General features: G+C 39.8%; 5 protein-coding genes across 6 annotated transcripts in view; 2 read left to right on the top strand and 3 right to left on the bottom strand.

Annotated features, from left to right (window-relative positions):
* The window catches only part of gphna (gephyrin a), a 25196-nt gene extending 16328 nt beyond the window's left edge, over nt 1–8868 (bottom strand). For both annotated transcript variants that reach the window (XM_053336288.1, XM_053336289.1), the window contains exons 1-7: nt 8770–8868; nt 4961–5039; nt 4811–4868; nt 4411–4503; nt 3119–3213; nt 2882–2948; nt 1070–1378 (exon numbers count right to left, since the gene is read on the bottom strand). In XM_053336288.1, coding sequence (XP_053192263.1) covers nt 1070–1378; nt 2882–2948; nt 3119–3213; nt 4411–4503; nt 4811–4868; nt 4961–5039; nt 8770–8833 — 765 coding nt within the window. In that variant the 5' untranslated portion in view covers nt 8834–8868. The remainder of the gene's footprint in view (nt 1–1069; nt 1379–2881; nt 2949–3118; nt 3214–4410; nt 4504–4810; nt 4869–4960; nt 5040–8769) is intronic.
* Nucleotides 8869–19714: 10846 nt separating this feature from the next.
* dnal1 (dynein, axonemal, light chain 1) lies at nt 19715–22104 on the top strand. The gene is made up of 6 exons (XM_053336293.1): nt 19715–19772; nt 20760–20815; nt 20908–20963; nt 21448–21574; nt 21668–21808; nt 21904–22104. Exons 1-6 carry the CDS (start codon nt 19738–19740, stop codon nt 21948–21950), a joined length of 462 nt encoding a protein of 153 aa, XP_053192268.1. The 5' UTR covers nt 19715–19737; the 3' UTR covers nt 21951–22104.
* A 1693-nt stretch (nt 22105–23797) lies between these two features.
* Nucleotides 23798–28205, top strand: tedc1 (tubulin epsilon and delta complex 1). The gene is made up of 8 exons (XM_053335208.1): nt 23798–23941; nt 24528–24612; nt 25307–25527; nt 25634–25771; nt 26246–26314; nt 26625–26711; nt 26992–27135; nt 27783–28205. The coding sequence occupies exons 1-8, from the start codon at nt 23798–23800 to the stop codon at nt 28140–28142; spliced, it is 1248 nt and encodes a 415-aa protein (XP_053191183.1). The 3' UTR covers nt 28143–28205.
* A 443-nt stretch (nt 28206–28648) lies between these two features.
* On the bottom strand, nt 28649–30524 carry pth2 (parathyroid hormone 2). The gene is made up of 3 exons (XM_053335207.1): nt 30421–30524; nt 30086–30265; nt 28649–28826 (listed from the first exon to the last, which is right to left on the bottom strand). The coding sequence occupies exons 1-3, from the start codon at nt 30522–30524 to the stop codon at nt 28649–28651; spliced, it is 462 nt and encodes a 153-aa protein (XP_053191182.1).
* A 4894-nt stretch (nt 30525–35418) lies between these two features.
* rin3 (Ras and Rab interactor 3) lies at nt 35419–53058 on the bottom strand. Its single transcript, XM_053336286.1, has 14 exons — nt 52197–53058; nt 48387–48981; nt 46464–46575; nt 46232–46304; nt 45759–45850; nt 43027–44083; nt 40892–41066; nt 40600–40771; nt 39695–39816; nt 39352–39538; nt 38320–38451; nt 38019–38185; nt 37332–37446; nt 35419–36727 (listed from the first exon to the last, which is right to left on the bottom strand). The coding sequence occupies exons 1-14, from the start codon at nt 52229–52231 to the stop codon at nt 36270–36272; spliced, it is 3492 nt and encodes a 1163-aa protein (XP_053192261.1). The 5' UTR covers nt 52232–53058; the 3' UTR covers nt 35419–36269.
* Between the last annotated feature and the right edge of the window lie 18346 nt (nt 53059–71404).

The raw sequence follows: 71404 nt of genomic DNA, 5'->3' as shown, positions 1-71404 counted from the left end.
TGTTGAGAAATTAACTTAATGTCTCCTCAGGTACATTTTGGCAGCTAACGACGCGTAAAAGCTTAAGATGACACTATTGGCAGGTCTGTCACGATAACTGCTTTTATTGGACTATATATAGTCTCAGAAATGATCTCGACAAACGATATTATTGTCATTTGGAATTGGAGACTGGGTGATACACTTCTGTAAAAACACAGACTGCCATTATGGTTGGGGACAGAGTTATTTACCTTTAATTCTTCTGCAGTCTCCATTCAAAACGTGCACAGCTTAGCCAATGTGACATGAATAGCCTCTTAGCTGCTAATGTGAAGTGTGGCAATACTGAGTTAAAAAAATAATCAAGGTCATGTCCATGTATCATATGATAAATCCATATACAGACATGATGATGGTGATAATGACGCTATTGTACATCCGCAGGACTCTTTTCTTTTCCTTTCATGTTACTTATAAGAAACTAATCAAAGCTGTGCGTTGCTATGACGTCGTAGCGGTGCATCCAGAGTCTCCTGAGGCGTTTGCTGCTGTATGGGCTCTACTTTGCTGAGGAAGCATTTATCTGCAGGAAGCTTAAGACCTTCTTGGGCAGATTTAGATGAACATATTAACACTTCCTTCTGTCTGAGTCCTGATCGCAATGCAGGTCACACCACCTCAAGATGTGGTCCAGCTGATCTGATACACAGATCATATACAGATCACGTGCTAATGCCAGGTGTAAATGAGGTCTATGTTGAGGGACTGGGACTACTTTTTCATCCTTTTTCTAAGCTCAAGCTAGACTGGTGAGATTTTTATGTGCAATGTGAAAATAGACATTCTGAAATCTCCTGCTGAATGTGATTTTTTTTTATTGTTTATATGTGGAGGGGGGAGGTTTGGCTTGGAAACCTGCAGCAGCCTATAGTATGTGAGCATTGGTTGTCTATAGTACAGTATCCTGCTGCTGCAATGACCCAATTTCCCCACAGGGATCATTAAACTTTCATCAATCCAGTTTCCAGCAGGCAGCGCTGGTCCTGCTGTGTGTGTCCTGGTGTGCGTCCTGTCTGACCGGGTTTACCTTGGCAGCGATGGCGGCCGCCGTGATGTGGGAGGAGGCGTGCTGGTGGTGGTGGTGGTGGTGGTTGTGCACGTGTCGGCCTCCTCTCCTCCTGTCTTCCTCCTCCTCGTCCTCGTCCTCCTCCTCGCACTGGGTGCCGCGCTCCATGGTGTGCGTGTTGCTGAGCGTGTTGGTGTGCGTGTTGCCCAGCAGGGCGGAAGGGGAGGGCAGCTGCTCCAGGGCGGCGTGCGTGGATTTGACCCGAACCAAGGCCTCGCGCAGCAGGTCGATGGCGTGGGGCAGAGCGGGCAGGATGAACTGGAAACACTCCTGTATGATATAAACTTTGAATAAGTCAACTATATAATGTGAAAGCTCTGTAGATGCTGTGATGAGCTGTAGTGTCTTATGAAGCTTTTTCATCATTGCATCAAGTCAGTATATAACCAGAATCACATGTGACAATGAGAAAAAATAAGATGTGACTGTAATATCTCCATACTTCATGTCTAATTTAATTGTGTTTATTAACATATACTAACAGATACTTAAAGGAGCATTCATTCATTTTTTTTCACCACTTGGGGGCAGCATCAACAACATTTATGTCAGCAAACAGGTGCCTATTTACACATCCAGCACACTCAGAGTTAGTTTATTTAAAGCTGAATTCATTTGATTTATTAACATTAGACTGTGTGTAATGTGAAAGGGGTCACATGTGGAGCTTTACAGCCTCTTTTAGCTCATATTTTTGGTTTTCCAGCCTAATCAATCTTGTTTAAAACAACAGCAACTGTTTTTAGCAAGAAAACGCTAATAATGGATGGAGACCAAATCAGAGCTACAAAATTAGAGTGACTATTGCATTGTAGATAAAAACGTAACTCCAAATGAATGATAATGTTGCTCCGTGTTTGCTGATGTGTATATAGGCAACTGCTTGCGAACACTGTCGCCATAACAACTGTGCAACTGGAGCATTAATTACACCATCATTATGGTTAAACAATTTCAACTCCCAGGTCAAGTTTAAACTTTGACTTTCAAGCCATAAAAAAGACAGTGTGTGCTCTTCACCAAATTTAGTATAATTTAAAATCATCTTTAAACATAGTGATTGTAATTATGGCTGTCGCAGTGAAGAAATTTCCTCTGCTATGGTTCAAGGTGGGTCAGTGGCACAGTATGCGGTCTATGTGCCTTTTTTTGTTAGTCTGATAATGTGGCGGCAGAATGGAACACGAAAAAACTATTTAACTTGATTTGTGGCAGGAAACAACATTGGCCTACAGCTAAGTCCCTTTAAACCTGGGATTTATGAATGGAGTCTGGATGACTGGTGGAAAAACGACTTTATCTCGTAGGTTAAATGGCAGCTTGCTCAGTCGTGCGGGGGACCTGGGAGAGTTTAAACATTTAACCGAGACAAAATGTTTAACTACTGAGTATCAGCACCGACCCTTGGTCAGCTCAACCCGAGGCCGCCTCTGTTAAGAGGGCTGGGTGCTCAGAGCGGGATCCTCTGCAGATGCTGGACTAGAACGTAGGGGCCGTCGAACATTCAATTTACATGCATTTAAGGGTAAAACCAGAGAAAAGAAAAACCTGAACATAGCAGTTGTGGTTGCTTGCCATCTACTTGTCTATAGCGCAGAATTGAAATATCGAGGTTACTTGCAAGAGTGCTAATTTCAATAGCAATAAATGAAAAACAGTACGACTTACTGCTTTGTCAAGTGAAGTCACTATTTGTCCTGTGATTCTATCTGGATCAGCACATTCTAACAGCGTACAGAGGCAGTCGAGTAAACAAGAGTCACAGAATCTTACCTGAGAGCCCTTCTTGCTCCCTGGCAGGTTGATGATCAGAGTTTTACCACGGATGCCGCACACCGGCCTGAAAACAACACAGCACAAATCAGGTTAAAGCAGGAGAGGAGAGCGCACACGCTAATCTGGTTAGAATAAAACAGATTAGCAGATTAGTGGTGAACCTGCTCATTTTGACAGCACGGCTCACTGACTGACAGTAAACAAACAGAGCAGAATAAGAGAATGAGTCGTCACCTGGACAGCATGCCTAATGGTGTAACGTTGAGTGATCCCATCAGCATGGCCAGAGCCATACCCGGAGCCTCTCTCTCTATCACCTCTCTGGTGGCCTGCAACACAAACACCAACACTCATTCACTCAATAGATTTAAACATTTCTTACCCACAAACAGATCTAGGTGAGCACTGTTGCTATTTACAATACTAATAGTAACATAATGTCTATTGTTTAATCAAGAGTGGACATGTCCACCTCAAAATCTTGTTTTTGTCCCCTTGACTAACATGTCTCTACACACTGTTCTCTTACTGTCTAGCTGCCAAAAGCCAGGTTGCTTAACTGTTAATGAGGTTATTCTTGCCCTGAGTTTTGCCTCTCAGGGTAAAACACCCACAGAATTTGGTGGAAGTTGTTGGAAAAGCTGGAAAAAGTGGTACCAACTTCTTTCAATGATTTTTAGGTCAAAGAAAAAAAATCAATGGGTCTACATTTTGGTTTATTGTAAATATTCTGTGTATTAATTCTTATCTAAGGCAGTAAAGGATTGTATACCAGAAGTACACTGAAATTCTAATTTGTATTTTTAATGATCAATTTCATCAAAATGGGTTATTTTCTATATTAATACAAATGTGCATATATTCAGGAAACACTTTCAGGAAATTCCATTTAAATACTTTCAATGAACTCTTGGACTTCATTCTGTCCCCCAGTCAAACCTACAACCCATGTATTAACTATATGTATACTTACTCATCAGTTCATTTTTTGATACTATCAGTGCTGAGTTAAAGATATCTACAGACAAATGTACAACACTGACAAACATTTCATGAGGATCTTTTAAACTTGGTTATTAAAAAGTTTTGACCAAAATATGGAAATATATAATAACTGGGACATTTTTCAGTTAAAAAATGAACTTGTCAGCACTCACTGGAGTATAAACTAAACTATGGCAACACCATTCCTAAATGAATTCAGATAATGAATGTCTGGCATTTTATATTGTAATTACTTGTTACTTATCAGCATGCTGACATATATACCTGTGACAGGCTGAAATGAGCTTATACTGTAATATATGCCATGCAAATGAATTGGTTACCATTGGCTGTACAAATGGACCTGGATAGTGTTACATAATCTACTTTCATATTTGAATTAAATTTGACTTTCAAACTTTCAATACAGAGACCTTTTTTTCAGTGAATTTTCTATTCACTATTCTTTAGTGACTAACACTGTTATCAGCTTTTTTCCTCTTTTGATATTTAAATTCCAGTGCCTGTGTGTGTGTGTTTACCTCAGGTGTAACATCTCGTGGTGCAAATCCAGTTCCTCCAGTAGTGAGAATGAGATTCAGCTCCTGTTCGTCACACCAGTCCAAAAGAGTTTCCTGCAAACACGTAAACACACACACACACAAACATCACTACTATATCTACATCATGAATCCTCCTCACCTACTATACTATGGCCGGATGCATGCTCCCTGCTTAATGAACTAAATTGGGCGCTGCTGTCAGTGTTGTTGTGCTTGTATCTCAGTCATCAAGTGTGTCATCTTCTATGACGTGACTTTGAGACGCCTCTGAACGCCACCAGCAAAGTGTGAAAGGTCCGGACTGTCTCGCAGCATCTTGCTGAGCGTCTGACAGACTGGGTGATGTGGTTACTAGCCAGCTTAAAGCAGAGACGCGTACCTTAATTTCATCAATCTCATCTGGAACGATCTTGTAGGCTGCGATGACTCCTCCTAGCCTGCAGTAGGTGACAGAGACACAGTTAGTGTGTACACTGTATGTGTGTGTGTGGACTTATCAGGGTGTGTTAGTGTGGGTGTGTGGACTCACAGTGAGGGATCATGGACCAGGTCTTTCAGGTTGACTCCACTCCTGTCCTCAGCCAAGTTCTTGTAACAGCTGTCACTGACTGAAGAAGAGAGACAGAGAGAAGCAGGTTACACAGATGCTCAGGTGTGTGTGTTATGAAGTGTGTGTGTCTTTTATTGATGTGTCTTTTGTCCAGAAGTTGGGACAAAACTTCATGATGAAACACCTCTGATGTAATTTCACTGTTAATAGATCTGTCACGATAACTACTTTTATTGGACGATATATTGTCTCAGAAATAATCACGATAAACGATATTATTGTCATTTGAAGATCATTTTATACCACTGATATAATGATTATATAATAGTATAATAATGTAAGGGGGGTGGGATTACAGACTGGGTGCTACACTTATCTAAAAACACAGACTGTCATTATGGTTGGGTACAGAGTTATTTACCTTTAATTCTTCTACAGTCTCCACTCAGGACATACACAGTGAGGAATGGAGGACACTACTAGCTCAGCCAATGTGACATGAATAGCCTCTTAGCTGCTAATGTGAAGTGTGGCAATACTGAGGTCAAAAAATGATCAAGGTCATGTCCATGTATCATATGATAAATCCATATATAGACATGATGATGCTGATAATTACGTTATTGAATGATAAGACTATAATCATTGTGACAGGCCTAACAGTAACACTGTTCTATATCTCTTACAGAACATGTGTATCATGGCTTTAAAGGGCTGTCTGGCACATTTAAATGTACATTTAATGACATTTGAAGACTGCAGACGCTGCCGCCTGTCACTGCAGCACTCTGACAAATGGATGTATAAAATGTGGCTTATTTTGAAGCTTTGGCACACTGATATCATGGACAAAAATATCTAGAGGTCAATCAGTCTAGCGGTCTAACTTTTTTGTGTCAAGGTTGGTCAGGTGAAACCTCACATTGCATGATGATTTCTCTTATTTCTCCTGCTCTCTGTATCATCAGACACACTTCAACCCTTTAAAGTGTGTTTTCTGTTGTCTATCTTGCCAACAAGCAGCGCTGAATTAAACAGAAAGTGATGCTTGTATGTTAGCAAATTACTGCATTGATATGCAGTTGGGACAGATTTCACCTCTCCAAAAACTAAGATTACAAATGCCAACAGCTGATATATTACATGTATAATCTCTCCAGTGTGGATGAAGAGAGGAAGCTAAACAATGTGTGAGTGTTTTAACTCGATCTAACTGAAGAAAACCATCAATTGAGCTCTGTATACAAAAGCAGCTGCATCCTTAAATGTATTCATGAATTCATTTAGAAGAAAAAACTACTTCCACATAAAAGTATAGAACATTTCCTGTAATCTAATTATACATTTAAGAGCCAATTATCCACTGACAGTAAGTCGTTATGGACTTGCTGCACCTTGAGTGACACCTCTGGCCAGTCTAGTCTGTAAACAGGGTTTCTGCTCTGATCTGCAGCCTCTTTAAAACCACATAGAATCCAATTTAATACAAGTCCAAGAATAATTAACAATAAGACTACAAATATTTATTAAGTACATGAATTTACTGACATTTATATAACATTTATGTCAGCATTTTCCAACTATATAACTCACTAATAACTATATAATAATAACTCTTGGTAATATAACTAATCAATTAATGTGACCTGGACCAAATAAAACCATTGAAAAGACTGAAACCAACCATGTGCATCAGTTTCTCAACATTTTTGGCTTTTGACTCTTATTCCTCAGCGTTGCCCTTGTCTGTGCTTTTACTGTGTTTCCATTACATTTGAGAAAAGTAAAGTACAATGTTAAAACTTATCCCTGTTCTAAACATGTTTCCAGAGTCCTTAGAACTCTTTCATTTGGCTGAAAAAAAATCATTATCAGTAACCTAGACAGGAAGCAGAATTCCAAACTGGGAACCAGGTAAAACAAATTCATCCAGATGTTTAAAGGAGTCTTTGAGTATTCTGGAAATCACTCTAATAAACTGCCAATAAAGAGTTAATACACAATAATAAACAGAAACCTATGTTTAGCTCTGTGACCCAGATGTTGAAGGTGACACATGTCAAACCCAGGGTTACCCTAAATGTATCTGTCCCTCCTTGCGGTCGCACATCTTTACAAATGAATGAGCAGTGTAGTTTATTTAGTAGTTGACCATTTGAATTTGGATTTTCAACCACTGATTAGAACACATTTGGTGCTCCGGTGAGTATTTACTGCAGCAGGACGGGGTGTGTGTATGTGTGTGTGTGTGTGTGTGTGTGTGTGTGTGTGTGTGTGTGTGTGTGACTCAAAAAAAAAGACAGTGTGTGTGTGTGTGTGTGTGTGTGTGTGTGTGTGTGTGTGTGTGTGTCCATGATAATGAAGGAGCATGTCAGCCAGTGCAACAGTGTGACTCACTGATGTGTTTTTAATAGTTTTCGGACAACAATTCATCGTTGGCTCGACGTAGAATATCTCCAGCCTTATGTTTGCCTTTTCCACACACACACACACACACACACCTTTGTTTGATGTATTCCAGCTTAATATGCTACACCTGGGAGATGTAATAGCTCATATCAGACTCCTTCTGCCCAGTCATCACAATCTCCTATCATTGGCTTTCCTAACATTGTTCCAACAACATTTAGAATAACACACACTGGCCAGCTGTGTTCGTGCATTTTCCATATTTCACATTGTGTCAAATTTTCATCCTAAACCTATATTTGACCCTAAACTTGACCCATCAGCTCAGTCAAAATGTCTTCCACATACTTAGACATGTACAAGACAACACACACACACGGCGCATGGATGGGTAAGGAACGTGCGTTAACATGTGACAGGAGGTTGTGGTTGTCAGCTGGAAGGACAGCAGGGTGAGCTGCTGTTAGATGCCAGCTGCTGGCGTGCATCCTCTTTTTTAACATTACTCTCACGTCTCTCCACCGCCTTGGCGAGGAGGAGGCAACGGGGCTAACCGGTGTGACTGTATGCATACTGGTCCTGGTTCTCCTGTGCAGGCACGACTCAAGATCGGATCCAACATCAGCTGAGCTCATTAGAAACAACCTGCAGAAACAGGTTTCATCTGTGGCTGCACCGCGCCTTCTAACCAAACTGCACGATTTATATGATTCACATGTGTCTACGATTGTACGTTGCATTAAAATTACACACAGACACGTTACGATTAAATGCACTGACTGTCATTTCATAATGAAATGCATGTGAGCGAGAAGCTGCCTCAACAGCGGCCAACACGTCGGATCTGCAAAGGGACATGAATAATGCAGCTGAAGTAGGCTCGGTAACGCTGCACCGCTACAAAATATATATAACCTTCCTTTTCGTTAAGTTGGCAACATTCGGCAGACGCGAACAGGAAGAGCGTGTTTTTATTTCAGAATAAAAGCAGCCCCTCGTTATAGCTCGTGCTCAGCGCTCTAATTTTGAAAGTATTCACCGGTCGGTTTTTGCTCGTTCTATTTCTCTTGACGCTGATTAAAATATCTCACTACAGTAGTACAACACTGAATATGACAACCATTCACTCACATGTCAATAAACGTTACAGAGTCCGGTACAGACGACGCTTCCCGCCTCTGTCCGGTCGCTCCGAGAGCAGCCAGCTAACGTTAGCGCTACACCGATGACCGGTTAGCATGCAGGCTAACGTTAGCTAGCTCTGCAGCGGAGACAGCTCGTATCGTGACACCGACGAGCGCGGGCAACCGACGGCGAAACGACACACAGGTGAACCGTGAAGAAGCATTTTATCACATTTTATCAAACGCTCTCCTCACCTGTCAGTATCCCCACTCGAGTCTGATGGTCGTGGTTGGTGAGCACCATCCCGTCCGCCGCCATGTTTACAACCTCTGTCTGCACTGTGACGGCACATACATAGAAACAGTGTGTGTGTGTGTGTGTGTGTGTAGAGTGGGGGGGCAGGTATTCCTCATGTTGTGTGGACTCCCTTATTGGCACAAAAAGGAATTCCCCTTAACGTAAATCATTAATTTTGGGGTGAAGATTTTGTTTAAAGTTAATGTTAGTTTAAGGTTAGGTTAAGAGTTAGACAAGCAGCGGTTATAGTTAATGTTCTGGATAATCAATGTAAGCCAATGTAATGTCCTCCTATATGATGAAAACATAACTGTGTGTGCTGCACCTCTGGAGGACAATTTTATGTGTGTGTGTGTGTGTCTGCTTGTACTAGTGTCCTTTGGTTGTAAATGTCCTCTCCACAAACACACACACACACACACACACACACACACACATCCCAAAAAACAGAGCAGTGCATGCGACAGCCCCAGATAGGTGACCTACAGTAGGCCTATGTGTGAAATATATATGACATTGGCCCCAAATCTGTCCAGTGCTCCATTTTGTAGGGTTACAGTTAGCGGTTACCAAATTTAGTCTATTGCAGCAAATTTAGGAGGGAAACTTGGATAAGCTGGGCCAACAACAGCTGCAGAATGTCTTCACAGGCTAAAAAGATTCAGACACAGCAAAGCGGCAAGGCAACTGGCCCTAGACCCTCAGGGGTCCCATTTGTGGTCATTTTAAGTAATTGCAGATTTCTTCGGTTGGATATGAACTGAATACATATTATTGTCCTTTAAAGTTTATGGTGAACAGTTGTTATAAGCAGCTGCACTTTCATACAGTGACAGGCATTTGGATATTAAAGGGTGACAGTTAGTGACAAACTCAACATTGAACTGAAAGCCAAAACAAAGAGCTGAAAGATGCTAAAACAGTCAGACGAGCTGAGAACTGAGGAGTCTGTGGGTTCATCCCAATGAGTGGCCCGTCATGCTCATTTCACCCATTGTTGACATAAAAATATAAACTAGGCTATAGCTTTAATACACATCTGTTTAATCAAAATATCCTAAACTAACTGACATTCTGTACCTCCACCCAGCAGAAGGTGATATTCCAGTTGCACTCTTTATTAATGTAACAGGATACAATACAGTAGGAGTAGTAGGAAGGGGTGGTCAATAGGGGTCCACAGCTGATTTTTGTCCCCGGGGGCCAGCAGGGTAATCTAGCCATGACACACACACAAGTGAACATGTGACAGGAGGTTATGGTTTTAAGTTGGATGGTAAGTCATCACCTCCTTTTATTCTTTTCATTTTTTTTAAAGCCTTACTCTAAAAAATCTGCTATTTTATTGACCCCAACTGATATTATTTAGTATTTTATCCAAGTGAAATATTACAAACAAAAGGGGGCACAGGGGGTCATCTGCTCTCCAAACACCCCCCTGTGGGGTGAGATGGGGCTGGAAAAGTGGTGTCACGGTGGTGTCACATGCCTTGTGAAGAGGAACTACAGTTTGTCTCACATGACTGGTGTGTGACAGAAGATGTGAAATCAGTGTGCTGAGTTGAACGCTAAATACCTTCATCACCACTGCTGAAAATAATTGATAAGAAGGCATGTGAAGGAGCTTGACACTCTTCCTCTGACACTCATCCTCCTTTTGGCCTGCAAGGTCTGAATGACATCATTATAAGCCAAACTTTTCTTTTATTGAAGCTAACTTCAATATGTGATTTCTCTTAATTAAACAAAGATTATATCTTACATGTATGATTAGGTTATTACTTGAGTGAAAAACATGAAAATAGGACTGGGCAAATAATCGAAAAATAATCGAAACCGACGTTTAGAAACTCTAATCGAATTAATCTTGCTCATGTCAATTAATGGTGGTGTTCACTGTTGCCATGACAGCAAAGGTTGCATATCTTTAAGGAGTTTGAAAACTTGTATCCAGTGATCATTTTAACACAAACCATGATATTTTCATAGTTCTAATTAAGTAAACTTGACATTAACCACAGCGTCACACCTTAAAACATCTTTATTTTCACTCCCTAAAGATACTCATGTGCCAAAATATCACAAAATATCATGCAAGGGCAGTTTAAAATACAAAACAAAAGAAACTGTGAAAATAAATAATTGTTCATCAAGGATAGATAATAAGGAGATAATCGCTCATTAATCGTAATCGAGGTTAAAAGTTCACTTCATCGTGATTTTGATTTTTGCCATAATCGCCCAGCCCTACATGAAAACACAAATTACAATCATGAAAATGAAGAATAGATGCTTTTATTGGGTGAAACAAATGGAATTTAAAGTTTGATTATGTTTGACTGGATTTGGAAACTTCATGAAGAGAATAATATGTGAACTGTAGTGCTAATGAATCACAATGAAAGTGGATACATTGTTTTTAGTTTGTGGATATGTGTGTCTTTATTGAAGCTGGTTGTATATTAATAAATATGAAATTCCTGGTATGCAATAACATGATAATGAATATTTGAGTATATTTTAATTCATATTTTCTTTTGTGCTATTATGAGAAAATCTGTGATTATTACATTTTAACGCCCATTGATGGAATCTTTTCAACAGCTGATATGAACTCTGAAAAATCATTTAAAATATGCAGAATTAGAGTTGAGCTGTTACATTGAAGAGTTGGTTGTCATAATGAGAGGAGAGCATATAGTTAAGATAGTTAAAGTTAATAGCCAAGTAGTTAAGTTAAGTAGATCTGCTCAACCATGTCCCCTCTGGTCTGGTTGGCCTATGTGCCCCTGTGATCTGCATCAAGTGTTCCTCTTGTTAAGTTAAGAGCCCCTCTCATCATTACAAGTGCCCCTCTGCTCTAGCCAAAGTGTCCCTTTTTGGTTCAAGTGCTCCTCACCTCGGCCCATTACTCTTTGGTCTGCCTGAGTGTCCTTCTGGGTTGTCCATGTTCCCCTCTGGTCAAACCAAAAGTCTCTGTGGTCAGTGCATGTACTCCTGTGGTGAGCCTAAGTGGCCCTCAAGATCTTCTGTTCTTTGCCAATGTTCCCTTTTTGTTGTCTGAAGTGCCCCTCTCTTCTTAATATGTATATTATTTAAACAATCTATGTTGATTAAAACGCTTAATGTATCCATATATCTTATATCTGGCAGTGTTTTATGATGTCTGTGTTAGTGTAGTGATATAATAAGATTTTAAATTAATGGTACATGTGTATGAGCATGATTTGTGACATCACAGCTCATTTGTCAATCGTGGTAAAATATGCAAATTTACAAATGTGTGACTTTTGTAAATGATGAGAGAGAAGGAATAGGTAAATAGGCAATTTAACTTTTTGGTTGAAAAACTATATTAGACAAATTATGTATGTAAAATTCAGTAAGTCAAAATAAAAAAGGATTGCATCCCATAAGATAAATGTCTGTTCTCAGTATCAATGGGTATTTTTAGGCTTACCTAATACAATGACCAGGTTACATCCCAGTAGGTGCTTTGTGTCATATACTTGATGCCTGTCCTTGAGGGGGCAGGAGTGTGCAACATGTAGGTTAATGAACTGACAGTCATCACCCCAACCGGGCTGCCCAGAGTTAACACAGGACAGAAAAACCAGGACAGGTATTGGCCATAGTCCCATGGGTGTTGCGCTCAGCCCTGCAGCCTATCTACACTGTCAAAATATGTCTTATCAAATACAATAATGCTACAGTTAATGTAGGTATTCATTTTACAGACTTAGAATCTGGCCTAATAGGGAGACACTACATGATTTTTAATGTCAGTAAGTTCTTCATCTCAACTCACTGGTTGTCAACCGTTAGTTTAATAAAGGTGATATAATGAGACTATAGTTGAGCCTGACTGATTGCTTTACATCCCAAAACTGTCTGTTACTTCAGCACAAACAGAAGCTGGAACTTGAGTTTTTTGTTGATTAGCAGATGGTGGAAGTGATGTACAGCCAATTAAATATCCCCTCCACTGTGTTTATCCTCTGCAGTAAATAAAAGAGAAAAAAAAACACATTTTCATGCATTGAAGAGAGGAACATGAACATCTATAACACGCAATGATTGGGCTTTGCACGTGTTGAAAACTGAGACAGTCATAACACTCAGAGCTTGGAATTAACTAAGAAAAAGTTTATCCTGATAAGAGAAAACCTGGAATATAGCCAATGATGACCTTAATGAACACAAGTACAATGGCCAAGTTACACTCATCTTTGTATTGACTTTATGGGTGATTTTCTGGATGTGCTGAAAACACATCAAGGAATGACATGAAATTAATATTTACATAGAACATTGCAGAGACCACATTGAAAGTCTTTCACTTGTGGTGGGTTTGTGTTTTCCATTAAACTCATATCAAGCATTTTGCGTACTGAAAGTTATAACTCAGTTACAGTTATTTAAAAACTTTAACATACTCTATGCATGCATCAATAATTATACCTAAGTGTAAAAGTTCATTCTTGATCATGGAAAAAGTTGACCCAACAAAGACCCAACAAAAGCTATAAGTGGAAATAACAACTCTAGTATGTCGGTTTAATCTCCAGTGTAGATGATCTTTATGGTTGCCACATCTTGCTCCTCTGTAGGTTTTGAGCTTTTCATCTCATCGTTTCCTGTTGAGAAGAGGCTGGAGTTGACTTTAAGGACCCATTCTGCGATCCTCTTATCTGTGTAGTACTCATCATCACTGTCTTCCATCAACCTCTCTGGATGACCTTTGTCCTCAGAAACCCCAGATTCTGTTTCAATAGCTGAGTCATCAGAGCAGAAATCTCTTTGTTGCCTTGCTTTGCAGAGACTGGCATCATGTTTAACCCTGACTGGCATCATCATGCTGCTGTCATTGGCACCGGGATCACTAGCGTCATTTTTCTTTTGTCGCACTGGAGGGTCCAACGGTGCTTGAGTCAATGATGCGCCTGGCTGAGCATCAAAAGTCTGTTTAATCAGTCTGCTGGTAGTCTCTGAATCCTGGATGGCTGCTTTGTCTCCCCCTGCAAGAGCAACACTGATTTGATTATATTTTTTAGACTCCTGATTTGCCTTTCTGGATGGTGTAACTATCATGTGAAACACAGTGTTTCTCATCATGTTACCAGTTGGTAAGCGGGTGCTATATCCTTTTGGTTTGGCCGACTCCTTTCTGTGTATTGGTGGAGCAGCTGTGTGTTCCACTTTGCCAGAGGTGCTTCTTGATCCCGTGATAGGTGGCAGAGGGATGTCACTGTGAGTTGCAGCAGGCACAGTTTGTCTTGGTTTTGACCTGGTCAAGATGTGTCCATGGTAGGCAGATTTTGCGGTTTCATGGAGATTGTAGGATGATCGTGTTGCCCTGTTGATCCGATGGACACTGATCTCCAAGCTTCGACTTTTCCTTTCAGTAACATTCAACCTCCATCCTCCAGACCTTCTGCTCCTATTTAAATCTGGCTGATCCTGTTTGTTGTGATCAGCTGTGTGGGAACTCCTCATATCTTCAGTAGCTTGTGGCATCTTCTGTCAGGAAACTGCCCCATCTTTGACACCCATGGACCAGCTTGGCTCTTGGCTGTCCACTTTCTTTTATACTGCCTGCTTGTGCTTTCAAGACGCCGCCCACTCCACACACACACACACATACACACACACACTCAAAACCCTGAGCAGTCACTCGATCTGTAACACTACCCTTTATAGGTTAACTGTGAGGACAGAAACAATTTTAAGTCTTTCAAACCACTTCTAAATGCTGATATGTTTGGAGAGGTCAATCGTTAATGGTTAGATGACTTTGAGTTCCTACCTTTGACGACTGTTCGGACCTACCTGCTGGCATGTAATGATAATGATGGCCATGGGTCCTGTCCTGGGCCAAAATTGCAAAGGGTAGACAATAGCACAGTGTTAAGTAATCAACCTACAAGAAGTGTTATTTTTGTATTATTATGTTATATGTTACTTCTGTTTTTCCATATGCATGTTATGCACGTCATACGCTATGTATCATCAGGGGTGAAAACAAAAACCATATGTGAAAAGTGTAATCCCCACTGTAAAAGATCAAGAGTCAAGTGTGCAGAACACATAAGACATCACAGCATTACACGATTGGATTTAAAACTATGAGACACATATACAGGCATATAATTATATTACATATTATTTACATGTAGGCCTATTTCCATGAAAATTAAGTCCTTAAATACATATTTCTAACCGTACATTGATCTTTAAATCCAACTTTCATTTTACTTGGCTGCATGACCCTGGGCCTGTGCCCACCTTATCATGTGATAATCCATCTATGCCTACTGGACAATCAGTCTACTAAAAGTCCCCCTTTCCCCTATTCTTGTGATTTTCAAATAAATCCAACACTTCAAAACACTAGCAGTTTTCTTTATGAGAGTGAGAGGAGAAGACTGGTTGGCACCTTGCATGGCAGTCTCTGCTATCAGTGTATGAATGTGTGTGATTGGGGGGATGTTGGCATGAGATGGTCAGTAAGAGTAGAGAACCACTTGAAGACTATGTCATGAAGAAACAGGGGATAAAAGCAATCCTGGCCCTGTCCAAAGTTTACCTACCAACACAGTTGATGCTTACTGATTAACATTTGGTGTTTGTTTAATCTGTAGGTGAACAGAAGTATAAAAAGAGTGTTACATACTGGTACTACTTCTTGACAAACAAGTCTGTGTTTTTCTGTCCAGCACTTCTGTGACTGTAGCACAGCAAGTTTTGGTTTCCAAACCTGGCAACTTCTGACTTCTGGAATATGCACAGTTATTGAGCCAGGCTTTTGTTTATCAAGAAATAGATCCAGCCAGGGTGCAAATATCATAAATGTTCAAATTTTACCAGGAACTCAATAGATTACCATTGTTCTTTTGGCAGGTGAGTAAAGCAAATCTACCAGCCTCTTGTATATTTTACTAGCATTTGGCTGATGCTAATTTTGTGCCCTGGTTCAAGCATCTAATTCCTCAGAAATAATCAGACCAGGTTAGCTGATAACCCTGCTTTCAGTCCCACACATGTCTCCCACATGAACCGTCCTGTGAAATATTCACCACTAAGGGTATCCGATCTGCCACAGTGGATATATGGGACGAGATCTTTAGAGCAGGAAATGACTAGTGTGTACAGCAAACCTAAACCTGAGGTTTCAGTTTCAAGTCACGTTCCTGGTTGAAGAGGCCCTCTGCTGCTCCATCTAAATCCACTTCCTGGTCATTTAATTAAAGCTCCATTCAAATGGGGAAAGGGAAGAAGCTGTTATTTAGCAGCTGTGTCAGACACTGCACAGATATTGCTGTGTACACTGGTTAGGGTGAATGAAAAAAAATGGTCAAATGTAAATTTGAAGTGTCCCAATTTTGAAAAAATGTACCAAATATAATCAGCCTCAAACTGACAAGTAGGCCTACTGTGCACCTCTAAATGAATGGCCACCATTTAATGAAGATAATATCTTTCCCCCTTCAGTTTGTTTCGACGTGCACGTCACCAAACATGTTAACGCTCTACACAACAATGCGCCCGAGATCGACATCAGCTATAGAGTTGCAGTGGATGTATTGTGAGCTGTGTGTTTGGGTTGGTGACACTGTACACCGCATGCACGGGCCGGATGGTCAAGGTGAGCTCACTTCTTCCACTGACGGGTGTGTTACAAATATTCACGGTTTTCTTCCAAAATATATTTATCAGACATATGTTTAAATCACTATTACAAATATATAAGCACTAACACTCTTTAATTTGAACCAATAATCTTATTCAACTATTAGACTAAAAATAATATAGCATGGCACATACTGTACGTGTATGGGATCAGGTGACAATAAAATAACCTGTTTAGGTTCAGGTCTTACTATTATTGAAACATTTTGTTTACCAATTTTATCTAATTGTGATTCTGAATTAAAGGTCAATGGTTAATATCAAACTGTATATCATAAAGTGTCTGTCCATTCACCTTCTTTTTACCCCATATCATTTATAATGTATAAATAATGTGTAATATAATGACTCATTACGTGAGTCACTGTCACGCCAAACTGTTCCTTTCCTTCTCTTCTTTGGTCTTTGAAGGTCAGTGACTCCAATCATTTAGCATGATTCATGAACCTGTTGGGGCTCACAGTGGCATTTAGGCAATTCTCATTCAAACATATAGGATTATCATTAATGGAGTAACTTTAACAAGACATAAAACAAAGATGCTCCCTTTCTGAATACAATCGCATGATCTAATAGGTCAGATGTTATTGCTTTAATGGAGGCCATCATGCAGATAGATTATGTGCTGGATAAGGTTCATTATTAGAGTATGGATGTTCTTGTTGAATATATAATAGTTTAAAAGGTCAGAGTTATTTTTAGAACTATCTTCTGGATGTAGTGAGTCTTCATCACAGGAATATAGTAAGCTACCTTTAACACTGCTTCTACCTCAGTGTCCCATTGGAGAGATAGCAACAAAAAAGATTATATTGTCAAATGCTTGCTGGCATACGTATTTTACATATATTACATAGATAATTATCTGTGGAAAATTGAGATAATCCCAGTGAGAACTGGTGTGCATGTGTTATTTTCAGCACTATCATCTTGGTGTCCTGGGGTTGGAACCATGGGGTGAAATTATTTGTGTGCATTGAAGTCTACCACATCTACTGTTTTTACTGATACTGCTACAGGGCGGCACCAAATTTAGAAACTATTCATTTCTATGCAGCAACTTTAATGATCCCCTGAGATATGTTTTAGTACATATTATATAATTTCATTGATTATATAGCAGGCTATTAGATTTGTTTGCCATAATTATCTTTTCTATCTGGGAAGTGAATATACTGTATTTTCACTATATAATGAAATGTCCACAGTTGATTCAAGGTCATAGTCAAGGCTTACTGTCAACAGACTGATGCAATACTGAAATTTTATCGCTGGAGGGCAGTATTGCAAAGCTATATAAAGAGGTATCAGCTGCAGCAAAGCACACACAACACACACACACACACACACACACACACACACACACACACACACACACACACACACACAACCCAAATCTTTGTCCATATATAAAGCAAAATTTGACCAGAATCACTTCACATTGTGTTGATATTGAAAGATGTAACTGAAACCTTGGCTGTCAGGTTATCAGTATAGCAGGGGTGGATGATCCAGCTGTGAAACAGAAAGGAGTTGAACTTTAAAACACTTAAACCCTAAATAACAGTATTTTATCACAGCTAAGGGAACGGTATAACTTCAATTCATATGTCCAATTACTATCATCTACATAATGAGGGCAGACACAAACATAGTAGGGGTGCATGTGACTCTTATTGCTTTCACCTGAAGGGGCTGCCTAGTTGTACACTTATTCAAAGAAGATATTTCCTATAATTGTGCAACATGCATGACAAAAACACCAGCTGGGGTGGGTGCTAGGCGTGGGTGCACCAATTGTCATTATTATGGGGGAGGATTTTTGTAAAATATTATTGTTAACAGCAGATATAGACTCATGCTTACAGTAGCCTAGTACCATAAGTACGCATATCTTCTTCATCTGCAATTAAATATGTATTTTTTTAATGGGTCAAACAAACCCAATCACAGCTACACCACGCATGCGCAGCTTGTAGGTTGCCTGTCAGTGCCATAGCAACCGGAGCAGACCATCAACATGGTGAGTGTTTCTGTTGTCGGCTCTTTTTTCATTCCTGTTTTCAGCTTTTTTTCTGCTCATATAAACATTTCTTACTGTCACCAGCATTCAGAACATACATGTGGCTTCGTGTCTGGTAGCTAAGACGACGTTACATGCGACGTTGGTGTAGCTGTGGAGCTAACACGGGCTAACTTTAATTAGCTAGATGTCAGTTAGCGTTAAATAACAGGATAATATCTGCTCTGTTCTAAACGCGTCCGGACGTTTCTGTTACACCGTTTATCTTAAAACTATATTGTATAAGGTGAAAGAGAAATATGTCCGACTGTCCGTGAAGTCACCCTGGTTAAGAATACCAGCCTTATCCTTAAAATAAGAAATGTAATACATGTTCACAACATATGTAGCATTGTATAATGTGTGTTTAATGTAATAACACCATCATTCAGTTTCTCTGTGTTAAATGAATGTCCTGTTATGTCTACAGGCCAAAGCAACGACTGTCAGAGAAGCACTGGCAAAATGGGTGAGTGGCATGTACACATAGCTGGGAAAAAACCATAGGAAAAAACAGAAGGACATCATTGAGGTCATGATTACTTCAATTATCAATATAGTTACTAATTAATTGGCAACTATCTTGGTAAACAAAATCATGTTTGTAGTTATTCTTTGAGCAACATTTGTGGTTCCACACTGTCTAATGCATAAGTTTGCTCATTTCATATGGCTGTCAATAGGATATTTTTGTGTGTGTGGGGGGGGGGGGCTGGGCTGTTATTTGTTCAAAATAAGGCAACTGAAGACATCACAGTGGTCTACTTTTAGTTCAAGGGCCAGAAATAGCCCAATTAATTCTCAAGTGGGCCAGACCAGTAAAACCACACATATAACTTTACTGTAATAAACTGAAACTCTGAATCAGCAGAAAAATTGGAATGACTTTTCTACCATTTTCATACTTTGCAAAATTATCCAGTAGGCCAGATTGATTGAGACAATAATCAATAATGAAAATAATCGTTAGTTGCAGCTTTAGTTGTTCAGTGTTAGATAATAACTTAATCTGTTTATATAAGTATGTAGAAGTTTAGTTCACTGTGTAGTTCATTACATCTTTTGATCTGTGTGTGTGTGTGTGTGTGTGTGTGTGCAGGAGGAGAAGACAGGAGAGAAGGCGAGCGAGGCCACAGCTATAAAACTGTACGGTCAGGTTCCTGCTATAGAGAAGATGGACGCTTCTCTCTCCACACTCGCCAAATGCGAGTGAGTCCTGTAGAGATTCAGCTCCTTATTTCAACAAGTTACACTTAGGGGTTGATATGTTGAGTGTGTAGTTAGAAAATATTTGAAGATAACTTTGAAAATCAGCATGAAAAAACAAGTGTTAAAAAGTGTGTTAGGAAGCTAGCTATTATATTTGTTAATCTCATTCAAACTGTTTGAAACAATCATTTAGAGTTTGTCAGCTTAAAAAATTAACTGAAGTTTGTATAGCTCATATTTCCTCACATGTGCAATTCATTTGTTATGTTTTTGAGGGTCTAGAGAAATTAAGCTTTATACGTCTCCTAACTTGCATGCCTGTAAGTTGAATACAGCATTTTTTTCTCCTGAGTGAATAATATCATATATATTCAGGGGTTGAACTTTCATCCAATCATTTCTGCTTTAATTTGATCAAAAGTCCTGTTTATATGCACCATGGCAGAGAAACATAGTAGATCCCCCCCCCCTTAAATGTAAAAGAAAAGGTTCATGATGTTTTATCAGTCTTGGTAAATTCTGCAGAAACAGAACTAACATTTAACAAAAAGGTGTTTTTATTTTTTTTTATTGTTTATAGCCTGTATTCTGTCCACATTTCCAGACTGATGACACTTCATTGTTTTGTTTCCCAGAAATGTTCACACAATCAGCAGCAGCAGAATTGCCTAAATTGCGAACAAATCCTCTCATCTATTGAGTGACATCAAGTGAACCAAAATAACTGCATACGCATCAGTTTACTCCTCACTGTCAAATCTAATTAGCCAGCTGTCTCTAATATGCATAATTGTCTACAGTGTAAACATAATAAACACCAGAGCCCAGATGTTTCACATTTAAAACTGCACATAATTCTTTCTTTTTTTTGCCGAGAGCGTGTTGTTAAAATATCTAAACTGTTACTACAGACATTGTGTTTGTGTATATTTTGAACCAGATATTCCTTCAAATCCCTTTTATGTGATTGTGGTTTATCCCTTACAGGAAACTGTCTCTGTCTACAAACTGCATTGAGAAAATAACCAACCTTAATGGCCTGAGTGAGTATTTACATGAATACACTTCAGTGAAGCCACACACACACACACACTATTCAGGGCTTCTCATGTGGTTCTGTGTTGTGTCCTTCCAGAAAACCTGAGGATATTGTCTCTAGGAAGAAATAATATCAAGGCACTAACTGGGCTGGTGAGTAACATTAACACATGAAACAGTCTTTCATTCTTTCTGTCTTCCTTTCTTTTAAAAGGACAGTTTTTAATCACACTTTAGATCAGAATCAGGTTTATTGCCAAGTAAGTGGATGTAAATGGAGTAATCTTAAATAATAAGAACACATTTGCATAAAAAACGTATATAATATAAAAGATATTCTATAGTGAGAATATGATATATTTAATATAAAATATATTCTATTGTGAGAAACAATAGAAATGTTTTAATTTTAAATAAAAGAGAATTAAATAGAATATACACAATATCGGCCATGATCTTTCCTGCTCACCACTTTCTAAATAATAGTATTTCAGCAATGTTGACACATGCTAAACACATGCTTTAAATTTATATTGTTTTGTGTGTTTGTGTGTGTGTGTGTGTGTGTGTGTGTGTGTGGGTGTGTGTGTGTGTGTGTGTATGTGTGTGTGTGTGTGTGTGTGTGTGTGTGATGCAGGAGGCAGTAGGAGACACATTAGAAGAGTTGTGGATCTCTTATAACCTGATTGAGAAGCTGAAGGGAATCCAGTGCATGAAGAACCTGAAAGTCCTTTACATGTCCAACAACCAGGTGAAAGAATGGGGTGAGTCACGGTGCTTTGGTCAGCCTATATTGTGTTTATTTGTAGAACATGAATTACTGATGAAATCCTCTGTATAATTTCTGTGTTGTGCAGGAGAGTTTTCGAGGCTTGCTGACCTGCCGTGCCTGGTAGACCTTGTGTTTGTTGGAAACCCTCTAGAGGAGAAGTATTCCGCTGAGGGAACGTGGATGGATGAAGCCTCTAAAAGATTACCAAATCTGAGGAAACTAGATGGTAAGTTTCTTCCTCTTCACTTCTGAGGTAGATCATGTTCATTCAGTCCTTACTCTGTAGATATGATTGATGATCTATTTTTCTGTTGTTTCCAGGAACCCCCGTCATCAAAGAGGTAGAGGATGAAGAAGGAGAGAGCTGAGAATCGTGGCTGTTTGTGAAACTGCACCCTCTTTCCCCAAGAGTCCTCTCTTTTTTAAAATGTTCTATAGTTGTTGTTTTTCCCTGGAGCTTTTCTTTATATAAAATATTTTTTTACAGCAACACAATCCTGTGTTGTAGATTGACAAGCACAACGTAACAAAATACACACATTGTGTGTGGTTCAGAGTTAGACTGATACTTCAAGCCTGGTGAGTTTGATGCCAGAAAGATAAAAGTGACTGTGTGATTAGCACATTTCCAAATGCTGTTTACAGCAATATGTTTTTTGTTGTTGTCACAATATGAAGAATATTGAAGCTAATACTAACTGACTGTGGAAATTGTTGATATGGTACCATTGAGACACCAAAACCCCCACTTAGTATGTAAATTCACAATGTTTCTTATAGAACATCTTTCAGTGTATATGCATCCTTCTAGCAAGAGTCTAAGCGTAGTGTAGAGCACACGGACCAGAGTTTGACCAGGTAATACTATTAACTCTGCGGTCAAGTCTAGTCTAATAGGAGTTGGCTGTTAATACTTAAACACTGTCTTCCCTCCATAGCGTCACCATGGAGACATGGCGAGCCTGCTAAAGATTAGCTGGGTTGTAAATTTACACTGGGTTGAACTAAGCAGTGAGACAACTTGACTGTTAAAAAAAGTGATTCAGAAGTGTTCACAATTTGTTTGAAACCCTGAAGAAATTGTGAATTTATATCTGTAGCTTTTTGCAATTGCGTATATGTATGAATCATAAATTTCAGTGTAAGCCACAAAAAAAAAAATCCAGCAATTAGTTGCATTCTGCCATGGTACCTGGACAACAAACTCTCATTCCTAGTTGTTTTCAGAATTCAGGAAACAGCTGAAATGAAGGTCTTTCACCAAGCTCTGATTTCTCAGGTAGTAAGATAACAGCAGTATGTTTAAAATGTATTGTCTACCATACTTGTTATGGAACATGAAGGGACCACAACCAACACAACAATCTACTTTGCAAGGCACTGTGGCGTGACTGTGAGATTACTGAACAAAATATATCCACAGCTCTGTTTGGTGCTGTGTTGGTTAAAATTTTCCTGACAATATGGTCATGTTACACTTTAGTACATTCAGATGGTACATGAATTTGCATTGTAAAAAGGTTTCCTTTTTATCATTTAAAGGGAACACACTTATCTACTGTATGTTCTTGTCAGTTTTAGGCTTATTTAGGATCCAAAGTTTCCACAATGTTCTTGTTCTTACAGATCTGATACCAAGGTTAATGTATGTAGCATGTTTACTTAATTACTAATTTTAAAAGTGATTTTCAAGTTTTAAATTATTTTAGGAACGTTTGTACATAAAGTTCTGACATGTTTATGTTTTGTTTTTTTAAATGATTTTGATAATTGAAATAAATAATATTATGGGAACATGGGTGTGTTATTCTAGTTATTTTTATTAATTTGGCAACACATCATTTGTAAATTAGTAACTAATACTAACAGGAGTTAATTATTTTTTTCTAATTCACGAGTTATGTATTTTGGTTATTTATTTATTTCCTTCCATACAGGTATCGTCGCGTCTATGGTCTATGGTCGCATCTACAACACTTTTTGTACGTTTATTGCGTTTATTTAGAATCACAATATAATTGGTCAACGTAGACGTCAATCACTTTTCTATCTATTCGCTTCCTTGACAACGGCCCGGTACCCGGAAGTTGTTGTCTTCGCCGCGAAATATCAACAGGTCAGACTTGAGAGCGGTAGAAATGTCGCCTGTCACTGACGACGTGTTATTGTATTAAAGGAATTAAAAGTGGTGTGAGTGCAGTGCTAGCTGGTTGTCATGCAGCGTAGTAAAGCGGCTGTGAGTGTGGAGGTGAAGCAGGTGATAGCGGCTCTGTGTAAACTGCTAGCGGCCACCGGACTACACGCTGTCCCCGCTCCGGAGACCTTCAGACGGGCTAAGTTCGGTGGTGAAGTCGAGGTGGTACGTTATTCACTTCTCACTGTTTCCTCGTAGTTGTCGCCAAATGTTGACTGCACTAGCTAATATCATAATGATTTGCAGGTACATAATAGTCAAACTAGTCAGACTGGGACTGTATTCTGGTAATGTCACAGTGTATTAGATAAGATTAAATGTTTACATGAAAAGTGCTTCACTGAAGAGTCAGACAGTGGGATGAAAGATTTGTCCTATAAAATGATCCAAAAAGTTATTAAAATAGTTGGCAATTAATTTTCTATTGATTGATGAATCCATGACTTGACTACTTGTTGCAGCTCTTGTTCAGATTATATTGGATTATGAAGTAGAATATGTTTCTATCATACTTTTATAGCTATTATAGCCAAATAGGAAGAAGTGTGGCAAACTAAAAGCATGCATTTTTGGTCATGTTTTGAGGCTAAATGGCTGTCCTACATTCACACTATTATACCTACAGCTGTTAAAACGTGAAGATTTTATATTTTTGAGTCTTGGAATGACATAAGTAATGTAGTAAATGATAATAAAAAAAGATATAGTCACACTGTGTCATGTCATTCATCTCTCTGTTTTTTTTTTGCAGGAGGATCAGTTGTGGCAGTTGCTCGCTGACATCTTTCACACAACCAGCAGTGTTTCCTCTGCAGCCAGCACACAGCCGAAAGATGGTCAGCATCACTGTTTGTTACAATATTAATACGAGATTATGTTTTATTTATAATTTTAATATACAATAATGAAATTGATGTTCAATGTACTGAACTGTGCTGCACTGTTATTTATTACACTGTAAAACAAATTTAAAACACCATAGTGACTCATTTTATTTTTCAATTACAGTTTACTTGGAATCGTAAATATGCACAACAGAAACAATCACATGATAGAACCATATTATAACCCTGATCATTTATATGTGATAATACTTAATAATTGCCCATCCCTGTCATGATGACTGCTCCATCAAATTTCTAGATTATGCAATGATCTTGTATTTATGCATTTACATTAGTGTAAGCTAGAAACTGGTACTAGGAAAAAAGGCTCAGAAGGATACAAAAAGTTCATTATACAATCTCACATGAACTTTGCTTCATACATCATTTGATGACCTGTTATTTCTTTTGTTTCTCCACACAATATGAGTCTGCAATGCACCATGGGACAAGTGTGGTTATAAAAACATATTTTCAGCTTTTACTCTGTGTTGTACCATCATGTCCAACTTTCATATGTATGCATATTTAATTTCACTGACTTTTCCTTAATGTGTTTTTAGTAAAACTGAGTGAATCAGCATTACATACTATCACTTGCAAGGATAACAGTAGTTCATGTGTTTTTTCCTCTGTCTGTGTGCAGCCTGTGAACACAGGAAGCTGGTGGCTGCAGGTCTGTGGCAGTCTGGCTACCACGCTGACTGGATGTACGTGAGGGAGGGAGGAGAAGGAGCGGAGGGGGGGAGGTGCTCCAGCAGAGACCTTCTCCTGGCGTTGGGCTGGCTGCTCGCTACGGGGACCCTGGAAAAACTGCTGACTCAGCGAGTCCAGCAGCTAGACAGAACACTACTCACACCTACACCTGTAAGGCTAGTAGATTATACACTGTGAGAACATATCTACCCAGCTGCACTACTGACAATCCTAATTGAGTCATTTCATATCTTTAATCCTAATCTCTGTGTTTCAGGTTGACCTTCACATTTCCCATGAGGTCCAGTTAGACTCTGCTTCCCTCAGGAGACTTCAGTGGCTCATTGGCTGTCTGAGACACCAGGGACGGACAATGTTGTCCATGCAGGAAGAGAGAGCTGGGCTGCTTCATGCTGTGAGGAAGTCCCCTATTTCTAACTCGCTTAAAGGGAAACTGTATTGTGGGTAATGTAGGCAGAAGGTTTTTGATAAGGACTACATGCATGGACTGCAAAAGATGATATCTGTGGTTCTGCTGTATTGATTTTGATACCTTTTGTTTCCCAAACTGTCCAACAGTGTTATAGGAGTGCAGTGCTGAAGTGGTTGAATTCTCTTTTTAATGCAGAAATTAACATTTTTACAGCTCTACAAACTGACTAAGTTTTGGAGTGTATTTGAGTGCAGGATGATTGCAAATGACATTTCAGATGAGGTGTACACTAGACTTTTTTTCACTAAATGTGAACCCCTCATAAATTAGCACATGCATCCTCCTCTACTACAGCGATGTTTACCACAAAAATGCTCAGTTCAAGTCCTTAATTAATATACTCCTTGATTAAATGTTGATATTCAAGTCTAACCAAGAAATCAATATTCCTCTTAGGTTTTTTCTGCCAGCCTCCCCTCCTCTGCATCCTCCTCCTCTGATCAAAGCTCTGCAGTGCTGAGGGAAGTAAGTGTGTGTGTGTCTCTCTGTGTGTGTGTGTGTGTGTGTGTGTGTGTGTGTGTGTGTGTGTTTGTGTGTTTGTGTGTGTCTGTTAAACCATCTATTTACCACTGAGTGTTAAACATCCTCTAGTTTGCTTTCAGGCCACAAAATCATTTTGATTTTTACACTTTCTTTTTTTTACTAGTTTTAATTCTGTATTTTTGTATGAGAGATTTTTTTTTAAATATAGAAAATTGTCAATATTTCATTGTGTGTGTGTGTGTGTGTGTGTGTGTGTGTGTGTGTGTGTGTGTGTGTGTGTGTGTGTGTTTAGGACTGTGCACGTATGAGGGAGCTCTGTGACCTCCTTGAAGCTTATTTGAACTGGAAACAGGTGGAGAAAGTCTTCTGGACCTGGATGGTGAGTTACACACACACACACACACACACACACACACACACACACACACACACACACACACACAAACACACACACAAACACACACACATGAAACTGTTCAACACATGTGATTACAAACACTTCTCATTCATTATTCTTTCACTCTGTGTTGTCATTAACACATTTAGACTTACATCACAGTGTGTCTGTGTGTTTTGTGTGTGTGTGTGTGTGTGTGTGTGTGTGTGTGTGTGTGTGTGTGTGTGTGTGCATGCATGCATGCATGCATGTGTACTTGTAGGATAGTGTAGTGGATTGCCATTTGAAAGAACCTGTTGTTGGGAGGCCTACACATAGAGCCAGTAGGAAAGCCGCAGTTTGTCACCACGGAAACCGGGGTTTAGAGAAACTGGAGGACATGCTGTTGACACTTCCCACATTACAGGTTAGTAACACACACAGACACACTCAGGGTGTTCTTCCCACACAGATAATTACATAATTGAATCACATGAGGACAAATATAGTTGAAACCGTCCTCCCCCTTAATTACACCCTCCCTATATTTTAGGAAGTGCACATTTTTTTGGTTTCTTAACAAGAATGAGATAAGGAGGTCATGACAAGTTTGAGAACATGAGGGGGGAAACAACTAACTTGGTTCCGCCTAAAATTCATGCATGTACCTCATATCATCCTAACGCCTCGCAACCACACAAACTAACACTCTGTGTCTTGTTTCTTTCATCTGCACACAAACAGAGGTGTTAAAAACAACATGCTGTGGTTTTGGCAAGATAATAAGCTTGCACTAGATCTGTCTAATACTCTTGCAGCATCTCTGGTTATCGCATAGGCCTAACTATTTCTTTTAATAGAAACAATTCCTTAACAAGATGAGACCAAGTCGTTGTTTACTTACTGTATCTATAGTATAATCTCTCTATCAGTGTATAAAGATAGATGGTGTAGTGTAATGTACAGATTGTAAAGTCTGTTCTATTTATGTGTGTTTTGCCATTTTTAGCTGTATGAGGGTCTAAATAAAATGAATTATTATTATTAATTAATCTCTTTCATCTAATGTCCCAGAAAGGACAGAGGAGAGGCAGAAAGGATGCTGAAGACAGAGGAGAGAGGGGAGTGAGTTTACAAGGTGGATTGGACACCTCCTCCCTCCCTCCTCTCCTCTCTTCTCTCCCCTCCCCACCCTCCCTGCCCCTCCTCTCCCAGGCCTACCGAGCCAGGCTCCACGCCGAGAGGCCGGTCAGACACAGCGGCCGCGGCGGGGATGAGGATCTGGACGAGCTGTCGGCTTCTCAGGCTGCACAGATGCTTCTTCACACAGAGGCCAGGCTGCTGGAGAGGAGGGACAGGCAGAGACTGGCTAATAAGATACAGCTGCAGGAGATGACTGGCAGGCTGGATGAACTGGTGTTGATACCACCATAGAATAGACTTTCCTTTTATTCTTCAGAGTAATATACAATATGAATGAGTTGATTGTGTCAATGTGAAAAGGACTTGTTTTTGAATGTGATCTGATATGCTGCTAGTTCATTAAAATATGAACTGTATCTTTGATTTTCTTTGGTCTTCTTCTCAGGCAGCATGGGATATGTCTTATATGTTTGTTCAACACACATATACACACACAACATGTCTTAATTATTAATTTAACCATCTTTTGAAAATCCACAACTTTATTACAGTTTTGAGCAGAATAGCAGGATATAAAAGCAGGAAATTACAACAGTTAAATACATCAGAACAGGAAATGGACTTTTTATTTCAGAGACATGACCTAAGCATTATAAATACAGCAGGTGTGAATGATTTGACATGTCCACAGTGTTTTCTTGTGTCATTAGTTGAACCGACCCAGAGACTCAGTGTATCCCTTTTGAAAAGGCTTTGTGGCAGTGCTGGATGCAGGAAGTAGTTTAAAGACTAAGTTATCATGACGATTTAACCACCAGTAACTTCTGCATGTAGGAGTTGAGCCACTTCTGTCTCTCCATGGAGGTGAGCAGCTTACTCTTCTCTCTGAAAGCGGCGTCGTCGGCCACCACCATGTTCCTCTTCACCATGCCCGCATCCTGAGAGGACCACTCAGCGGGCCACACCCTCTCCACGCTACGGATACACACGCACACCAATGAAATCACTCAGTGTGACAGTGAGCAGGAAACCATCCAGGTACCACAGTTCAACACTTACAATACATATACCTGGATTAGAAGAACATACAACTCAACCTGAACTCAATCTGTTAACACAACAACAAACTTCATACATGACTTCACTGTGTGGCGTATCCCTCCGCCCAATCTAAAGTAGTGTAAACACTACAGACAAACTACATAGTAAGAAGTAGTTCCCAATGTACATGAACATATAAAGAATATATATAATCATGAACTATTATCCAAACCCTTTAAAACACCCAACCAGTACCTATATATATATATATTCTTCAAAGAAATTCACAAAAATAAATCCCATCTTAATTAATTAAGCATGTTACCATGCTAACATTTGCTAATAAGTTTCAATCATGTAGTGCAAGAACAGTAGCCTATAGGGTTATGTCATTAGTTTTACACATTTTTCGTTGTTTTTTTAAAGATTTTTTTCAGGCACAGACACCTTTATTGACAGTGAATAGACAGGAAATCATGGGGGGGGGGGGGTGTAACATGCAAAGGTCTGTGGCCTTTGTGCCTGTGTACGTGGCATGTGCTCTTAACCACTTGACCACCTGCGCACACACATTTTTAGTTATAGTCCAAAACTATTGGACACATTTTGAACTGTTGGTGGCGCTAAATGAAAATTCAGGTGATGACCAAAGACTTTAGGTTTCAGCCTTAAGGCACCGTGGATGTGTGTACTAAATTTGATGGCAGTTAATTCAGTAGTTACTACAAATACATTTCGTAAATGTATCCTTAGCAGTGATTCCCAAGTCTGAGCAGGTCATGAGGTAAGAAGAGAAAATAAAGAAATAAAATAAAAAAATATTTTCACGCAATTATTCTTTCCAGACTTTTGTTAATCTTAGCCTTTTCTTATGAAATAGAGTTGGTAACGGATCTATTTAAATGAAACAATATGCTGTAGTTGTATATTAAAGCATACACTGACTCTTCAAATCTGTATTACATAAAAAAGTTCCAAAGAGAGTATCTGAAATCAGGGTTTGGTTTTCTAACAGATGTTGGCACAAACAACATAATAATAATATTAATTAAAAAATAGACATGTTATGACATAAGAAAAAGATCATTGTGGCTCCTTTTTTTTTTACAGCCATTTTCAACTCAATCAAATATTATATTTCATTTGATTAGGACTTCATACTACAGTAGCATTCTCCCTCAGGGTGTAGTTACCTTGCCTCTGCACTCTCTGGGGAAAAGAGCCAAGCCTCTCTCATCAGTCCTGTCTTGCTATTGGCTGCCGCTCCTAGGCTAGGTGCCGACATCATTTGAATGCTCCAATCACGTAGAGAGATTGAGGGAAAGACAACACCCCAGTCGTCTCGCGTATGCTCCTCTGAATCATCAGGACTACTGAAATCAGACATATAGAAAATATGAAATATAAATATATATTCTATATTACCATATTACATACTGTTATGTAGAAATGTGTAAATGAATAAATAATTGTGAGAAGAGATGAATAAAATGTGTTAGTCTGTCAGTTACATAATTCATGAATCTACCTGAGAGGTAGTCGAGCCTGAGGGAAGCCAGATGTCACCAAGGTCATACCCAGAATGCAAAGCAATAGGAGGGATGTACGGTGGAAAGCAGGCAGCTCAGACATCCTGAAATGATTTTTTTAAAGAACAAAAGAAGAAGAAACAGTGCACACACGTTAGCTGAGTCAAAGCTTTGTAATCTTCAAACCAAATACCAATATTTACATAAATAATTAATTTACATTAATCATTTTCTTGTTGTTTTCTCAGTATTATTTTCAACTTTGGTCATCCAGTCACAACCTCATGGTTACAATTAATCAATAATAATAATTTAAAAAATACTGCAGTTTGCATGCAGTGATCCAGTAATCTATTTCCCCTTAACATTGAGTAGTTACCATTTTAGATTATGTGTGTACTTATGCAGCTCATTTTATTTTATTCTATACATAAGTACATTTAATTTTACAATAACAAAAATGCATAAACACTATATTTTTAATTTGTATAAATCACTAATATTCTTTTGCCATTTTAGTGCATAAGCCAGCAAAATATCATTCAGTTTTTTGCCAACTTTAAATGCATTACATTTGTACAAACTCAAACTGAACTTATTAAGCTGCAGATGATTGTAGTCGTGACCACACACTCAGCTGATAGAACTATATAATCAAAGTTCTTTTATATTAACACTGACTGGAATAATGCTTTCCAGTCAGTGCTGCAGCAGGCAAAGCTGTCTCAGTCAGAATATAAAAGCAACACTCATTTACACTGAAAAAGTAAAAAAAAAAGACCATAATATTACAGATTCAATGTGACCATGCTGATGGCTGCCACAAAAACTGTCATACTTGGATGTACAAAAAGAATCTTTACACTAGAGCAGATTTTGTTAGGCTCAATTCACAGTCTGATGTTTCTGCTTGTTGCAAATACACATGTGATACGAAGTAAATTCAATAGGTTTACAATATATCATAGAAATATCTGTATGATGCATTTAGAGCAAAAGGAAACAATATATGCCTTATTAACATCCACATAGTTTATAAAAATATATCATATTTTGCACAGTCACATGAAGAGATCGTAACAAAACCTACTAAAATTCGAAAACCATTGTCTGTATTTATTCTAGTTCAACTGCAGTCAAATTCTTGCAATCAATTCCATAATTCAATCATTTTTCATGACTAAGTTTAAAATAGAATTAGCCCCATGCAAAGGTATTGGTTAAAAGATTTGTAGCAGATAGTTACCTGCTTGTCAGCCTCTCAGTGTCGAACCCGATAGGTCAAAGGTCAGCCGTCACACAGGCAGAGAAATGCTGCAGAAAGAAAACCACCAAAGGAAGAAACCAACCACAGTGTCAGAAACTGTGACTTTATCAGCTACTTTCTGTTTGCTGATGCCTTATCTCTACTCCTGTCTTCTCTAAACAAAAGCAAGTTAGGAAAAAAACTTTCCGCCCGTTCTTTTTTTTTTGTATTTGCGTCTGCCTCTTTGGACGGCTGTGTGCAGGTCTATGGTGGTTCAAAACCAAAACTATCAGTCTGTCGTCTTACATACTTATATATACCCCTGGAGTGGAGAGCTTTAACCCACCATCCCCCTATCCCACCCACTCATATACACAAGCATGCACACCCTTCTCCAGATCAAACCAACTTTGACTTCAGCGTGCAAGAGGACGGTTCTAGTGGAAGTGCTGTTAGCTTGTTAGTGTCCCGTTTCAAAGACACTTAGTCATGATGCTGTCGTAGAGAGCGCGGTATCTTATTACTGAAAATCATTATAGTGCCTATATATATCGGAGTCTGTATGTGTTCATTCATACACTGTGGCAGATAATCCAACAATGGGTGTTTCTTTCCAAGACTAAGGCATTACTCTTTTTCTCTAAAAAAAAAAAAAAAGACGAGAACGTGGACTTGGAAAAATAATTGAACTCTTGAATATACACACAAAACAAAATGATGTGAAATTGCCTGTAAATTCAACAATATTTAATAATTAGTCTTCATACCACCAAACATCAACAAATCAGTTTAGGCATCACATTTTTACAAATTCAGAACATCATATTTGTCTATTGTTTTTTAAAGAACAATGGAAATCACAATTAGTCATATCTATTTGAAAGTGATTTTTAAAATAACCGGCAATATTTTTAGCTAAGCAAGCAGTATGTCTCAAGAATGCCTGTCCAACTATTGCATAGATTGCCATTGAATTTAGTATAGATATCCAAGGTGCTCAGCAGGTCAAATGTTTAACTTGTCTTGTGACATGGCAAAACATCATCATTGACACAAAATTTGGTAGAGATCCTTTGTTGATATGTAATCCTCCAGCATGTTCTCAGTCTGCCCTGGGGTCTCCTGCCAGTTGGACATGCCCTGAACACCTGGATACTTCTATGGTGCAGGTGGTATAGCAGGCCCTCTACTTATCGCCAGGTTGGTGGTTTACTCCCCTGCTCTTCTGGTCCTTGTGTCAAAGTGTCCTTGAACAACACACAACCCCAGGTTGCTCCTGATGGTCAATATAGGCAAAAATTGAGTGCTTTGTCCATTAAAGTAGAAAAGCACTATAAGTGCAGTCCAATTTATCCTAACCAGATGTCAAAACTACCACAGCTGACCCCTGCCAGGTTTCTCTGTCACTGTCCACGTAAGCAGAACTATGGAGTCACCAGGCATCCTATCCAGTGACTCCAAGAACGCCAGATACTCTGAACTGCCATTTGGTGCATTTGTACAAACAACAGTTGGAGCCTTCCAGTAACACATATCTGCAATGAGTTGACCCTCTGTGGGGGGGGGGAATGCAACTCTACAGCACCCAGCTGAGGGCCTCGGAGTATCCCAGCACCCATCCACCTGGACAACTTTGGGAAAGAAGAGAATCCAGCCGCTCTCCGGGAATTTGGTTCCAAAATTCATGCTGTCCATAGCAGTACCAGAAGTGAATAGAAGTGGCCCAGCTATATCTAGTTGGTCCTTCCCCACCAGGGAGGTGACATTTCATGTCCCTAGAACCAAGTTATGATGCTCATGGCCAGCACACCTACTTCCCTGCCTCTGCCTTTCACCCATTTGGCAAAGCATCCAACCCAAATGTCTAACCCTGCAGGTGGTGGGTCCACAGAGCGTACCCGCAAAATGAATGGGATTCCAATATTGCAAATGATAGGATGATAACATGATGAAGTAAGATATGTTACCATTTGGTCTCCATGACCACTCTGCCTCTTAAGTAAAGCTTAACAGAGCCACTAGCATGACTATGTAAACTCTTTGTCTTGTTTTATTATGAAAAGGAATAAAAAGGGTCTTTGAAGAAATATGATAAAGGCTCCTTTACTATCTAAGCCTCTGAGAGCAGGGGCTCTAAACAGCCTTGCTTTTGTAACTACAACTTAAAAGCTAAGGACACTGTTTGTAAGAATAAGGCCAGTTTAAGAACTGTTATTTCTGTTGAGTTACAACCTGTACAGTTGTGTTAACATCCAAGTTTGTTGCTATTTGTGTGGTTATTTTTCTCTCACCATATTTCTAGCTTTGGCACAGGAAGACTACTTCCCCATTTTTAATGTAACCTACGAGCACAACACCAGCACTATTGGAATCACAGATAAAAAAGAGGTGTTGAACCAGCTAGCAGTCCATGACTTAATTGTTGCAGCTCTAGTAGACAACAGTTCACTCCATTCTTGTGGATAAAACATTCATTCACATAAGAAATTCTGTCAAACCAGTTTTAAAAAAGGTTCTCTTGCTTATTTTTTTCACCCAGTGATATCACAAAATATTTATAGTTGAGATGAGTTTTGGTGGAAAGCCATCACGCGTGTATGAAGTCACCTTGTTAGTATGTCAGTATCGAGAAACCTTCCATCTCTAAATGTCAGCTTTACAAGACATGATAAATAAAAAATCCACTGATACCTGTCTGTACATATTTTAACCTTGGATTGTGAAAAATTTCAACACATGGGTGACCACTGCAGTTGAAACGAGACAAGAGGTGAAATGGTGGAGACTGTGCAGAATTTATTTTCATACAGAAAGCTTGTCACCATTTAAGGACCTCGTTATAGACCTTTTTGGAAATAATGACCTGCAGACAGGAAGCAGCTGGCCTTAACAATGGCTCTACAACATATTGATTTTTACCGAGGATAACAAGCGTTAAGCTCAAAGCTTCAGTCACCTACTGCTGTGCTCATTGGAAACACAACAACTCCCATCGCTGTCCTCATCTTCCAAGAGGAACTATTGATTTATGTGGTAACCAGTCAGAAGTCATTTAACCAACAATCAAATTCTGGAGATATTTGAGTAAATTATGATTTTTGGTTGTTTTTGAACTTATTTATAAATTACAAATTAGATAGGTTATTGCTTGTTGACTAACTTGACATCAGCATGGACCATTAATACAGTTCAATGCTGCGTGATCTCTACTAGATAGTACAGTAGTGAGCAACCAGGAAAAGGCTGAACTTTGCAGTGCAGATCATCTGCTAAGTAAAAGTCTTTTCGCCACAGCTTTCCAGTCACTTACCACAGTCTAATGTGAGCTGGACTGTATTACAGTATGTTTCAAAGGAAGTAAGGTATGTAAGGTGTGAACAAAAGCCAACATCCCTCTCACAAAACTAGTGCCACAGTCAATTAAATAACCTCATTCTAACAGATATCTATACACGCAGCATGCACTGGGATCTGTGATATGAGTCCATAAGCTGTAATGGAAATTGGATTGTGGGCTGTCTGAATAGGTGCCTATTTGGACAATAGGCAATGTTCTTAAGTCCTTTAGGTTAAGCTGACAAAGCCACAAATAAAAATAGTAAAAGATATATAAAATCACTTTCCAGGACAATGACAATGAAACCAATGAATTGAGATCTCTAAGATTTTGTTTTGTTGCCCATTCCATTAGGTTCCACTAAATAGTACACACTGGTAGTTTAAGAAATGTAAACACAAACAAGAAACAGCATTTGCAAAATGTAAAAGCCACTTTATTTACATTACAGATCAGATAAGATCCAGTATATAGAAGACAAAATGTGGAATTCAACTTTTTAAGGTTTACTTGGGATTTTGGAATAAAAAGTAAAACTTTTGGTCCATATAGCTGCTAATATTACTTGTGCTTTAAATACAAAATAGTCACAATGGTCTTTCCCCTCAAAACATGTTCTAGCAGCTATTCTTCTCAAAGTCATATTGATCAAAATGCTGTGGGATTACAGACATTGCAGTTTTATCAGGTCACTATAATCCTGAACCCAATTAATCAGTTACTTACAGTCTGCCCCTGTTTTTTAGCATCAGAGACAGATCATAGAGTATAAACAATATAAACATGATCATACATGTGCATGGTAAAATGATACGTACTTTTACATTCTATGAAAAACCCCTGGGGTTCCAGACCCCATGTTCGGATACAAAACCAGTCTTTTATGCCTCGTTTTATTTAGTTACTGCTCTCTTTGATAACATGCATAACATCATATCAGTCTGAGCCTTAAGTTTGTATAAAATCAATAAAAAAGGAGAAGGCCATGGCATGGCATGAACCTGATCTGACTGATGTGGATTTTTTTATCCAAAGGTAGAACGAAAGGCTGCAGATGAGATCAGTTCAGTTATATATTTTTTCCACTTTCATTTAAGTCTCAATTCGATTCATATTTCAAGAGACCTGAGAATGAAGTTCCTACATTTCTTCCCCTTCTCCTTTTGAATCAGTTCTATGCTGATGTAGTCACCACGGTTACGCTGTCACCACAGTGTTGTAGTTACCATAGAGATTCAGCAGCTGCCACTGTGTTGCTGGACCAGTTACAAGCTAATCAGGCTCTTCTCTTCCGCTTCTGGCTCCACAGTATCAGCAGCTGCTATAACAGCTTGGGAACTGACTTCTGGAGGCGGAGCTGGAGGCAGAACTGGAGGCGGGGCTGGAGGTGGAGCTGAAGGCAGAGTTGGAGGCGGGGCTGGCGGTGGGACTGAAGGCAGAGTTGGAGGCGGGACTGAAGGCAGAGTTGGAGGCGGGACTGGAGGTGGGACTGAAGGCAGAGTTGGGGGCGGGGCTGGAGGTGGGACTGAAAGCAGAGTTGGGGGCGGGGCTGGAGGTGGGTCAGTGGGGCAGCTGCGGACGGGCGGGTTGTTGGGTCGGTCGATACTGTGAAAGACGAAGCAGTAGGCTCCTGGTTGGCAACTGTTCTTAACACTGAGGGCCAGTTCTGTAGGGGCCAGGGGCTTGTAAACGTCATCCATATACACACTGAGGATGTAGGAGTCTGGGGGGAGAGAAACAAAGAGGCATGGCGTTACCCTGAGAATTATAGAATAGAATTAGAAGAAGAATTATAATAATGTAGTAATCATATAATAACAGTGCATTAATTAATTATGATACCAAAATTGAACCCTAGCAGAAGTTGTAACTTCTGCTGTATCATAATTTCCAACAAAGGCTCTCCTTCCAAGAGTTGGATGAAAACATTGATATCAGTATCTGTGTGCTGGATTGGATTGTGGTTAGCCTAGCTGAGCATAAAGACTGACAGCAGGAGGAAATAGCTAGCTTCTCTCCAAAGTTCTGGCATTTCTGGCAATTGTGTGGGCCACTAAATACAATGAATTGGTTTTGGTCTCTGTACAGGGACAATGATATCAGACCTGGCAACTTCATTTGTAATAATGACTCTTTTAAGGAACGCATTATTGTGTGAGAATTTTTGTGCAATACTAAATAACTGAAATAGTTACAAAGTTACTTTCAGTGTGAGAGTAAGGCTGTAGAAAATGTTCTCATTTCATTGCAGTTTATACAAAAATACCAAGTCAAAGTCTAAAAACCCAGCGCTGACAATAACGTGACAGAGTCTTGCAGAAGTTGACCTTGTTCAAAGCGTGCAGCACACTGTTCAGCCAGATCCTGGATTGTGGTGGTGGGGAGGACACCCAGAGTTTTGGGGTTTTCTCCAATCTCAGGACAGCACACTGTCAGGAAGTCCTAAGAAAAAAGGACACATACAAAAATTAAATTACACCAAGATAAGCAAGATAACTGAGATAACCAAGATAACGTTACTAATTTACATTATATAATTATACACTTGCATACATTTTTGAATTTTTGACATTATGCAGTGAATCTATTATCCATGATTAGCTGAATTAAAGCTGCATGCATTGAGTTTTTTGACCACTTGGGGGCTGAAAATACAACATTGACATATTATCACTTTCACTATCACACAAGTACACTTTCTAATGAATGTGTTAGCAAAGAATGCCTCCAGCAGACAAGGAGCCTATTGGAGTCATGTTTCTACCCACTTCAATAATTTAGGTTTGTATTGTGATGTGGTAATTTGCAATGTGTTTCTTATTTCTTAATGTCTAATTATTTGTAAATGAGTGCTGTACTGTAATCACTTTCAAGCCATAATGCTTACCAGGACTGGCAGCCTCTACAACATCTCATCACTGTCATCGTGTGAAAGTCAGTCTGACTGTTATAGATCATGCAGAGTTGGGTTTCTGATGTATTCTGTGTGTGTGTGTGTGTGCGTGTGTGTGTACCCGGATAGATCCTTGGTTTGTGCGCTCCTGGTTGAGCGTGCGCCGTCTCTCCCAGCGATGGATGGAGTCCTGAACTTCTCTGCTGAGCTGCCGTGTTGCTGACCTCTGCTGGTCAAAATTCTTAATGTGCTCTAGGGCCCCGTAAGTGGTCGTCAGATAATAGGACCCTAAACACACACACACATAAATGAACAGGGAAAAACTTGTTTCCTACAGTTGAGGAATTTTCTGCGGTTGAACTGCATGCCTGTGTGTGTGTGTGTGTGTGTGTGTGTGTGTGTGTGTGTGTGTGCTTGCTTACCTTCTCCCAGTGTCAGTGCTGGGTCCATCAGCTCCATCATATATTCCACATCCAACTGCAAATTGCACAGATTGGATCTAGCCAGGACGTACATCATTACAGGCAGGAAGTCATCAGCACCATGGGTCCGCCCTAAACACACACACACACACACACACACACATATATTTTGAGGGAAACTCCAGAGAAGAGTTTATATAATAAATTCTGTCCTGTAATCTGGTTAAATTTGTGCCTGTCTGCCTTTGTTTGTAGACTGAGGTTTGAAGCAGCAGAAATGTTAATAATTAGCTTCTTTCAGAATTTCAGGGGTAGAAAATCCTCAGTAATAGAAAAAAAACCCTACATTTTTTCTGGTTGGACGGTTGTTCTTTAATCTCTGAACCATGATAAAGTCTTCTTGTAATCTAACGTTTTCTAATTAAATAGTAATAGTGTAAATAAATGAATATTATTATTTTATGTAACCATAGGATTACTGCACATTGAGTTTTCCTTCATTTCACAAGATTCACTTGAATCTGAATATGAATTTGATGGGCAAAAATAAGATTTTTTTTTGTGCGGTGGCCACAGTTGGAACTGCAGGTCACATGACACCCACTGAATACACATGATGAAAAAACCAGGAATACATTTTACGGAGTGTCACAAACATGCAGTTAGGTCCAATTACATTTAAGCAGAGAAAGAGAGCAATTTTCATAAATTGAATGCCATCATTTTGGAACATTGTATCCAGTTAATACATCAGTGGACAACATGTCTCTTACTGAGGTACAGTGTTAACTGTAATGTTAATCTGTGACATGCTACACTATAGTGTAACAGTATACTCTTTAAAGGTTGTTAACATTAGCCACAATGAGGTAGTGGTCATACCAAAGCAAGAAGGACTGTAGCAGGAAAACCCCTGAGTGCACTGAACTTGACAAGGATGTATTTTATTGCTTATGAATTCAGATTGTTTTATGTATTACAAAAGTTACACACTCACACATTAGAGGTTAACAGAATAGTATGTGTTCTGACCTGGACAGCTAACAGACATGGAGTCATAGATGATCTTGCAGGACTTCAGCAGCAGCTCGATCTTTTTCTGAGGTGAATACTCCAGATGGAGATTATTCAGTTTGATGCTGATCTTGTCCATAGCAGGGGCCTCAGGGACAGCAGTGGTTATTCCTAACGCTGTGGTGGTGCTGCCTAGAACAGCAGACTGACACACATAACAGACCACACACATACCATTAGCATCATCATCTACTATTAATATAAGTCTGTAATGGCTGCTGTACACTTCTAATGATATAATAATGCTGTTTTTACTTTCAATTTCTATCATCACTGCTAAAGTACAAATGTCCTGTCGTACCTGGTTATGGGCCAGTTGTTTCATGGTGTCGTTGTTGGCGTGAAGTTTCTCCAGACTCTGGTAAATGGGCTCTCTCAGCGGCTTCAGTACACTCTTACATAGAGCTGCTTCTACTATGCTCTCTGCGTGGACATACACATGCATAAAGCACAAAATGATTTTTTAGCACCAGATAAATTATATGGCTAACATGTTAGCAAATGATTTACTATTTATTACACATCCAGCAGACACAGAGCAACATTAGCATTCATCTAGAGTCGTGTTTCTAGTTTAGTATAGTATAGTATATTATAGGTTAATATAATGTATTATAGTATAGTGTAGTATAGTAAAGTTTATTATAGTACAGTATAGTATAGTATATTATAGTATATTATAGAATAGTATAGTAGAGTATATTATAGTATATTATAGTATAGTATATTATAGTATAGTAGAGTATATGATAGAATAGTATATTATAGTATAGTAGAGTATATTATAGTATATTATAGTATAGTAGAGTATATGATAGTATAGTATATTATAGTAGAGTAGAGTAGAGTATATTATAGTATAGTAGAGTATAGTAAAGTATAGTAAATGTAATATAAAAGTTCAGTTGGACTAAGGAGGACTGTAGAGTTTTGGCATAATCTTCTGTAAATGTATTATTATTAGCGACATTGTTCACATTACAAATACATTCAGGAGTTCCTCCAAAATGCGTGGTAGTCATTATATTACACCAAAAAGCCTTGTCACAACATAGGCTACTACCCACCTTTTAAATAAAAGCAAACAAACAAACCAGAAAGTTTACTCAGCTACTGAATAAAAAAGTAAAATGTACAAAGAAAACTACAGTTGATAATCCCGACAGCAAGAACACTGTACAGTTCCAGAGATAGATGTAAAGTTACCTAGTTTGTCTTGTGCATACTGATGTTGTGGCTCCAGCAGGGCTTGCAGCTCAGTACTCTGTAGCAGGTAACTCTTCAATTGAGTCATCATCTGTCTTATCTCTTGTAATAGCTCAGTGGAGGTGGAGTGGTTCGACATGGTCTCCAGGGTGAATGCACGGTGCTCTTTCACCTAAACACCAAACATGAAAACTAAACTTGATTCTATTGAGCTTTTATGAACTTTTATCAGCTGTATGGTTTTCATCCAATCAAAACTAACATAGTTGAGGATATTTCTCAGTGTACTCACCAGGTTACCAAAATAGGTCAGAGGGTCCCTAGCCATCTCCACGATGCGCTGCGTGAGACGGCGGTCGTGGCTGATGAGGCCGGTGAGGACGGTGGACAGGCGGTAGCGGGCTCGGTCCAACATAATTGTAGTGGGGGTTCGCTTTACCTTGGGGCTGCGGCTCCCTGCTGGACGACTGGAAAGTAATGTACAGCAAGTCCTTATTTTGTTTTACATCGACTACTAACCGTCTATGCAATTTATGACACACACGACGCTTTAAGAAACAAAGATAGAAACTTTCTGTAGAGTAAAACTCGTGACTTTTAATTTCCTTTGACTAACATAGTGGCGCCAATTGATTATGAGGACCAGTCATGGTGTCATATAGAGAGACATTCTGCATAGCTGGTAATCTTTTGATGGTTTGAACTCTGTATATAGTTCCTCTCTGTAGTTGTGTTGTCAATAGTGACGGGCAACCTTGTACTTTCTGATAGGCAGCTACAACCCTTTGTCACTGACAATGTATTGTGGTCTCTGGCCAGAAAATAAAGTTTCCCTTCTGCTTTTGATTGATCTTTACAAGTGAGTTTGTTTCCAAAAGGTCAAACAGTAGAACTTCGTAGAACTTTTAGAAGGGGCGTTGTACTGTTAAACCCTAAGTGCCTGATTTATTAAAGGTTTGCATGTGTATAAACGTGTGCAAACTTGACATCACCCGCAAAAAAATATGCAACCTGATCTATTAATGCGGCACACTGAGGCTTGAATCTTTCAATCTGTAAGATAATACAAGCTGTTCATTTTAATTTGTTTTTACACCAGTGTCCAAAACACAGGGAGAATGAAAATGAATGAATGAATGAAAATCCAAATGTGTTAATTTAGCACATGCATTGTGATTTACCAAAAACCATCCAGTGGTTTTACTAACAGAATTGACTTAAACTCTCCCATATAAATTTTTTTTCTGCTAATATTTTTTTGCTGTAACTCAACATGTTTGTTAACCTCTTCCACTAGAACCTCTAATTCCATGGGATCACATTTCATTTTTTGCTTATGGGCTTTCTGCTCGTCCTAACTCTCCATTAAGAATAGCAAAACTGTCATTTAAATGCTGTTGTCTGCACCTGTTGTCATTAGCATAGCTATATTAGTAGATCACCTGCAAAACCCACGCTAACTAAACATGCAATCTGTTGCACTGCACACGCAATTTAGTACATTTTATTTGGGATATTTTTGTTCTTGTCTTCTTTAAAGATTTATTTTTGGACACAGAGAGAGAGAGGACAACGAAGGTCTGTGGACCGATTTGAACCAGGTACGCTGTCCTTATGTGGCACACACTTTAACCACTCGGCTACCTAAGTGTTCCATTCTTGTCATTTTAAGGTATACAATATTTTCTTTTCTTATGTATGGAAGTGCATAATGAAAATGACCATGAAGGAAATCTTGATTTTGAGTTGGACTAAAAGCTGATATAATACAACACATTGTGACTGTGTAATTGATAGATATTAAAAGAATTGGTGTATTTTCCATTTACCAAAACTACTATAACCATTTTAATACATGATTGTTAAGTGTGTGTTAAGAGGTGTGAGACATTGCTGGGAAGCCTCACGCAGCAAGTGTCTGGTGCGTTTTTTAAGACCTTTCTAGTATCATTCTGAGGCTGACTTACAGTGAGACAAAAATCTTGCTTACTCACCAGAGGTTAAACCCTTTTTTGATTTTCTCAGGCCAAACTTTCCATTATTTCCATTTATTACTTCTCAGAAACAGTGTAGCGGTAAATGGTGTACTGACTTGAGATTATGTTGGTGTGTCTTCCTCTGTCACAGTGTGTCATCCTCTGCTATATTTGGTGTACCACAAGTATCTATTTTGGAACCCCCTCTCTTCCTCTTAATGTGCTTACATGCATAAACAGTCAAAAACCAGGCCGGTTAGATTCAGTGTTTACAGGAATGAATGTGGACTAATCATCTAAATCTGACTGATATTAAAAAGATATATTTTATTTGATGTGTTAGCTATCTTTTCAGTGCAAATCTACAGCTAAGAACTTCTAAACATGGTTTTATCTCACATACGCAGATGATATCACTGTTTCCGTGATTAGAAACCTGGTTCACGCCTACCTTTGGTTTTGCTCTTGCTCCTGGTTCAGATCTCCCTCTTCCTCCGTGCTGCTGGTCGAGCAGGAATCCGGGTCTGTTCCGAGCGCTGCGCCCCCCTGTGGAGAGTACAGTGACACATCGGGCCGCCGTGCAGGGGAGGGAGGGGCAGCTTTCACACTGGCGCTCTGACCGATTAAACTAGCCTGGTTGGGGAACACGGGTGCACCTGGAGCGCATGGTTTCCTCCTCGGTGGAGGGACCGGACGCGACGGTTTCTTTACTAACAGCTGATTCTGGGAGCTTGATTTTTCTTTGTCTTCCTCTTTCACCTCTTTTTCCTCTTTCTCATCCTCCTTCTTTGTCTTTTCTCCTTCCTTTTTCACCTCCTCCTCTTGAGTTTTGCTACTGTTCTCTAGTTCAGCATCCTCTGGTTTACTTGCTGCTTTCTCCTCCCCCTTCTCTCCTACCCCCTCTTTCTCAGTTTTCTTCGCAGGATTTTGTCCCTTCTCTCTCTCCGTCCCCTCTCCTCCCTCTCGGTCAGTGCTTTTCCTGGAGGAGGTGCGATGAAGAGGAGCAGGAGGCACAGGGGGAGCGGCTCGGCCCTGCAAGGGGACGGGAGGCCTTGACGGAGGAGGTGATGTTGACACTGACTTCCTCTCTTCTCTTTCTCCACCTCCTCCCCTTCCTTCCTCTTTCCTGTCAGCTGAGGATGAATTGTGAACAGGGGGGGGTGAAGAGAAGAGCAGGCCCATCCCTGTGCCTGAGCTCAGGCTTGGGGGTCGTGGTGGGGGTCGTTTGTATTTAATTTCTGGGTTGGATGTGGGCTTAGTCTGACCTTTGACCTCTTGGGTAACCTGCTGTGGGGTTTCTCCATTCTGCAAGGAGGAGCTGATGTTTTGAGGGACGGTTTCCAGTTTGGAGGTGGAGTAGTTTTTTAAGTCTTTGTTGGGGTTGGGGGTGGGAGTGGGGGTCACCTCCACAGTCACTGGATTAACATACAGGTATAAACTGCTTTGGTTCTGATCCAAAACTGGGTCCTGGCTCTTTTCCTGCTGGTGCAAATCAGACGTCCAGAAATCTGCAACACATGCAGTCAGTGATGGGAAATGTTGCATTGTACTCAACTTGTTTACTTTTCATATGTTTTTCATTACTTCCTGTAATTGTCTGACGTCTGACATCATAAGATAAGATATTAGTCACTACGATAGGGAAATTTACAGTATTGTAGCAACATGAGGACAATAAAAAATAAAAAGAGCACCAATAGAAAGAATAAAAACAATACATAATAAGTACACAAGCAATAAAAACAATAGTAGAAAAATAGTAACAGTACAGAATAATATTGGTTTGATATTGTTGTTGCATGCGCTGTAAAGTGAAAAAATAAAAGAAATACATATATTATGTAGTTAAAGAATGTTGTCAGACAATGTCAAGATAAGGCTCTTCAAGGCGTTTAGTACTCCTTTATATACATCTCCCTTATGGATGAAGTTTAAAAAGGTGAGCATGTAGAAGCTTCAGGTTGCTTAACAATGATTGTATAAGGATTTTACTAAAGAAACCCAGGTGCTGTAGTGCAAGTGAATTGGCCCGTAGAGTATGGGTCAACACTTCCCAGGCATTATTGAGGAGTTTAATGTACAAATGGTTTTGTTCTGAACGTTTCTCAGACTGGCTGATGTCAGATCCAAAGTATGTTACCAGTCACTTATATGGAAACACTGGCATGAATGTCTTTTACAACTAGTGCAATGCTTTTATTTTTCTTATATGTATTGTCAGTGTGTTCTTAAACTGGACCCTGAGTCTGACACTAACGAACTGAAATCATAGTGTTCCCAAAAAATACTAATATTGCACATGTCATGTCATGTACATTAAAGTGCAGTTCGTGAAGTTGGTGAAGTTGTCCAGGTCGGAGGTGTGTGAGGTCTACTGGGAGCAGTGCTAGTTGTACAGTTATATGATCATATGACAACATTCTTTAACTGCTTATTACTTATTTACAGGCATGATTAGGATTAGAAGTTAAGGGAGAATAGCTGGGGTACTCACTAAAGTTCCAAAAAAAACACCTATCATCACCTCTAAAACTAATGTTATAATTTGTTTGATGTGATTATTTTATAAACCCACAGAGGCCAGAAGCAGTGACTTGATGTATAACATGTTAATTACTGAACTTTAAAGGTGCAGGTCAGCCAGGAGATTGGCACCTGTCTTCTCATTTAAGTATTGGCAAGAGAGCATAATAAGCGTTACCACTATTGTATATATTAAAAGGAAAGGTTAAGTATTAAGGGGTGAGTATGATTCAGATTCAGATGAATATCAGATGACAGATAACAGCCTCTAAATCGCACATTTTCCGACCACAACTTTTCTAAAACTGACAATCTGTCATGCTCATTCATTTCATTCATTCATTTTAGTTCACTTTGATTATACATTATCATTTAAGAGGGCTTAGAAAGTCAATAATTTATAATCCATGAAGACACTTAAACATGATGTGATGATGTCTGCTTCCTTTTTTGCTATACAGTATGTTTTACAGAGTATGTTACAGTGATGGTTTTCCTATGGTCTGCATTATTTATACATTACTGCTAATTGTGCCAATAGTGTCACTGATGTGTCTATTTTCTATGTTTTCTGTATAGTCTATTTTTCATACTGTTTCCCGTCCTTTCCCACAGCAATGTCCCAACGTCACCACACTAATGGTATGCAGATTTATCTACCTGTGCCCATAGCAGAGACGACTTCCAGCTCCTCTCTCTTAGTTGCCGTGGTAATGGCCTGGGGTAACCTCAGTGGGACAGCCAGGATGTCCCTGATTGGTGGATTTGACAATGAAAAGCCAGCATTAAAGCAAACACATGTGAGTAAGTGAGTTAAATATTACGACATAATACACTCTGTGTTTGTAGTCAGTCTATTTGTGTGTTAATGTATGTGTGCGCACACATTATATAATTTTTACAGTGTAAATTCATACAAGGATGGACAGTCTTGTTATAGTGGTTATGTGGTCTAAAAAGTAAGTGTGTGTGTACAGTGCCTATTTGTGCTGCACTGAATATGCATGAGTGTTTTATAAGTGTATAGGTCTACAGTCTACTGTGCTACTGTATAACATCAATCAGTGTGCGTCTGTGCATACTCATACTCATACTCATGCATACACATATAGGTACGTGTATATATGTGTTACCTGCTGGCACAGTAGAAGGAGATCATTTTGAAGATGTCATCAAAAACCAGAGAGGAACCCTCTAAGTGAAGAACTGAGACAAAAAACAGTTTTAAAATCAATCACTTACTAATACGCCATAGCATCTGTGTGGACCTGGGTATATCTTGCATTTTGTATTTCTGCTATATGAAGGTAAAATAGCAATAGGAGCAGCATTACAGTCATACGTGGTGATCAGTGTAGTACATACATGTCTTGTGCTGTTTGACCAGCAGGTCTTGTACAACAGGCATCCCCTGTTCTTCAGGCAGCCGTACTGTTAGCATCATGCCCTTCTCCTCTGTGCCGAGAACCAGGAACGCCTGCAGATGTCAATACGAGAGGTTACAACTCTGAGGTCAGTATGGAGAACATGTCAGTAAAATGAATGAATGAGATTTTAGAAATAAAGTTTGTACACCGGCAGATACATCTTCTATAAGAATATCTGGACTGTTAGGAAAGGATATGTAACTGTAAACGTACAGTGTAATAAAGTTCCTGGAGATGACTGTGTTACTTAAGAGTGTCTATAGACATAATGAAAACAGTGTTGAGCTGGCAGACTTATAATTAATTGCTAATGTAAGGTCTTTTAGTTGTTGCGGTGCAGGTCAGCTAAACATACAAAAGTGCATTTACATTAATTAACATTAATATTTATGCTTATTGGCCCAGAGTTAGATGAGAACATTAATGTCTCTGTGTATTTAAAGCATACTGTACATGTTTAGCATTGCACTTCCATAATATTGTTGGCTTCATGATGGACAGTCTTAAAAAATCTAAATGATGTAGCTGAAATAGAGATATTAACTTTTTTATTCCATGCATTCTTCTTCCCTGTCCACAGCTGGCCATTATAACAGTTTGGCTAGAGATTAGAGCAGTTATTGTAGCTTGGAAGATTTTCCAAATTTGTAGTCTTCAGCTCCAACAGACAATTTATTAGACTTTATACAGCCCCCTCTGGAGCCACAAAAGACTCACATGCAGTTGTTCCCAACACACAAAGAGACTTACAAAACAGTCAGAGCGTCCCTGTAAGTACAGAGCTGAAGCCAAGAGGTGATTAGTTTATATACTATAGCATAAAATCTGGAGGAACTGCCTATTTGGTTCTGTCCAAAATGATGAAGTCCACCTACCAATACTTTTTAAACTCACTATTTATCACATATTTCATTTGTTTGTACACAAACAGAAATGTGAACATGTGTTTAAAAGTAGTTACATAGTACAGTATAACTATCTCTTGCTCCCCCAGTCAATCTGTATGTAACTTGTGCTGTGTAAGTGTGAAAAGGCCTGTTTGGTGCGATTGCAGCTGTGTGATTCTTTTCTGTGTAATGATGTGGATGGAAGTGTGCTGTTACACACTGTACCAGCAACAGATTCCACCAGTTTAGCTGTATGGACATTAAAGTGAATTGAAATTGAGTTGATGAAAAACAGTTCAGTATTCATCAGCTCAGTACTTTTGTGCGGTCTTTGCTGGTTGCCTGGCAACCTCACTGTGATGAGAAAACGCCAGGAGGTCAGTAGTTCCAGCATACCATTAGTAACTACCATTAAACCTTAAACAAACAAGATACAATGTGTTGAATAGTGAGCCTTAACAGGAATTTAACATGAAAAGCTATGTGTGCATGTCCTGTGGCTAAACCATAAACCACGGCTACAGCTGACATGTGACTCCTTGAAAATGTGACTACATGTTGGGATGTTGAGAGCATAAACAACATGAAAGTCTCTTATTCAGTAACACACCTAGCAAAGCCATCTCTACTGTAAACCTGCTTATATTTTCCCTCTGTCACTCATATAGCAAGGTAAATGTAATTAAAATGTAAATGCAGTTACTGCAATATGCAATATAATTAAAGAGTGATACAGCACATCTGTCTAAAGTTTTACTGATATCACTGGGGAGATACCAACACTGAACTATAAATCAAAACCTACTTACAGCAAGACTTTAAACTAAACTCACTTATCTATTTCAGAACTTTGTTTCTATTTGAACTATAGTTTATACCAAATAATATAGTTCTTTCTCGGAAACTATGGGCATTATTAGTAATTTACGTACCCATAAAATAAAGTGTAATTCTAAAATGTATGTTCTTCTCACCCCAGCCTTCTCTTTTTCCATTATACTCGTGGTTTTGTCTTGATTGAGTCCTTTGAGCTGCCATATGGGGGCGCTCACCACCAGACGATCTGTAGGGCTCAACGGTGAATGTGTTGGAGAAGATGGGGGGATGAAAGGGGAGGGAGGAGGAGGAGGTGAGGAGCAGGTTGGGGATGTGACTGTCGGGGATAAAGGTGAAGGAAGAGGAGGAGGAGAAAAAACAGGAGTAAGCTCAGAGGAGACAGTTTGCTGGAGAGAGAGCGAGGGAGAAGGAGAGATGGGAGTAGGGGAAAGAGGGGGAGGAAGAGTTGGAGGAGGGTTGAAGAGAGCATGAGAAGGAGGAGGGTTAGAAGAGAGAGGTTTGGAGATGGGAGGGAGAGGAGGAGGGAGGGACGGAGGAGTGGATGGAGGTAGAGGAGGTCGAGAAGGGAGGTGAGAGGACTTCAATGTAGGAGGTGGTGGTTTGGGTCTACGTGGTCGGACAGGAGGGTTGGAGGAGGGCAGGGAAGGGGGTGAGAGGGGAGAAGATGGAGGGACGGATTCAGGAGAGGGGGTAGATGAAGTGTTGAGTGCTCCTGTCAGAGGGGTTGTGTTGCTGTAAAGACACAAAAAAAAAGGTTAAGAGTCAGCGATGGAAATAACACAGAGAATTTGTTTATATCTGGTTTAACTTTGACTTAAGCCTCAAGGAAGAAGCATCTGCTCACCAGGACCTGACTCATGTTCTGTGAATTGAGAGACACTGACTGGAATTCAAGTGTAACGCCTGTGTTTTGTAACACATGATGTGTATAATGACTGTGAAGCATTGTTTCACATCAGTTCGCAGTAACCAGTTAGCTTTAGGTAGTCTGCGAAACAGAGGTTCTTTTATGGTCCAAGCAGAAAGAGAGTCTGTTCTTGAAGTGCCCAATCTTTGATAGGAACTGGGTTAAAGTTGGTGTTAATCTATGTTTTTGCATTGTCTCTTCTGGGAAAAGACAAACAATGACTTAGTCCATCTCTCAGTACGTCACAAGTCATCTACCTTGTGTGTGGTACTCATTCCAACCCCATACTTTCCTACTGAAGAAGGAACATTTTAATGCTGCATTGATTTGGTTTTTGGTTGTTTGGGTGTTTTTTTGGCCACTTTTGGGCAGCAGACTGAGCTGTAAACACGACTTTGACATATATCACCTTATAAGTTTGTTGTGGCGAACACGTGGCCCAACCATCAGAAAAAGATCGCGATACGTTGAATCTCTGCGTATCAGTACCTATTATATCAACATGTAAAGTGATGTACTTTAGCTAAGATCTATTATGAGATCATTCTCTTGTTAGTAGTCGGAGGGGTCGGGTGATTGACTAGAAACCAAAGAAAGCATCAAAGCAGCAGAGAGCACTGTTTGAGACCAACTGCTTGCTTCCTGTTTCAACTGTCAAGTGTTTAGCAAAATGTTGGGACATTGGTGAGCCATTTTTCTGTCAACAAAACATGGTGTGTTTGCTTTTTAAATGTTATTTATCGTAACCCAAAGGATAATCTTTGAGCCTAAACCTGACATGACTTTAACTACAGCGTTGGTAACATAAAACATATTAAACCACAATCAATCAAACAGACATTCGACATATGGTTTGCAGAAACGTACAATGCCAACGTTTCATTCTGGAGATTAGGTTGGAACATAGCAACAGTTGCCACTTCCTTTTAGCTCTGTTTTGGTCTCCACTAGCTTCTTAGACAAAGATCTATGACACAGGAATAATATATGTCATGCTTTGGATACACACACAATACTTGTTTGTTGTATCAACTGGTTTTGATTATTTTACAAGATTTAACACCAAGAAAAATGCAGGACTCCAGCCTTATCCTTCAGCATGAACTGGTCAGAAAGCATTTTAGCTGCTAGTTAATATGGCTATCTGTTTTTTCTCCACAAAACAGTGAAGTGCATTGTACAATGAAGCAGTGATGTCATGTGGAATAGAACAAGATGGTCTTAACTTTGAGTGACAGCCTTGACTTTAGATAGAGGCTACATGGTCATATGGTTGGTTCCCCTAACCCTAACCCTAAACAGCTAATCAGTGTTGAGATGGCAGAGAACACCCCTGTTGTGGTTTGGTGGTTTTACTTCAAATAGGTCAGAGACATGATGACATGGTCTGTATTTGTTTGATCTGTGGCACTTTACTGAAGATGCCAACAGCACATAGAGCACTGTTGATATCAAGTTGAAACCTGTATCAGTTGAAATGCTGTGTTTTTTCAGTCAGTTCAAAGTACAGAAACATTTGCAGTACTTGAATCTTTGCTTTCTTTTTGGAATGGACCATATGAGAAGTATCTTCACACTAATTTCCATAGACCAGATGTGGAATCCAGTCATGCAGATAGTTTTGGTTGTATTTTTCCGTGTTTTGATATCTTTCTCAGAGATTTCTGCTTCCATCCTTATACAATGAATGTGAGTTTAGTGGTTTGAACCGCTTACAGTATTGAAAATCAGTACTTAAAAAAACAATGTGTCTTTCCAGAAACAGTTCCACTAATCCATTGATGCTCTAAAAGGATAAATTGGCATCATAGTTGTCCTTTTTTTAAATACACCTTTACACCAGTTGTAACTTAAATCACTCAATCACTGCAGTTCAAAAGTTTACAGAACCCAGTTTGGAGTGAGGTCACTCACATTTTAAAGGAAATCAAGGAAATCACATGACTACAGAACACACCCCAAGAGTCCTGTTTGTGTCTAATATGTCACGCTGGCTCACAGGAAAAGGGTTGAATAACTGTTTAGTCAGCTAGATTTTGAAGTTGAAGAAAAATGCAGTTGTCAGGAAAACAGTTGGGCACAGAAATGCTGGAAAGTACTCCGTCTGACTGTTGTTATAATTGACATTTAGAAAAACCATGCACTTATATTTACTTCATAGTATAATAGTTCAGGAAGGAAAACATGTTATGTTTACGTAGTTCCAAATGTAGTTTAATTGTGTGGTGTGAACATTCTTAGCAGCCTCACAGACAAGACACCAACTGTTTGCATGACCCAGCACGACCTTTACAACGATCAAAGCTTAACACAAGTAGAAGAAAGAGTAACATATTCATGGGACTGGCTTAAAATTAATCTTTATTCACTCTTTCATTTGTCTTTAAGGGAGAGCATGTAAGTCTCAACCACACAGAACAATAAAACCCAAACAAAGTGAATTTAGATACTTCTATAGGGATTAAGTGTTGTCAGCCTCAACATAAAACTGACTTTAAGTTCAACCAAGTCCGAAAAGTAAGAATAATTATAGCTAAAAGGATTCTTCATCACTTTTTGTTCAACATTGTCACCAAAGCATGGTCAAAAGTTTAACATTGAGGAAGTTATGCTGTAAAAACTGAAAAAGTCACAATCAAAAGTTATAGTAACATGCTTTCTAATACCGTATCAGCTTTTTCAAGTGTTCATTGACAACATGAGCAGTTGAGCTCACTTTATTCCATACAAGTTAGTTCAAGCATACTTTCTAAACTGATTATCACTCTCCTGCTGCAGTTCATGCGTTAGAATTCTAATTTGGTGAGACGACATCAACATCTGATAGCTCAAAAACTCTTGAGTAGCCATTGACCTATATATTACTCAGTGAGTCACCACATCTGTTTTTCCTGCGTTGGCTCTCTGACTTTCGACCCCCTGCCTCCCCCTCTCCCCTGCATGACAGTTACAACAGTTACAGCTTCGACTGACTGAATACAGTTCCTGCACTGTATTCTTACCCAGCACCATAGTCCCCCCCCCCCTCCCCAAAACTCACCCTGAGTCCTGGGAAACAACGCTGGCTTCCATCATATTTCCACAGATTGAGTGTACGACTGCTCTCTGTCACTCCGTCTCTCTCTCAGCTCCATCGAGACAAAAAAAAAAACTCCACCTCCTCTCTGCTCTCTTTCTCTCTCTCTCCCCCCAACCCCTCCACCTCCCTCTTTTCTTTCCTCCTGCTGATCGGAGCAGGACTGAATAAGGAAAAACTAAAGGCAAAGGGGAAAATCTCTTTCTGTGTGTCACAGCCCTACCCACTGCGTCTGCCTTAACTTCCTGAGCTGATCGTCAGGCAGGAAGAGGCCGAACACTGTGGTCAGACTTCCCCTGCTCTCTCTCTCTCTCTCTTTCTCTCTGTCTCTGTCTTTTTTTCTTTTTCTTTTTTTGGTCTGTAAAATACTATCATACTAAATCTCTCTCATGAAATCTTGCTTTCTTTATTCAGCTGCTGATGTTCCTGTCTAGTCTTGCACTTGTGAGCAGTAAAATTACTTAATCAAATCCTCTAAATTTGCTCATTTTTTTCATATTCAAGCTGTTTTTAAATCTCATAGAAATACGAGCCCTGCTCACATCCCATATGTGTGGCCTAAATATTCAGCAGATGCTCCTATAGCCTCCTCCTCCTCTCTCTCCTTGTCCCCTCCTCTCTTTCTCCTTTAAAGATTTCCAGATGCTCCCCCACTCACACTGTGGAATGTACAACTTCATGTTTCTCGCAAGCCCCCCCCCCCCCTTTTTTCTCTCCTCTCTTCTCTTCCTGCGTCCTTCCACCTCCCCCTTCTGCCTTCATGTTAAATCTCACTGTTTTTTTGGATCTAGTCTCCTAGCCACCGCCTCTCCTTCACTTATCTCATCTCTCCAGTGACCCTCTGTTTTCAGATGCTGTTCCACCCTGAGGAACAAGAAGTTCAATCAGACTGAATGTTTGCAGGTTTATGGGGCATGACAATGGTTAAAACTACAGATAACATGAGGATGTTAGTGCAAACACAGTTAAACTCTAACACAGTTAACACAAGCTTGGTCTAAAGGTCAGTATGTCTTTTTGGTTAGTTTATCCATGTATTTCATCATTCACAAGCAAAATAAATTCTCCCCGTTCTGCTCTAAACTCTCACTATCAGAGCTCTCTTTGGCCACGTTTACTTTTAGACGTACAGACAGTGGAGCGTGGACATGCAAATGTGGTCAAATGACACACATACACACACATGCATTCACAACACAGTCAAGTGTGATGAATGTGCACCTGCTTCCTGTGCAAACACCGGTTGATCATACATGTTTTCACTCTGCGGACTCGCCCTGTCACCCTGCTCGGCCGAACGTGACGATTAGGTATGAAGTTCATTCATGTTGTTTCACCTGCTATGAGCCACCACCGGAGGGAGCTGTGATACAGAGCATTGTGCTGCTTAGTAACAGTAAAGGTAGATAAAGTGGGTGCCTTGTATAGAAGAGAGAACACCATTACACACCATAGAGCATGGTGAGTGCCTTTCTAGACACCATGCCATCACTAGCCATGGCTTTAGGAGGGATGGATAATCAGAGATTGGATCAAATGATGTGATAGAAGGCGTGTGTTGAATAAATGTAGCATGGGAATTCCTTGTGGTAACAACTGTAGGCAGAAATGCCCACCTATGCTGCATCATAACACATGTGTGGGTTCTACTGTTGCAGCTATGATCTCATTCATCACCCAACCCAAGCTTAACTTTCATGATTAAAGCTGCATTTGTTACATTTTGGACACTTCGTGGCAGTGGAAGATACAGTTGCTAATTTACACACCCAGCAGACAAGAAACTTTAGTATTCGTTCGTTTCTGGCTGCCTGACAAATTCAAGTCCAATATTTACTCTCCTTTTAGTTAGAGACTTTTAGTCTCCACCAACTCCTGAGAAAAATATGTGTCTTTAGCAGCTAAATGCGCCATTATGTTCCCCCAGCTAGTTGCTAACTGTGCGACTGCTGTGTAGTGCTGAGCAGGTAGTGTAGAGTCTGTTTAGCAGAGCTTTTTTTTTCATAGAAACCAGCTGCCTGCTGTGGCTGGAAACAAGGTTGATGAGAGCCGAGTTTGTGGGCAGAAAAACAAAACCAACAAACTAAAAGAGATTGAAGTGCTTTGTATAGTTCTGGGGAAATGCAGAGGTAGTGATAATGCTCTGTGGGTTCACCATTATGAGCAGTTCTGTTCACATTACATATACTGTAGCTAAAGTTTTATATTTCACAAGAAATTTCTACTGGATTTCTGCTCTACTTGGCAAGCTCACTGTTCTTACTATGAAAATGTGATCCATGGTATTCGTGTCAGTTACAGGCCACCATATGCTGTGCCAGAAGCCTAATGTTCTGCTTTCTGAGTGTTTCCGACCAGTATTTTATCATGTGTCTGTGTTCTGTGAGCACAGACTTAACCAGTCCTTTTCTGTTTCTGTTGAAATAGAGGCTGCGCATTTGTTTTAGGTGATTCATTTGTTTACCAGGAGCTGGCTGCAGGATTTGACTGTCGACATTTCTTACTGATGACAATAAATGAGGAGCAATGAATGAGGAGAGCAGCTGTCTGATCATGCAGCATGAGTTAGTTTCTGATGGAGATTATATAAAAATGATGAGGCACCACAGGCTGTTTATCTCTCACAGAGACACGTAATAATATAATGTAAACCATTTAACATATACTGTGAAATGCTTTTCACAGCACAATTACCTACACCACTGAAAATCTCCACCTACACTAATGAGATGTGTATTCCAAAAAAATACATCTTTATTCAACCTAAAACGTTGTTTTTACGTCTTCATTTTTACACCTAGGTAGGAGCCTGGTGCTAAGATTCAATTAGACAGGAACATAGATTTAAAGGCTTAATGAAGTCCAGGAATAAAAAAAATGTATATCAAACAAAACTACGAGTCTACAGACATGTTAGCATTTCTGTGAAGCTGTGGTTTGTAGTGCTGAACTAAATGCTACGTTAGCATGCAAACATACTCACTATGTTGATGCTAACATGCTGATATTTAGCTGATAAAATGTTTACCATGTTTACAATATTAGTCGAGCATGGCAACATGCTAACACTTGCTTGCTAATTAGCATTAAATAAAGTCAAGCTATCACTGGTAGGAGTGTTAGTTTGTAGGTGTTTGGTCATGAGTACTGGACAGATTGAAACTCAAACTTGCTGGTGGTGCTAAACAAAAAGTCAAGATAACTAGTCAGTAAGATTAATCCTGTGGGGAACATGAATGGTCATATAAAATGTCAAAGTCAATGCTAACATGCTGATATAATGTTTACCATGTTCACTATATTAGTTTAGTGTCGCAGCATGCTAACCCTTGTTAATTAGCACTAAACAAAGTTAAGCTAATGCTGATACTGTTAGTTTGTAGGTGTTAGCACATTAAAAAAGTACTGATTGAAATTCAAGCTTACTGGTAGTGCTAAGCTAAAGTCAGTAAGATTCATCCTGTGGGGTTTCTTGGATACAGTAGAACGTTGGTGTCATAGTACAGCTTTGCTTATGAATTTATAACACTTTTGGTAAGTCAAATTTAAATCATGCATGTTAGAGCAATGAAAAGCTGTCAAACACAAAACCAGAGAAACAACAACATTAGTCATTTGCAAAGGTTCACAAGGGAGATTGGTTAGGCACGTAGTGTTGTCAACTTTGACACCTGAAGCCACGGAGGAGGTGATACATCCTGCGTCTCACCAGAGGACAACTTCTTTTCTTTTTTTCTTTTTTTACCCATGACTGACAAATAATGCTATCCTGTCTACTGGGATGCCAGGTCAGAAAACATTCAAACACAGTTGTTTGTTGATGATATTAAAAAACCTTAATATGTCCTTCCAGGAACAATGTCTGCAAGGTCCATGGATTATCCAGGAGTAACAGAGACATTGCTGCTAGAAAGACACATTGCTTTTATTTCGTTATCTACTTTCCCAATGATCAGGAGAGGAAAATGTGAACTTTTCAAAGCAGTCTTGTTCAACCACATCAGCTTTTTCTGGGTTTGCAACTGCAGCAGTTCAGCACCAAGGTCTTCTTAAATCCCTAAAGTCCTGACCCTGTCCTGCAGATGGAGACCAGCCACCCTACAGAGGAACATGTCCACTGCTTCTAGCTTTGAATCACAAGCTGAAGCTCATGACCTTAGACTTCTGCAACTTTTACCCTCATTTGCAAGTAAGACTCCAGGAAACATGAAGAAATATAAACACAAGTTTAAACTTAGTTACTGTCAGGCTTCATGCTCTCACAGCTGTTGGTGTAATCAAACACAGCACACTCAGCTGTCCAGTATAGACACAGCAGGCTATGCAGTCTGAATAAACAGAGCCACCCATTTCCAGATACACTCTATTTTCCAGAAATTGTATTTTTCTCACTGTGTTGACTGTGAGATCTTTCTTCCTGTCTCTGCTTGCCTCACTGTGTCTTCTGTCTCTGTCTTTCTCTCCAACACATACACATACTGAGTCAACACCACTTGAGCTCTCATATATATGAACAAGCACAAGAAAGGAGAGTGTGAGTCAGTCTTTGTCTCTGTCAATCACAAAACTATCTTGGAAACGACTAGCCCAATTTTAACGAGACAGCAGTGAATGGTGCAGCATGCAATTCAAACTCTGGACTCACATTGAATTTTTATGCTTTTTCACTGTTTATTCAGAATTATTTGAACTCATTTTAATGTGTATTGACTGCACCGCCTTGGTGTAAAGTGGACCGCTTATATAACAAAGTGCAGGCTCACAAGCTTAGCTCATTGGCATATAACTGTCTCCACCACTGTAAAATGGAGTGAGTTTGATGTGTCTCGCTGGAATAATTAATTCAAGAGGACTCTTTGTTTCATTGATCAACAAATGTCAAAATTATTATTTTTTTCTTTTTTCAGATTTCATCCAAAGCGGCCTGAAGTGAGTCTAATCTATAAAAAAATAGTGGAGTTGTAGTTGGAGTTATATGTCTCATCATCATCATCATCAGTTTTGGTTTTGCTTTGGATTCTAATTTGTTGTTACTTCTGTGGAAGTATGGAAGTTTTCTTTCTTTTTCTTTTCTTTTTTGCCACATTTTATTGGTATTGAAAACTTAGGTCATAGATGATGGATTTAGGTACAGATGTGGATGCAATAATGCCACCATGTGGCCACTTTATATTTTGGCCTTTTTTGATTGAGTCCTAAATACTGAGACATGCAAATTAACACTTTCCACAAAACAAATTTTATTTCACGATTTTGAAACTTTTTCCACCACTTCATCTACAAATTTATTTCCAGTCTATACCAGATTGTAAGATATTTGGATGGCATGTTTGGAACATAACATTTAAAAAATAAAAAGCAATGAATTAGTTCAAAGGGTTTGCACCACTGTAGAATGTTCCCTCCTAATGAAATGAATGACATATTTTTATGTATTGCATTTAAACATTGTACTAAATGCAATAAAATGTTTCTAATATTTCTGAAAAGTAGCATTTAACAGTGCTGGGAAGGCCTCCAAAGGCAGAATTTACAGTTTATAGTCCAGTTCTTTTTGGACTAAGCACTAATACAAGAAACATGTTCTGCACACTGACTGCCACTGAACATTTATTGTGATAATGCTTAACACTTTGTGAAATTGCACCCAAACTGAGAAAAAACACAAATGATCAACTCTGAGCAATCATGCAAAAATAAATAAATGAATAATGAAAATAAGTGTGGTAACAACCCTACAATTAACACAACAGCAACATGATCTATTTGCATTTTGTAACTCAAGTGCTCATGAGTAATCTCTTTTATGTCATGTTTGTCCAAGAGCCTTTTATTCCCACTCGGGATTTAGAGACACTTAAAAGAGTCATGGCCACCAACAGCCTATCAGTATGCATTAATACTGGAGATGCTAACTAATGTTACTTTGCAGTAGAAAATGTGTTTTCTCAGTACATATCTTGATCAATATTCTTTAATATGCAGATTTAAGGATTTATGTAGAAGATAATCAGTATAGGCTAATATATCAATATCATCTTAAATATTGATATTTCCTCATAAATCCTGTTCTGTTCTGGGTAGTTTCTAATTTTGATGCAGATGAGAAATGTCTAAATATCTTATTCTATTATTAAGACCGAATGCTGAATTGAAACAATTTTCGAAGACCGCGCTTGTCAATGAAACAATGCGGACAGCACTAACATCTTCTTCCCTGTTTTGAAGTTTTTTTTCTTGTGGGTGGCACTGATTTCTATGTCCAAACACGGGGGCTACTGCTGCTGCTGCTGCTGCTCATGCAAACTACCCAGCTCGTCCTTTTCTGTTGATTTCCACACAAACATAAAAACACGACTGTCGGTACACTAGAGACAGTGATGTGCTGTTACATCATTCTAGTACTGTTATATCATTCATTTAGAAAGGAGCAAAAAAAGACACAGAATGATGCTGCAGATCATAGTTTAACACCTTAAAGTCATTTTAAAAAATAGACCCTGTGCTTCCATGTGTTGTATATAGTGAAATGATGATGTTGCTGCTGCTGGTGCTTTTAAACTGCACTGTACAGTATGTGAGTATCCATTGTTGCTTTTTCTTTCTCTATGTCTCTCTCACTCTCCCTGCCGCCTCCACAGTGATGCGTGTTGCATTAACGCTGAGGTGAAGAGTGGGAGGTAGAGGGCAAACTGAGAGGGTTACAAGAGGGATGGAGAGAACCAGAGAAGAAAAGAGTGTGTGGGAGACTGAAAAATACATATGTGGGATAGATAGATAGATAGATAGATAGATAGATAGATAGATAGATAGATAGATAGATAGATAGATAGATAGATAGATAGATAGATAGATAGATATGTCCTTCTTTTTCTCTTCTCCTTTGTTACCTCATTTCTAAAACGTCTGGTGGTGCTGATTTCCCAAGGGTAAACCACTCAGGTCAAACTAAATCTAGAAGGGAATGAGAGAATGGGGGAGAGAGAAAGATGGCAATAAGATAGAGAGATGACGGGTGAGAGATGGAGGAAGAGAGAAAAGAGAGGCAGATGGAGAGAAGTTGGTCTCTTTGCAGCTCCAAAGCTCTTAAAGCCCCGAAGCTGTGTGGAGTGTAAATGGGAGGGAGAGAGAGAGAGAGAGAGAGAGAGAGAGAGAGAGAGAAAGAGAAGGAGAGAGTGAGGGAAGGAAAGAGTGAGAGATAGAGGGAGGCTGAATTGAGGAGAAGAAAAATTAGAAGGGAGAGAGAGAGTGAAAGGGAGAAGAGGAGGAGGAGGAGGAGGAGGGTTTGCGTTGGTGTGTTGGTTGGCAGAGAGAGCGCTTGTCAAAAAAAAAAAAAACCTTGCTCTGACAGAAGGCATGATTCACAGCAGAGAGAGAGAAGGGAGAGAGGGAGAGAGGGAGACAAGCGACAGAGAAAGAGAAAAACGGCAGAGATAAAGAAAGAGAGAGAGAGGGAGAGAGAAAAAAAGAGAGAGAGAGAGAGACGACAGGGGCAGAGATGCCGGTAAGGAAAACAAATGAGGATGCTGATTTGAGGCAGAATGACAACACATTACCGGGATGGGACTGAGATCGATGGACTGGATTGACTGATGCTTTTTAATGACTGTGACCATGTAGATAAGGTTCTGGCTTTTCTATTGATCGTGGGGAAAACAGAGCAGGTGGCAGTGATGACGGAGAGAAAGAAGAGAGAGAAGGAGAGAGGATGTTTAGAGACGCACTGAATAGATAGAGACTAGGAATGATTCTCAACTATCAATAGGCTCCTTTGATGGACCTTAACTAATTTGTGAGGAAGGCATCACTAATACATGCAAATTAGACAGTTAGAATCTTTAATATTACATTGTAGATGGATATTACTAAGGGTACTTCAGGACTTACAGAATGTGGCAAGCTTTCTTAACATGTTTTTGTAAGCCTTCAATTTGTTCTTTTCTTTCTGTGAGAGTGGCTCTAAATAGTTTTCGCATTGCTAAATGATTTTCATTTCCTCTTAACTTTTCCTTTCCTGCTTCAAATGTGGTGAAATGAGTGGATATCGCAGTACGTTGGGTGGTCGCCACACTTCTGTGGTCAGTTCTGTGGCGATGCTGGTGACTTCCTGTGATCTAATGTTTAGTGCTAATCACCACACTAAGTACTGTTGTTATCTCCCACAGAGCTGGAGTTATAGTTGGCTTGCTGGTGTGGATGAAGCCGTTCGGTAAATTAGTGGAGGCAGGAACACCAACTTCAAACCTGAATTCACAGTCATTATGTGGCATATTACACATTCAGCTTGTGATTTCTCTTATGAATAGAGGGAACAGCTTTGAAGAGTTATATTGAAATTATCTCTACTTCATTTTTGACCAAAAATTTGCATGGGGCTTCTCACATTACCATCTTTCCTACTTCATAATGCTTGCTGGGTTATTTGAGTTTTTTTTTATCTTTTGTTGTCTTGGCTGTGTTTCACCTTTTGGGTATTGAGAACTGTTGGTATATTATGCTAAGATATAACCTCTACAATTTGACCAAAGGAATTAGCCAATAAGGTGTGGAGCCTTTATCTTAATGTTTAGTCCTTTCTATAGAGAAAACAAAGTTCTACTTGAAGTATATTTGAGGTTTTGGTCTTTTGTTGTTCTGGCTGTGGGGAGTTTTCATCTGAAAGATTGTGAAGACTCTTAGTATCTTATATATTTTAAGATAATAACACACACACACACACACACACACACACACACACACACACACACACACATATATATATATAAAATTGACCAGTGAGGGATTAGCCTACTACAGCTTTAGTATTTAGCTCCATACCTAAACCTTAAAGTTCTACATACTTAAAGTAATGTTACATGTTATGTTTTGTCTTATTGTGAACAGTTTTTAACTCTTTAAATCATGAAGACTGTTGGTATGTATTATGTTTGAAGATATAACTTTTTGATCAAATGGATTAGCCAACGAGGGCTTCTGTATGTAGCATAAAATAGTCTATATTAGAATATTTTATCGTTTGTTGTCTTGGCTGTGTTTCAGTTTTTAGGTGGTAAATACTCTTGATATGTTGTGTGGTCTAAGATATTACTTATATAGAAAATTAGCTTTTGTATTAGCCCTCTAGCACAATGCTGTAGTTCTTAGTTCAGTATTTAGAATTTGGATGAAAACAAAGTTCTATATACGGTGCATTTGTCCTGACAGTGTTTCAAAGTCATGTCTTGACTTCCAAATTAAAAGTGAAGACGTTTTGAGAAGCAATTGTCAAAGATTGTTTAAAAACAGCAAATCTGAAAGGTTCTAATGCTAGGAGAGGGCTTCTACCTACTTCTGATCTACTAAAGGATACTTTGCGTTGGTGTTGTTTGACCTGAGTGGAAAATGTAACATTAGTGATTCTAATATTCTAATCAATTGACTGAGGAAATGTTTGCTGTCACTGAAACAGCAGTGAGCCACTTTTTCTCTCAAATATTTATGAAGTGCTCCGTGGATACTGTTGGATTGGAGTTTAAGAGACACTTCATTGTTCCTTCATCAAGTTGGAGGACTTAAAAGAATGGTCAAAATTGAAGCAGTAGAGGCTATGATATGCTGAGGTTTAGTCACCAGTATTGGTCAAGCTCCAGAAAACTGGACCTTACAATTCCCATAAGGCAACTCTTTCAAACCTCACATCTCATTTTTTAAATACAGGCTCTAAATTAAAAGATTTTAAATCTCAAGCGTAATCCGAAATAGCAAATGACATCATCAGGTCATTTTCTCCTCAGACTTTAGAAAGCTCCATTGAGAGCTACACTGTTATGACCTGAATGGAAAATTTAACAATAGTGATTTGATGCTCTTTATGGCAAGAGTGGAGTGCCCCTCTTGGACAAACAACAATAGCAGAGATTATTAATTTTGTTTTTCATATTTGGAATATGTTAATATCCATTCACTTTGATATTTGTAGAGAGATTTCTTCAAGCTGTCTTCTTTTGATATCTTCTTTGTTGTTTGCTTTGTTTCCACAGACAGATGACAGTAAGCAACAAACACAGCCAGAAGGAGAGAAGAAGCTTTCACTGGATTCAATCCTTTATCGACTTGGCTCTGTCTTTCTGTCGCTCTGTGTCTGACTGACTAGCGCGCCACTGGATAAAGACTTAATTGGCTCTGAACAGACAGTCAGCACAATAAACAAGCAGAATAAATACAAATGCAGTCATGCTGGATAGAGATTCGGGGAGAGGATGAGCTAAGAACATTAACCCTGTGGACATAAAAAACTGGACGTATTTTATCTTTTCTTTTTTGTCTCTTAAAAGTCTGGTTGGAATATTTCTCAAAGTAGGATCAATTTCCAAAGTTCATTTGGACCTATTTTATGTTTTTATGTCATGGAGCTTTTGACAAAATGATTGTTTTGCAGCATAGCAGTGCTTTTATCATGAGATTGGCTTTGCTGCTCATTAAAACATAGGGATTATGGTTCAACAGGAATTCTGAATTTGACATTTCTCCATTTGTTTTATTTTTCCATGGCTCTGCCAATGCCAGCTGCCGTGTGTCTTGCATTTTTTAAAAGCAACATTCTTCAGATTTAGTCACATCCACGACTTCACAATTCACGCTTCAAGCTTCACACGTTCCTCCCACCAACCCCTCCCACCGTCAGTCATCCGACCTGTCATGGGCAAGCCTCTTAGCCGTCCCGGGTGTTTCAGGAAGAGCTCCTGCTGCCTGGAGAAGCATGGAGCTGGGGATGTGGGAGTGGGACGGCGTGATGGGGGAATGGAGGGGGGATACGGAGATGGCTATGTGCCCCAGAGGTCCATCTACGATACTATGTGCATCAATCAACAAATAGACAGCCATCATCACCACCACCACCACCACGGAGGGTCCATACGGCGAGATGATGGAGGTGAAGGGAGTTTTAGCTACTCTGCAAGTGGCTCCCTCAGGGTTAGCAGGGCCCCAGCTGACATGTTTGACACTCAACCTCGTTCATTAACTCCAAACCCCTCGTTTGTGCGCCGTCTGGATGAAAGGGCCATCTATGATTCACTGAAACTTGAAGCTCAGGATGCAGATGGCGGTGGATGCCATTCGCCAGGACGTTTCAATCGGTCAGTCTCTCCCTCTGTTTCCTCATTCTCAGCGCCAGGAGTGTCCTCATCATCATCAAAGAAACACCACCATCACCATCACCATCACCATGGAGACAGCACAAAGAGCAGAGATGGCCGACATTCCTGGAAAGTTTTGCCACCTCCAAAACACATGGAGTGTATGGAGCTTACTACAACTGAAATGATGGACAGAGGAGGGGGATATCTGAATCCGGGGCACTACCCTCCCCCTGGGGGCCAGACTTCATCTCTTACCTCCCCCCTTATCTCCCCCTTCTCTGGCTCACCTCTCTCCTCAGGATACCACACTCCAGTCTTTTTCTCACCGGCCAAACCTCGCCCCAGTCAGAGTCAGAGTTTGCGTTGTTCCCCTCCACATGTCATCCAGCCGAGGCATTACTCCCAAACCCAGAGCCTAAGGCTGTCCCCACCCCAGGAGCTTAGACGGTCCCCCTACCGAGCCCCGCTGGTTCAACTGTCTGCTCATGACCTCGAGCAGGACATGAGGGAACGAGGAGGATGGGGCCGGAATGAGCGAGAGAGGGAGTGGGAGAGGGAAAGAGAGAGGGAGATGGAGAGAGGGTGGGCACAACGAGAGTGGGAAAGAGAGAGGGAGAGGGGGAGGCTAGAGAGAGAGAGAGCAAGAGAAAGGGAAAGGAGGGAAACATCAACTTTTGGGACCTTTGGATATGGTCGACCAGTTCCTCTACGTTCAGAGAGAGACTCTGTCTTTTTAGAGTCTGACCAAGTTCTAGACACAACACCCTTGTTGCTCCCCCAGCCCTCTCCTTCACCCTCCCCAAATAATGCCCCAAGAATGGGCACTGGCGCTGTGGGTAGGAATAGAGCTGGGTCAAGAGTAGGCCCTGAATCTGTTGGTGGGGGTATAGTTTCTAAATTTGACAATGGGAGTGTCGGTTTGGTATTGGTTGACAGCAAAACTGGTTGTGGACCAAGGTTAGTTAGTGAAGTTGGAATGGGAAACATGTCAGAGTCTGAAATTAGGGCTGCGATACAAGAACAAAATAGAGCTGAAAGTTGGAACAAATATGACAATACCAGGGCTAGCATTAAAAATGGGTCTGAAACAAGAATGGGATCCCAGGTGAAAACAAGAGCAGGAGGACGGGATTTGGAAGGAAAAGTGCAATCTGGGCATATAGAAAATGTGGCTCCTGCTGTGCATAAGGAAGGACACAGGGGAGGGTCTAGGAGTGGAGAAAAAAATGCAAGAAGTATGGCTAAACCAGAGCCTATTGCTGAGGCTATACCATCAGATGTGACTGACAATGAGAACAGGGTTATGCCTGAAGATAAAGTTGTGATTGGAGTGGGACATGGTATGGGGATGAAGCCAGAGACTGAAGCAGGGATTGAGAATAAAGCTAGTTCAAGACAGGTGGAGAACAGGACTGGAACAGAAACTGAAGATGTAGTTAATGTTAATAAAGAGCTTGGCTCAGCATTAGAGTCCAGAATAGAGGCTAAAGTTGAGACAGAAGTTAAGACTGCTCCTACATCTGAGCCTGAGAAAGTACCAGACAGTGGGGGTTATGAGACAGGGACTAAGACTGAGACTGAGACTGGGCTTGTCAGTGAATCCCAGAACATCTCCAAGACATCAAATCAAGCTCAGACAAAAGTTGGAGCTGGGGATAAAACTGAAAGTACCCCTGCAGATCAGGCTGAGAAAAGGGCTTTGGACATTGATAAGACTGTGTCCAGCCACACAGATAAAGGTTCTAGATCCCAAAAGTCCAAATCATCCAAGTCCAGCTCCAGGACTCGACCTGGCACAGCCACAGGGCTGCGACCAGGTGTGGTCAGCCCTCGGCTTAGCAGAGGGCTTGCAGACCTTGAGTCAGCAGGCCCTGCTGAGGGTATTGAGTCCACCTGGCCTCGTCGAATCATGGTCAGAAAGAGGACTGTTCGGCAGGGTGGGGCACTCCACAACCTGCCCATCCTCCCCCCTCTCCCCTCTGTCCTCTCAGCATTGGAGAAGAGGCGCCCACATTCCCACCTCCATTCCCGTCAAGGCCACTACTCAGAGAACCCACTATCAAACGCAATGGACTGTACAAGTATCGTAGGACGATGCTCACTTAAAGAGCCGTCCCATCATGATCCAGGACAAGCAGCCAGTGTGGTATGCAGAGCTTCCCTGAAGGAGCAGAACTTAGAACATTGGAGGGTCTGCAGAGAACAAGAAGAAGCCAAGAGATCCAGGAGCAGGGAGAAACCAGGAGAGCAGAGTAAGGAGCAGACTGAGAGAGAAGAGAGGAAGGGGAAGGAAGATAAGAGAGAGAAGGAGAGGAAAAAAGAGAAAGACAGAATTGAGGAGAAAGTGGCTAAGGAGGTTACTGTTGGTGAGGAACTAGTGGAAGAAACCAAACAAGAAAAACTTGAGAGAATGATGGAAGACAGCGTCCAAGAAAATGGAAACAAGATCAAGGAAGTGAAAAGAGAAAAGGATGGAGAAATTAAGTGTGAAAATGTGGAAATTAGAGGTATTGAGATTAAGGATGAAATACAAGAGCAGCAAGCACAACAGTTGAAGGAGGTGGTGGTGAAATTAAATAAAGAAGAAGGTGAAATGGAGGGAGGAATAGGTGGCACATTTGGAGAGGACCGGGGGATGGAGAGTTGGGATTCTGTGCTGGATATGGTCAACACACTGTGGGATGATGGCTGGGAGAAAGGGGGAGCAGGAGCAGGAGAAGGAGGTGATACAGATTCCTTTTCAGGCTCTCTGCAACGTTGGCCTCTCCTCCGACCCCCGGTGGGCTTTGGGGGCTCTCACCCTCCTTCCTCTGCTGCCTCGGAGCTCAGCCTGACAGAGTTAGAGAGGAGAGCAAGGGAGCTTGACTCTGACCTAGAGCACCTAGATCTGTCTCAGCCCCAGAGGGAGAGCCAGGATTTATACCAGACACTTCTGGAGCCACAGAGAGAACGAGCTGACATGTACCAAACACACCCTGGGCCTCAGCGAGAGAAAGCTGCTATCTCGACAGGTATAATGTTTCTTTTCTTTCTTCCCAATTACCTCCTTCATATACCTACAATGATATACTATCCTTGGGAATTTCCATTAACAATTCATCATGTTTAAGAGTCTCTCCATTGATTTTACACATGAATGTCAGTTTCCACATGGAGACTGCGACTCAACCTATAAAAAGCAGTTGTGTAATGTCTGTGGCTCCAGCACAGCATTGTCATACTCAAAAATTATTAGTTCTAATGATGTCATCAGGGTTATCTTGGCTTATGCTTGGAGACTTCAAATTTATAACAGAAAGCTGTGGGCTTGTACCACTGTGGGAGAGAAGATGCTGGTGGTTGCATTATTGAAAATGTAAGATCAAGGGTTTAGTGGAGCTTGACGCATTATAGAGGCTAAAAAAAGTCAGTATATTTTGGCCTCTGCTGCTTCTATTTTTAAACCATTGTTTTCTTGTTATTCTCTAATCTGTCTTTTGTAAATCCCCCAGCTGTGGCGAAAGTCTCTCAGCTCAGGGCAAGAAATTTGGTGTCAGGTCTCATCAGCCCCACTACCACCTCCTTCTCTCTGAGCATTGCATATTCCAAATTACCAAAAAACAACTGATATGCAGTGAATTTAGGGTTTTGGGGCCTCCTGGAGGTCTGGGGCTCTGGGGCAGACGCCCACTTTGTGTGATTGGGAATCCAACCTTACCCCCAATTCTATGAATACTATTATTACATATATCAATGACCATATCATCATAATCATAAACAGATACTTTTTATTGTAATGGGACATTTGACCAATAATAACATTAAAGTGCAGGGATAAAAATTCATTATCAGACTTAACTTCAAATAACTGGTATTTAAAGAGTAAAAAGTATGTAAGTAAAAAAGAAAAGTAGTAATTTAAAGCTACTAATATTTAGATGATGTAATAATCATTTTTGCTCTTTGTAACAATGAAGTGCCATCTTTTTAATGGGTGTAATATTCATTCAGATTTTTGCAAATATTTTTGATGCTTGTTATATCATGTGACTAAGCTAGTAATAGTATGATACTGTATCCACTGAACAACAGTTGCTCTGTACTGTTTTGTGTCTGAGAGTTCAGTTTGGAAGTTGGCTGTGAATTATTTCATCATTACACATGGACAAAAATAACAGGTGGTGAGTTAGTGCTAGTAAAGTGTAACTGTTCATTGTTCTAAATGGATGTATTAATCAGTTGCCAGCCATAGATGCTGTTTCCAGAATTTTCTCCTCATTAATATCAGGACATTGCTGTACTATGACTTGGGAAAAGAATAATGAGGCAGAACGTCTGATGGGATCACAGACACCTCAATCTCTAAAACATGGTTGATAATGATTGTGAGAAACAGTCACTCAAAAAAAAGAAAAAAAGGATTTATGAACAACAAATCACCTTCAATGTGAACTTTACTTGAAAATATGTCAAGACTCAAGGTGTTTTTGGCATATCAAAGCCATCCAGGTTTCACCTTTCTTAATTACCTCTCAAGTGAGGCCTTTTTTTTCTTTTTTTCTTACAATTCAACATTCAGTTCGATGGACTCATTTCATCATGCACATTATTTTATATAGAGATAATTAAAAAGAAAAAAATAGTCTGCATTACTGATGATGAAAATGAATATAATGATAAAAATTGGTTAGATAAAGACACTTTTCAATAACACCTCAGCTTCCCAATATAGATGCTATTATCATCTTAGCCTTTAGATGCTATTATATTGTAATGAGGCCTGAGTCAACACTGAGACAGGTTAATGTGTTCTTATTCAAAATAATAAATAGTGTACATGATTACGGCCTACTGCAAATCTCTTGTAAAAGCTCTTGTAAAGAACAAAAACAGCCTCTTGAAAACCTCTGTGTGACATCAGCTTTCTAATCCTGTAGAGAGGCCTTTGCTGCAGGAATAAACAAATTTTACAACAGCCACCAGAAGACTACAGACATTGACAATGGCTTGGCCATGGGGGGAAATAACAGTATAATGTATTGATTATTTCTTCTGTTTCTCTTGTTTAATTGAGTTGAGTCTGTGCTCTATTTTTACAGGAGTAGGGAGCAGATCCCAGGTCAGTTTGGAGCTCAGTGTTATGGCGTCACCTGCTACAGATTCAGACAGACCTCCTGCAGACTGGTCAACTAAACCTGCTGCTGGGACTTCCACTGTTGGCACAAGGTAAGTCCTCGAAGATAATATTGTCAGCACTGACTCTGAACTCTTCTCCACAGGATATTGACATACACCCTGTGTGAATAAAAGGTGTTTAAATTTAGTTGTGAATTCAGCCAAGACACAAAAAGATGTGATTAAAGTCACATTTGGAGGGAGGTATTTATACTGGGTCATAATACCATTAGATCTGAAGTTCAATTTGAAGTCATAATGTAGTACTACAATGTAAATCAGCGTTTATAAGTTTTGTGGGTCAGACACAACATATTTCTCAGAATTTCAAAGCTGATTTAAAACATAAAATCACATTTTTGAATGAATGGGATTCTGTTTCCTGTTTATGTTAATATTTTTTATATCACAGAGCAATGAAATCAACATTCTGACCTGTGGCTGTGCACCATGTAGTGTGGTGTCAAGAGATCTTGCAGCTGAAAATGTATAGTGTTTTGTTTGTGCATGGAGGTAAATGCAAATTAATCACACAAAACTTCTTGAGGCGGTGGAGACTTAGCCATGATGAGTGATATACAGTAGATAAACAAAACAACAGTAGTCTAACAGTAGCGCCTTGAGGCACACCACAGAATGTCGCAGATCAGCGCAAGTATCTCTAGTATAACAGCAGTTTGTGAAATAGTCACGAGGTTTAATTTATAGATCCATGTACACGAATTCTCTTGTGTCAGTCAGGACTTGTTTTTCTTGTTTTTTAACAAAAAATGCAACATTACTTAACATTTAATCACAAGATCTGATGTGAATTAATAGGTGTGTACTAGATGTTTGCTGTCCTTGAGCACCTGATTCAGCTGTATTTAGCTGCAAGCCGCTCAGAAAACCCAGTTTTATACTCCCCTACAACCCGGCATGCAGCCTGAGATCTGTCACAATGCTAAAGGTGACCAGGTTTTTGTAGTCAAGGCCCCCTCAGCTTTCAAGTTTTTATTGAATTGATACCAATACTAGGGATGCTCGATATTGGCTTTTCTGCCGATATCCGATATTCCGATATTGTCCAACTCTTAATTTACACACTTGGAAATAGTTCCAAACCACAGACATAACAACATGCACCGGTAAACGTCCCATGCTGCGTTCATGCAGGCTCGGAAATGCTGAAGCCTACAGAACAAACATTACACAAAGAGATACTGATACACAAAGAGATACTGATATTTCCTGATATTACATTTTTAAGTAAATATTGGCATCCCTAACCAATACATATTTCCAAACAGTTTTTTTGTCGTTGTTTTTTTTTTTTTTTTTTTTTTAATCTGGAGAATCATTAAATTCACAGCCACAAACCACAAGACGGTTCAGTTGAAAGACCTCTGTTATGAAATCATACCATTCAATTGAAGTATATCCAGGTGTCAGGTGCACATCAGACAGCATATCATATCTGTTAGAATGAACTGTAGTTTGTTTGAAATACATTTTCTAACCTTTTGCTGGATTTGTCTGTATCAGATCATTATAACAATCAAATGGTCATGAGAATATGTGTTGTTCCTAGCTAATGAATTAAGTCATAACCCAAACCATGCTGTGGCCTCAGCCAAATTACAGTGTTAATGTATTCATAATGATGTGTCCATCACCCAAGACATCTGTGCAAGCTTTCAAATTAGCACCATAAAAAAATAAAAATGCACTGCGGGGCTGAGAGACACAAAACAAACCAATGGCCTTGATCTGAAGAAGTAGGTTATAAAACATTTGACGGCATTTGTGTTACCCAATCATACAGAGAGAGCACTAAGGGTTACAGTTCAGCAGACACATGGGGATGTAGTTATTTGACTGTCTTGTCTTTTTTCTAGCTCCACTAAAGAGGACAGCTCTCCAGACTCCAACCTAACACTGGAGTCAGACTCAAGTGGCGTCTTCCTCTCCTTATCCAATCAGAGCCAGGAAGAGGCAGGCTCCGACAGCGACCAGCCGATCAGTGGCTCTGATTTAGGCAGCAGCAGCACGTCATTGGAGAAAGATGGGGACGATGGGGTGATAAAGGAATGGGGAAGGGAGGAGAGCACAGAGCTTCAGTGGTGCTACCCCTCGCTCCTCAACAGCTCCTTGCACGATGGCATTGAAGGAGATGGTGAAGGAGAGATGGACATGTGTGGAAAGATGGGTGTAGAGGAAGTGAGAGGGGAAGACGAGTATGATAAAACAGTAGGAATGGTTTCAGTCGTTAAGAACCCATTGGACCATACAGACACAACTGCAAATGCCTCACAAAGTGAAGAAATGCCACTTAGGAAAAGAGTTACCCTAATGGGAACTGACTCCCCTCTTCCCCTTTCTCCCTCGAACCATCCAATCAAACATCTTCTAGATCCTAATCAGAAGCCAATAAGAAGCTCAGGACTGGACTGTGGAGACTTAGATCCATTTGTCCAATCAGATAGCTTTGTTTACCTTGCTGTGTCTGCAAGACCTGGCTCCCATGGTGAAAACCCCACAGTTATGGAAATGTCCACCCATGATATAAAACAAGACATTGTACGGCAACACTTGGATAGCAGGAAAACACACCTGGAGCAGTCAAATAGGGACCAGGATCCCAAGTTGACCCACCTTGCCCCCCAAAAGCTAGAGGAAGGAGACTTCTTGTGCACTGACAGTTTTGTCTACCTGGCTGCTCCAGACTGCCTTCTTCTTGGCCCTGAGGGGAGTTCCCCCTACAGTGGCAGGTATGTTAATTTTTGTGTGTTTTTTGTTTAATTGTTTGTAATTCAGGGTAGATCAGAGAAATACCTATAGAAAAATAGCATGTCAAAGAAATTTGTCCATTTGAACCCATCAGTGTATTCATCCGCTACTTACTCATGACATCTTTCT

The sequence above is a fragment of the Scomber japonicus genome, chromosome 16, assembly GCF_027409825.1.
Source record: "Scomber japonicus isolate fScoJap1 chromosome 16, fScoJap1.pri, whole genome shotgun sequence".
Classification (NCBI taxonomy): Eukaryota; Metazoa; Chordata; class Actinopteri; order Scombriformes; family Scombridae; genus Scomber; species Scomber japonicus.
Note: the sequence above shows the minus strand (reverse complement) of the source record. Positions and strands in the feature narration are given on the sequence as shown.

Excerpts from the sequence above, each read along its gene's own strand:
- dnal1 (XM_053336293.1), top strand. The coding sequence starts at position 19,738 with ATGGACGCTTCTCTCTCCACACTCGCCAAATGCGA. Across the intron at positions 19,773-20,759 it reads TCCACACTCGCCAAATGCGA|GAAACTGTCTCTGTCTACAA; the intron begins GTGAGTCCTGTA and ends TATCCCTTACAG. Across the intron at positions 21,575-21,667 it reads CAACCAGGTGAAAGAATGGG|GAGAGTTTTCGAGGCTTGCT; the intron begins GTGAGTCACGGT and ends TGTGTTGTGCAG.
- tedc1 (XM_053335208.1), top strand. The coding sequence starts at position 23,798 with ATGCAGCGTAGTAAAGCGGCTGTGAGTGTGGAGGTGAAGCAGGTGATA. Across the intron at positions 25,528-25,633 it reads CACTACTCACACCTACACCT|GTTGACCTTCACATTTCCCA; the intron begins GTAAGGCTAGTA and ends TCTGTGTTTCAG. Across the intron at positions 25,772-26,245 it reads GAGCTGGGCTGCTTCATGCT|GTTTTTTCTGCCAGCCTCCC; the intron begins GTGAGGAAGTCC and ends TATTCCTCTTAG.
- pth2 (XM_053335207.1), bottom strand. The coding sequence starts at position 30,524 with ATGTCTGAGCTGCCTGCTTTCCACCGTACATCCCTCCTATTGCTTTGC. Across the intron at positions 30,266-30,420 it reads CAGGCTCGACTACCTCTCAG|TAGTCCTGATGATTCAGAGG; the intron begins GTAGATTCATGA and ends GTCTGATTTCAG. Across the intron at positions 28,827-30,085 it reads CCAGAGAGTGCAGAGGCAAG|CGTGGAGAGGGTGTGGCCCG; the intron begins GTAACTACACCC and ends GTGTATCCGTAG.
- rin3 (XM_053336286.1), bottom strand. The coding sequence starts at position 52,231 with ATGATGGAAGCCAGCGTTGTTTCCCAGGACTCAGG. Across the intron at positions 45,851-46,231 it reads TCCTTCTACTGTGCCAGCAG|GGACATCCTGGCTGTCCCAC; the intron begins GTAACACATATA and ends TCCACCAATCAG. Across the intron at positions 38,452-39,351 it reads CATGTCTGTTAGCTGTCCAG|GGCGGACCCATGGTGCTGAT; the intron begins GTCAGAACACAT and ends GTGTGTGTTTAG.